We start from the raw sequence: 71383 nt of genomic DNA, 5'->3' as shown, positions 1-71383 counted from the left end.
TCCCTGAAAAATTACTTCTAGGACATCTGTCTAACATCTTCCACCATGTAAACCAATGCAGAATCACTGTTTCTCCGCTACGGGAATAACAGCAACATATTTTATAGCAACGTGGCATGAAAAAAAACGATATATTCTTGTAAGAAACATTGGACCATTGCACACAAGTTTAAATATATTTAACTTTGATGCCCCCTTCCCAAAGCCTGGCAGGGTGCGAGGGCTGGTGTGTGCGCGCCAAATTTTGATGTAGCTCAAGGCGCCATCATGCCCAAGTCTGCCCCGGTTAGGAGTTCTATGGATCATTAGTAATAATGAACTGGTCCCTACACCACTACATTAAGAGCGGTGGACTCATAATCTGGTGAACCGGGTTTGCGTCCCCACTCCTCCACATGCAGATCATCCCCCAGCTATGCTCCAAACTCAGGGGGAAATGGCCTGGCTGGGGGTATCTGCTGGGGAGAATTGGCGAGTACAGGAGAGCCCTAGTCTTCTGATTCTCTTCGGCATGTGGGTTTGGTACCAAACTCTTGCCAGTGTGGTGTAGTGGTTAAGAGCGGTAGTCTCGTAATCTGGTGAACCGGGTTTGATTCCCCGCTCCTCCACATGCAGCTTCTGGGTGACCTTGGGCTAGCCACACTTCTCTGAAGTCTCTCAGCCCCACTCACCTCACTGAGTGTTTGTTGTGAGGAGAGGAAAGGAGAATCTTAGCCGCTTTGAGACTCCTTCGGGTAGTGATAAAGCGGGATATCAAATCCAAACTCTTCTACTGGTGCTCTGCATGATTTGTTATCATATCAGTTCCCACAAGCGGAAGTGTTAGGAAAGACCTCAGAGTGAACCAGGGGTGTAGCATGGGGGGCTGGCTGTCGGGGCGATGGCCCCGGGCACATTTTTCTGGGGGCCGTGAGGAGAATGCAGCAACCATGCCCCCTTTGATCCCAGCCTCGCAAAGCGGATCAGGGCTGGCGTCACAACAGCGGCGAGGGCTGGGCTGGAGTTCCCTGCCCCTGGTGGGCCCGCCCCCGGGAGCCATGAAGACACGCTCCATAGCTGGAGTGAGCTCCTGAGGAGCTGGATTTTCAGATAAAGGCTTTCCCAGCTAAGATAGGTAGGCAGTTGTGGACTAGGAAATTATTTGCAAGACTCTTTTTTTCTGCGACATATCTGACCATTTCTTTCAGTACATCTGATGAAGTGGAATCTAGTTAGGTTATGTCAGGGGTCAGCAAACTTTTTCAGCAGGGGGCCAGTCCACTGTCCCTCAGACTGTCCCTCAGACCCTTCCTATTCTCCACAGATAACCCAGAGATGCATTTTAAATAAAAGCACACATTCTACTCATGTAAAAACACCAGGCAGGCCACACAAATAACCCAGAGGTGAATTTTAAATAAAAGGACGCATTCGACTCATGTAAAAGCATGCTGATTCCTGAACCGTCTGCGGGCCAGATTGAGAAGGCGATTGGGCGGGATCCGGCCCCTGGGCCTTAGTTTGCCTACCCATGGGTTATGTCATAATAAATGTGTTGATCTTAAATTGCTACAATACATTCTTGCCTTCTTGAGTATGTTTAATTGCAATACAAATAATAAAATAAAATAAAATAAAATAAAATAAAATAAAATAAAATAAAATAAAATAAAATAAAATAATAATAATAATAATAATAATTTATTATTTATACGCTGCCCATCTGACTGGGTTTCCCCAGCCACTCTGGGTGGCTCCCAACAGAATATAATAATAAAAAAGCGATAAGACATCAACCATTAAAAACTTCACTAAACAGGGCGGCCTTCAAATGTCTTCTAAAGTCAGATAGTTATTTATTTCCTTGACATCTGATGGGAGGGTGCCACTACCGAGAAGGCCCTCTGCCTGGTTCTTTGTAACCTCACTTCTCGCAGTGAGGGAACTGCCAGAAGGCCCTTGGAGTTGGACCTCAGTGTCCGGGCTGGACGATGGGGGTGGAGACGCTCCTTCAGGTAATTCGAATACAATAGATGCTACTAATAAAAGCCAGGCTCTACTGATTCTGAAGGTGTCCGTCTTTCTATTTAGGAAGAGAAGGATGGTGTACCAGACAAAATGTTGTACGTGCAAGCCCTCCAAGGGAGTGGCAAGCCAAGGTGGGAGATAAGCAAAAGAATTATGCCTTGCCCTCCCCAGAGAATGAAAATTCCACTTGGCACATTAACCAGACGATGGGCTTTCTACACTCACCACTGTGGAGTCTTCTGCTGGCTTTAATCTCATTGAATCCCAGAAGCCCAGAGAGCTCCTCATCATACCAAACCAGGAGTTCCTCATTCCGGTGTATTTTCCTTGTAGGGCGATAGTACAGCTGGCTATTCCTTAAGTAGGCTTCTAGGTTCTGCTCTTTCTTGTTGGACGCTGGTTGAACCAACCTCATCCAAGGAAACCCACCAGGGTTCTGCACGGATGTGGCATCTACCTATAGGGCCAAAAGTGGAGAAATTCACTGTTTTTGTTTTGTTTTGTTTTTAAGAAGTTTTGAGTGAGTGCTACCATATTAATGGATACATGTCAGGCTTCAGGAAATCTGATTCCTCTCATGGTGGCAGCCAAGAAGTAGATAAACAAAAGGAGTTCTTACCAAGTAATTTATTCAATATTCACAGAGAGAGAGAGGAAGGAATGGCGTCTCCCTAAGACAATGGCGTTGCTCCGAGTAAAGTCCCATCCCCTCCGTCTCTGCTATTTTACGTTATCCCTGCATCGGCTGATCTGTGCTTTCTGCCTCTGAGCTTTCTGTTGTACTACTCTGAAGGCACGCCTGGTCCTGGGGGGGGGGGTCAGGAAGGCTTTCTGGGGACACTAAGTCTGTCAGCTGTCTCTCCCCTGGTGCTTCTTCTTCTTCCTGCTGCTCTCCCAATATTTCCCAGCTTCTCCCCACTGCAGCCTCTGAACTGTGACCTTCTGCAAACCATTGTTCTAAATCTATACTGTCCTCCTGTTCTCAGGAAGGTTCAGGAGAGTGCAGGGCACTCCCCACCATTCCTCCTCAGTCCAGCCCCTGACAATACAGTCATACCCTGGGTTGCGCACGCTCTGTGTTGCGTACTTTTGGGTTAAGAACGCACGCAACCCAGAAGCGTTTCCGGAGCGCGTGCGACCCCCGGATGTGCAGAACGCTTCTGCGCACTTCGCGCATGCGCAGAAGCACTCAAATCGCGCTACTTCCGGGTTTTCGGGGTTTTTTCGTGCGTTCAGGATACACACACCCACGTTATGCACGGCGACCCGGAACGGATCGCGTGCGTAACCCAGGGTTCCACTGTACATCCATAACAGTGATGAACATGTCTTTCCACATAAGCTTCAGAAATAATTGACATTTCACCCTTTTATTAGGTTGTTGCCCACAATTATTGCCTTTGCCTTCATCCTTCAACAGCCGCCTTCAGGTATTCATGGTGGACCTCTCACCAGTTGGCCCCACTAAAATAAATCTATGTAGATTCTCCAGTGAGCTACCTTCTTTCTGGGAGGAAGGTGCTAGGTTTAGGCTTTGGGATGACACTGGGACTGCATTTCTTGATTTGGTTGGTGGCGTCACCTCAAGGTCAGCAGGGACACTCACACCATAGTCAACCTGCTGGATCTTTCTATGGCCTTTATTATGGGTTACTATGAAAGCTCAGTGACACAATGGCAAGAATTTGCAAAAATAAATAAATTGTTGGACTACAGTGGAACCTCGTGTTATGGATGGGATCTGTTCCAGAGGCCCCTCCGTAACACGGAACTGACACAAGCTGAAGCGCCACGTCTGTGCACAGCGCAATTTAGCGCTTCTGTGCATGCGCGAAGTGAAATTCAGTGCTTCTGCACATGCGCAAGTGGTGAAACCCAGAAGTGGCCCGTTCCGGTACTTCCAGGTTGCCGCAGGACGCAACACAAAAACATGTAACCTGAAGCAGACGCAACTTGAGGTATGACTGTACTTATTCCTTGCTGGGAAATCCCCAAAAGCAATGATCGGAAGCCAGTATTTTTTGGGAAATTGTATTACATTAGTTCTAATTTGACACTGATGTGTTATAAATTTGGAAAAATGGATAATAAATAATTGGTTAAGTAAGTAAGTCAGGGTCAATAGAATAAAAACTTAAATTCACTGTTTGGCCTTAAATCTCAATAGTACAGAAAATCCTGTGTGCCTGGGCCCCTTGGGAAATGATCCGAATGACTGCAAATATCACAATAACCATTCTCATTACATTAGCTCACAATTAGGATTAGAGTGCCTATCAAAAGCTAGCTGGCTTCGTTTCAGAATCACTTTCTGGAGTCGTGCAAAGGGACTCTTCTGAACAGCTTCTTACCTTGATTACATAATGGATGTTTCTTTTCTCTGAGCACTTGAGCGCAATAAAAGCCACCGTGTCCAACTGCGCATCGTGCAGCAGGCACGGCCCCAAAATAGTCTCCTCTGGAATTTCTTGAGTGGTGTGAACAGTTGCTAAGACGTCTGGGAAATGCTGCGGCAGAAGTCTGTTATCACTCGTCCTGAATTCTTTTGTTAAAAGTGTAAGTTCCATTGCAAACCTGTAAGGGGCAAAGAATTAAAGTGTCTACGGAGAATAGGTAGAGGAAGGCCCACTGTGTACACTTTTGTCACCCACGGGGTTTTAATTGCAAGTCTGACTATGTTTCTTATGAGCTAGACGACACGTGGCTCAATATGTTTGTGATCAGGATACCCCACTTCTGCTGCTTCCATATTTGGTTTGCTTCCAGAGCAGCTACATGGGGGCTGCTACCGGTAATTTGATCAGGAATAAGTGTTGGGGGCTGTGTTAGAAGCACTGATATATAAGCTAGGTGCCAAATGGTTCCTTAAACAAAGGTTGCAGTCGCCAAAATGTTAAGTCTAGTTGCCATTTTGGAGCAAGAATACAGGTAAAGTGCCCCAGTCCTTTTATTGTAGCTCAAGGCGAAAAGAGGGAATAGAACCAGATACAATGACATCAGGTCACGTAAAGGGAGAAATTTGGGGAGTATATGAAAAAACAGTCCCTTGGATCCATTTCTAATTTTCCATATTGTTAAAGGGGGGGAAGGATAGGAGGTTATTTAATTTGTAATATATGTGGTCTAGTGGTAAAGGGAAGCAGCAGCGAATGATTTAGTCAATAACCCGAGAGGACGGCAAGTGGAAGTCTAAGAAGTTGATAGGATTGAGTGTTGTATGCAAGTATTATGATTTATTTTGTTGGATTAATGAGTACTGATTTTTTTTTTGTTAGAATGAATGAATATGTAAGATTTGTTATTGAGAGTGCGTGTGAACACTTTAGTCTGGCGCCTATAAAAACAAGGTAAAAGTGTCTAACTCTGCGGCCCTCTTTGAGCTTAAGGTCCAGGCAAGAAGCCAGCTCTGCATTTATAGTCACCTGGTCCTGGAGAAGGATATGGGTCGCTGTCTGGAGATCTGAGCAGGATTAGAGGGAGGGATTGGGATACCCCTAGTTATTTATCATCCCTGTCTTACAGAGTGCCATCTAAGGGAAATCACTGCTTTAACGAAACTTGGGACTCCTCCTTCATATTACGGATTCGTGATGATTTGCACTCATGATGCTATCAGGGAGGTCACACTCAAACCGCTTTCCATGCTGTTTGTGCCTGCAAATGTTTTTTTTGGGGGGGGGGGCAGCCACACTGCTTCGCTTCCAATCAGCGCATATTCCATCGCTTCCTGTCGACATCTCGTAAGTTATTATACCGCAAATGTTCCAGTTTATTTTTCTTCTGCCCTTGTTGCAATATGGCCCTCCCAGACAGCAATAATGTGTAGCTTTGCAGAAGCGTCGCAGGACAAACTGAAGCAAAATAAATCCACAACTAATGTGCTATTGTCGTGTCAAGAAGATGTTGCAGAAGACACCCGCACTGAAACACCACTCTAGACAAACAATGATGTAACGAAAGTACATTAAGAAAGATTGGAAGATTTGTATGTATGTGAGAAGTGTGGTTATGTAAACCAATTTTAACCTTTTTTTCCTCGCGTTTTTCTTTTTCTTTTTCTTTGTTTTCTTCTTCTATTTCTTCTTTTTTATTTGTATTGATGAGACTGTAAATATTTTTAATGTGTGTAAATAAAACCAATAAAGATTACTTAAAAAAAGAAAAAAGAAACACCACTCTAGGGAGAGTCCCTAGGAATTTTAGCAAAGGATGCTCCCAGATTCATGCCACAGAAAATGCGGCCATCCTCTCATTTTGCTACAGTTCGGCGTTCAAAAACAATGTGACAATGCAGTCACACTTAGCCCAATCTCAATTGCCTAAAAAGAAGAAGCCTGGCCATGTAGAATTGCAGAGATCCAGAGTTGCTCTTTTCTTAACTGAGTAAATATTTTCTCCAGAGAAAAGGATGATCAAAACAGACTCCACCCTGCCTCTGATTCTCACAATATGTGTGTTGCTGCTTAACAAAGTATATTTGTTCAATGTTTGTCCAAAAGTATATTTGTTCAATGTTTGTCCAAAAGTATATTTGTTCAATGTTTGTCCAAAATGTCAAGCACACTCTTCAGTAATGTCAGGAAAGCAATAAATTGTAACAACATGGAGTGGGAAACAGACACCTCTCAAACCTAAAGGCTCAGATATCTGTTCACCGGCACAACTGCCACATGTTTTGGCATCTGTCTGTCTCAAGAGACAATGGAGTGCTTCTAGATACTTGAATAAAATGTATTTCAAATACTGTACAACAAGACTTTCAGAAAGAATCACCTGCCCATTCTCAATGCCAACAGACATATAAAAATTGCTTTCTTTTCCCTACTTTTGGTTAAGAGCTTTCTTATTAGAAATATGGATTAAATTACACCATTCATTCTCCCTAAAGGGTTACAGTTACTCTCAACGCTCCCTCTACTCTAAGTAAAAGAGGTATTAAATTTTGGTATCCACAATTTAGTAGGTTTCCTTATTAGTTTTCATTTCTCATTATTGCAAAGCAATTTAGCATTAAAAGTTAACAGTACAAAAAAAACATATTCAACCTTTTGTATCAGCCCTGAAAAGATAACAGGAAAACGCTGTGCATGTTTCCTCAAAAGCAAGTCCTGCTGTGTTTTGAACTCTCCTTAGCATTTTACCATCATCATCCCAAAGAAAAGATATAAAGAAAGATCTAAGCCAAGGTTAGCATCCAGAGATAGTTTATCATTTCACATTATCCGTGTTCAGCTAGCTACTCCTTGTAATCCAGATTCCACACGGGGAGACGGGAGTATTTGAAATCTATTCCAAAACCAAAAAAAAAACAAATCCTGGATGTCAGATCCTGCGATTCAGGCAGCATTGCAGTATTCCAATTTGGTGTTTGAATGCCTGGTTTGAAAAGCTCTTCAGAAGCAGGATGGTCGCTAATTTTGCAAACGTGCTATATATATGGGATGTGTCCTTGGTGATTTCCAGCAGGTCTGCCTCCGGCGGGTGAGCTCTCTCTGGGTTTCCCCCCCAAAAAACCTCCCGGCGATTCCAAGGGACGCCCCTTCGACAGTGCCGTCGGAAGAGCGCCTGGATCCAAACCACTCCCGAACGTTAAGGCATTTTTTTAAGGCTGCGATCCCATATAAGCAAGCGAGGGAGTCCTGCTGAACCGAATGCGGATTCACACACTACCTCGCAAGCACGCCTCGTCGGATAAAAAGTCGTCGTTTGGCGGACAGCCTCCCCGCCGCTCAAACCCATCTTAACCCGCTTACTTACCTGGCAGGGTCGAAGTGCGGCTCGCTAGCCGGATGGGCAGCATCAGCTGTTGCTCAGCGTCTGGCAGACCCGCCCCGTCGGCTCCATCTCCAGGAGACGTCCAGCCGGAGCCCCCTGCTCTCTCCGCTGCGCTCCCGGTAGCCAAGCCAGCGGGGATTCGTCCGCGGGAGAAGGAGGAGTTTCGACGGGATGCTCAGCCCAGCCCGGGGGGGGGGGGCGGCGCGGAGGGTGCCCAGCCCTCACTTGGCTGCCGTCTGCCCGGAGGCCATCGATCTGCGCAAACCACCTGGCCTGCCTCGGTGCCCGAAGGGGCTTGGCGCGTGTGCCGCGGAAGCGCCTCTCCAGGGGGATCCCCAAAGCTCCCTCGACGGGGGAGGCTGGTGGTGGGGGGGGGGAGCGGGGCTTTCCCCTAGGCTCCTATCATGGGGGTAGCCGAGGGAGCAGGTCTCTAACATAAATCCTGGCGCCGCCCCTCAACATAAATCCTGGCTACGCCCACGGTTCCTACCCAACCCCCGATTTAGTATCCACTTACCGGACGGACGCCAGCCTGGCATTCCTGCATCGCAGGGGGTTGGGCTAGATGACTCTCGGATTGGGACCATAGCTGTCAACTTTTTCCTTTTTTTAAAAAAAAAGGGAAATTCCCTTATTCCGAATAGGATTCCTCGCAAGAAAAGGGAAAAGTTGACAGCTGTGATTGGGACCCCTCCCTTCCAACTCTGCAATGCAATGAGGGCCACGTCTGGGCTCCACGTGGGAATCTGGCGGCCACATGGGTGGGCACCGTCTGGGGTTCCGGGTGTCTCCAGTTCCACCACGCCACGTTACAGGGCTGCTTGTCCGGGCTTATCCGGATCTTGTTAGGTGGAGATACGGCGCTGAAAAAGATTCGGATTCAGATGATTTCGAGTTGATTTCGAGCTTTAAGATGGAGGAAATCAGGAGTTGGGACCCCCGCCCTGCTTCTATGCAATAGGAACCCGAAGCTGCCTTTGCAAAATGGGGGAAAGGATTTGGCCTCCCTGCCTTCAACTCCTGCTCCAAAAATACCGGTGGAGAATATCTGAAGAAAAATCACAAGGCAGCCTTCCAGGAGGATGGGGGAAATAAAGCTCTCAGGGGAATTTTCTTTGGAAAATTAGTTCTTTTTTGCTTGCATGCATTTTTTAAAAGCAATTTTAACTGGGCTGTTATATCCCCAGCCCTACTGATAGACAACCTTTCACTCCATCACCAAGGAGACAACATTTTTATGGTGCTCTTGCAGTTTTTGAACTATACTTTTCATTCTTTTGATTCTGTAGTTATTGGGCTGCTTCAAAGCTGTACAGCAAATAGGCCGATTTTTGCAAGTTGAAACGTTGAGGAGGAGTGGAAATGTTTATTCCTATAATCATATCAGCACTAGCATACAGGGAGCCCACAATCTGTGTGCATTTAACCTGTGTGCATTCATTCAGCTTTTGTTGTTGTTCAGTCGTGTCCGACTCTTCGTGACCCCATGGACCAGAGCACGTCAGGCACCCCTGTCTTTCACTGCCTCCCGCAGTTTGGCCAAACTCATGCCAGTCACTTCGAGAACACTGTCCAACCATCTCATCCTCTGTCGTCCCCTTCTCCTTGTGCCCTCCATCTTTCCCAACATCAGGGTCTTTTCCAGGGAGTCTTCTCTTCTCATGAGGTGGCCAAAGTATTGGAGCCCAGCTTCAGGATCTGTCCTTCCAGTGAGCACTCAGGGCTGATTTCTTTAAGGATGGATAAGTTTGATCTTTTTGCAGTCCATGGGACTCTCAAGAGTCTCCTCCAGCACCATAATTCAAAAGCATCAATTCTTTGGCAATCAGTCTTCTTTATGGTCCAGCTCTCACTTCCATACATTACTACTGGGAAAACCATAGTTTTAACTATATGGACCTTTGTGGGCAAGGTGATGTCTCTGCTTTTAAAGATGCTGTCTAGGTTTGTCACTGCTTTCCTCCCAAGAAGCAGGCGTCTTTTAATTTCGTGACTGCTATCACCATCTGCAGTGATCATGGAGCCCAAGAAAGCTTTACATACATGGTAAAAAAAAGAACTAAGAAAGGGGGCAGGGTTCTGGGAAAAACCACTATGGCAATCCCAACCGCCATTGAACCCAATGGGTTTTGACTATATGCGATTTTGGCTGTGGGCACAATTCCCCAGAACCTATACCCCACGTGAGTTGTGGGCTTACTGTACTGCAATACATTACAAATTAAATTGAAAATGCTACTTTCACTTGATTGTTGTGTTAATTAAATTTGTGTGCCACCCTTCGTTCGAAGATTTCCTGCATTGCCCTCAGGTTCCCTTCCCTCTCTATGATTCTATGATCACAATGTAAAAACCTATCCATTCTTAAAGAAATCAGCCCTGAGTGCTCACTAGAAGGACAGATCCTGAAGTTGAGGCTCCAGTACTTTGGCCACCTCATGAGAAGAGAATCATAGAATCATAGAATCATAGAGTTGGAAGAGACCACAAGGGCCATCCAGTCCAACCCCCTGCCAAGCAAGACTCCCTAGAAAAGACCCAGATGTTGGGAAAGATGGAGGGCACAAGGAGAGTGGCTGGGGTGGCGACCCAGACAGATGGGCAGGGGATAAATAGTAAAATTATTATGGAATAGGGTGTCCCTATTTTCATCGGAGAAATGTTGGTGGGTATGTAATTTGGCCTTATTTGTGAACTGAGCTGGGATAATGTTCTAGAGACATTCCCATTCTGGGGAGTATGTTCTTAAATGTGGGAACCTTTTGAGAACAAGTATCTAATAAGTTGGGGGGGGGGACAGCACATAGGCAGCCTTCCCCGACGTCCTCCAGGTGTTTTGAACTACAATTCCTACCAGTCCCAATGTTAAGGTATGATGGGAATTGTAACCCAACACATCCGGAGGGCACCAGGTTGAGGAAGATTGAAATAGTGGGATTTGCTTCTGAGCAAACCTGCATCGTGATGGAATGGATGAGGAGGGGTTCATGAGCGACGATAGGAATTGGTGATATGAGCACTGTGTACAGGATGCCTCTCCTATTGGAACATAGAAAGCTGCATTATACGGAGTCAAATTATCGGTCTGTGTAGCTCAGAATTGCTTCTGGCCGATCAGGACTTTATAGGGTTTCCCCAGCCTCAACCTAGAGATGGCAGCAGGCCCGTCTTACCCATTGAGGCTAGTGGCGTGGGGCGCCAAGTTCTGAAGGGAGCCAGGCAAAAGTCGGGGAACACCGAATGAGCGCACTGAGTGAGCAAGGGTGCGTGCGCCGCTCTTGCCGAGCTTCAGCTCGGTTTATTCCCTTTTAGCCTGTAGGTGCCGAATTCTGTGGGGCGGTGCAGGCCCACTCGCTCGGTGTGCTGCCTGCCGTGGCCACTGCGGCACGAAGCAGCCAGCTGAGCTAGGAGACGCCGCGGCCAGCCACCGCCTCTTCCTTGCTGGAGGAGCTGCCCTCCAGCCACTGCCCACCTTCTCCAGCCCTAAAAAAAGGGTCAACTCTTGGAAGGGGGGGTGCCGGAGGGATCTTTGCACCACAGCGCCGGATATGCTTAAGACGGCCCTGGATGGCAGGCAGTGAACCAGGGACATTGTGCACGCAAAACCATTTACAGTTGGCCACTGGACTGCAATTCTTCCCCTTATACGATTCCCTATTCAAGATGGAATTGGCTTTTTTAAAAAAAGTGTTTCGTAGCCCATGAAACTGGGGAATTGTGGGGAAAGAGGCGGGTATCATTTGTGAAAACAACATCGGCCTTCTCCGCTCAAGGTTGCCAAGCTACGATCCAGAATGCATCTTCGAGGCTGCATCCTCTACAGAGCCACATGCAGAACAGGGACTCGTTTGCATGTATTCTGTAAAACGCCGTGCATGTTGACGGAATAATGCTTACGCCAGTCGACACAAGATCAGCAGTGATGGGAAAGGGGATGAGATAATAAACTGAAATGTGGCATTATGCTGCCTTCAGATAGGCCCCTTTGCAATGAAATCCGTCAAACGGTTTATCCATCTTATCGCCTGTCTTTGGAATCACTAACTTGAGATCCCTTTGATTTCCAACCCTTTATTTAATATTGTAATGGAATTCACCTGATTCACATACGATGATCATCATCATCGCAAAAAAAGTGCCTTATGCCTGTTTGTTTTTAATTTCTTTACAAAAGGCACTTGCTGGAGATAATTTATGGCTCCGCATAGCAAATGGTTTCTGGCACAGCTGGTACACAAAATATATAACCATCAAATGTCTTGTCAGAATCGAACAGGCCCCAAATTGGGACTTGCTACATCGCTTTTGAAAGATGTCATTCCATATAAATGCCTTTAACGCCTAGTAGAAAATCCCTATGAGCATGTTGACAAATGAAATAACCGGGCTTACTTGATTAATGTCCAAGCAAACTGAATATTGGCTTGTATTGAAAAACCAAACGTCAACCCACTAATGGTTTTGAAGGAGGGATATTTTATATTTGATACAATCAAAGAGAAATCTGTGTTGCCCAAAGAAAAGCTGACAGGAGACAAAACAAGCTCAGGAGATCTTGCAAAGCCGATGTAGAAAAACTCGGGGGGGGGGGAGGAGACGAAACCATCGTTGCAATATTTCTGATTTTGCAAAAAGAAAAAGACAGCAATCGATTTAGGCATTTCATAAAGGTCTTTATCCAACATTCTCCCATCAGCTGCAGATGTTTTGATCTGATTGGGTTGCCAGCGCAGGTATTTGCTACTTTAGGAGTGTTGGAGGAAATAAAGAGTCTGGCTTTTTTAATTTTCATTTTACCTGTTTGGGTGAGCGGTGAGGGAGACCGACTCTGAAAGTGTGGCCCCAATATTTCCCCTGCCTCCTCTGTGTTGGAAACGGTGCCGGCTCTTATTCCTGCGAGGGTCTGATGGTTTGATTTCCTTTTGAGCAACGGAGGATGAACAAATAAGAGCAGGCACCCTCGTCGTAATTTCCAGTGGTGCAGCTGGGTCTCCCCATTTGTGCGGCCCCCTCCCTGCAACCTTTTTTTTATTAGACATGACTAGACCCACCCACCCGTAACAGGAACTGTCAGGCACACATGCCACATAAAGGAACCAACTAGGCAGGCTAATGCAGATGATGAAGTTCTCTGTTAAAGGGTTTTGACTTGCAGCTTTAATGGCAATGCCAGTGTTTTCAACCAAAAACAAAGGGGGAAAAATGGTAGTCAAATGCAGAATTAACAAACAAATCATACCTACAAAATCATTCCAGCAAGAATTCCTTAACCGTCCTAATACTATGCGATTCATTTTGACATAAGCCAAATTTGTTTTCGATGCAAAGATTTTTCTCGGTGGCCTAATATACAGGTGAAACTCGAAAAATCAGAATATCGTGGAAAAGTCCATTTATGTAAGCAATTGTTCTCATTAGCTACTGGAGTTTAATATGTGAGATAGACTCATGACATGCAAAGCGAGATATGTCAAGCCTTTGTTTGTTATAATTGTGATGATTATGGCTTACAGCTGATGAGAACCCCAAAGTTGAAATTGTTAATTTGGGGTTTTCATCAGCTGTACGCCATAATCATCACAATTATAACAAATAAAGGCTTGACATATCTCGCTTTGCTTGTCATGAGTCTATCTCATATATTAGTTTCACCTTTTAAGTTGAATTACTGAAAGAAATGAACCTTTCAACGATATTCTAATTTTTTGAGTTTCACCTGTAACTTAAAAAAAAACAAACCTATACACGGCAAATCGATAAGCTTTTGTTCTTACATATAAAACCTCAGAGGAGAGCAAAACTATTCCCATCACACTGAAAACAATTGTCTTTGATAAACAAATTATTGACCTCTGTCCTCCTAACACTGGACTTGAGCTACATATCTGCTTCTTCTGAGATCATCCCTGAAAATTTGGCACCTTTTACCTGTTTTTTAGAAGCTTTTTTTTTTAACCATGAACTGCCAGTTTCAAGTTGATAAAGGATTTCAGGTTGAATTCTTGCTTTGGGGGAAATCCACAAATCATTGCCTACCTAGCCCACACGCCATTGGAATTGGTTGATCTGGTTGATCTGACTTGAGTATTGAGTTCACTGTTTTAAGCACTAATTACCTGGTAGACTCGTGAGCACAATTATGTATTTAGTTAATTTGCTAGATGCCTTTTTATTTTGTTGTGACAACTTAAAGTGACTTACCAAATAACTTACAAACAAAAAACAAAAACAAAAAACGCACATACTGTAATTTAAACATTCTACCCACTCTAAAAGGCCATGGATGGTTAAAAGGGAAAGACCTGGTTTAAAAAGAATGGGTTTTTTCCCTGGCACCTGAAGATACGTAATAATGGCTCCAGGTGAGCTTCCCCAGAGATAGCATTCCACAAATGGGGAGCCACCACTGAAAAGGCCTGTTCTTGTGTGGTCACGTTACCGACATCTCATGGACGAGGCACACAAAGAAGGGCCTCGGATGACGATTGCAGAGTCTGGGTTGGTTCCTATGAGGAGAGGCTGTCCTTGAGGTACTGGGGTCCAGGGCGACGTTTATCGGTCAAAACCAGAGCTTTGAATTGGGACTGGAAGCTAATTGTGTTGCCAGTTGGTCTCATTCTGTCAGGGACTAGCAGGGCTCTGAGGAGTCTGTGGTCCAAGGCTGACCCAGGAGAAGGGGCCAGTGGTTTATGGGGTTTCGTGCTTCCCATGAGGCAGGAGCAAGGGGTGGAAGAAGGCAAAGGGGCTGAGCAGTCGGAGGTGGGGGAGGAGATTCAGGACACATCAGAAGCAGAGGAAAAGATGGTTCCTGAGAGGGGTGGGCTGGGAGAATCCCCTCTGTCCCCTTTCCCACTGTCTCCCAGGAACAGGAGTGTCAGGAATGAGCCAGCTCCAAGCGAAGATTTGCAGCCAACTGCAGAAAGCAGCCAGGAACACAGAGGCTTAGGTGTTAGTCAAGCAGGGGAGAGCCAGCAGCTGCAGATTTCAGCTCTTCCAGACCTTGACAGGAACACAGCCAAAGATCGCCGGAAGCACAAAAAGGCGCAAACAGTCTCAGAAACAGCCTCTCAGACCAGGAAGAGGTTGGAGCTGGTCCACTCAGTCCAAAGAGTCGGCAAATGGGAGGGCTGTTAGATAGGAAGCAAAACAAGAGACGCAAGGGTCGTAAGTTCAATATCTTCTGTCGATGCCGGAAGGAGTCTTCAGAAGGGTCATCTTGAGCAATTGAGCTTTGTTGAAGCCGTCCAGATCAATCTGTTTGTTTTTGCAATAAATCCTCCTTTTTAATTACCTACGCTTACCGTGTTATCAAGCTAAGCATATGCGGTGCCGGGGTGCAAAGATCCGCCCGGCGCCCCCCCCCCCAGGTTGCCCAGTCCCAGGCACGCAGGAGGGTGGAGCCAGCTGGCCGCCTCAGGGTCTCGCTGGCTCGGTCGCCCCCAAACCGCAGCACTCCAACCAACAGGCGGGCTCTTCCCCGGACTCAACTCTCACGCCCCGGACTCTCGGCCTGGTGCCCCTGAGAGCCCGGCGCCTGGGTGCCCCGCACCCCTAGCGCATCTGGGTAAGATGGCCCTGATGGGAACCTGGACTCCTGACAAGGAGGAACTTGAAGATGCAGGCATGGTGGCAACTTCCACGTAGCAGAAGCCGCAGATTGCTTTTGCGTGCCTCGACAGGCAAGGGTACTTAAATGTGGGTGGAAGTGTGGTCAAGCAGTTGCTCCCAACGGTCCAGCTCAGAGCGCAAGCCTGGGGAGGAGATGTCACCAGAAGTGTGTGCCTGTGTCTATGTTTGCTCTGTGGACCTTAGGAGCTACTGTGCCTGCCTGCCAAGAAAGAATCAAACTATTGGCCATTTATGAGTTGAGTTTGCTCAGGACACCTCCCGAGTTCTATATTCTACATTTATGTATCTTCTCAGCTGTTGGGTTCCTAGGCTGAATGGTTGACCCTACTGTGCAAAACACCTATTTTTCTACTTTTAATCTTTCTGTGCAAAGCACCCAGTAAACCCCAACAGAATCTAAAATGGTGAGAAAGCTCCTTCGCAATGAGAAACCGCTAGGGTGTCATGGCCCTGCCTGGTTCAGTTGGCTCTTTGCTGCAAATTAAGGCTGCAAACCCATGCAACGGGAAGTAATTTACCTGTAAGGAAGCACCATTGATTCCAGGGGAGCTTATGCCATATAAACGTGCATTGTGTCAGCCTGCAGGTGAGGAGCACAGAGGGGAAGTTGAGCCTCATGTGAGAGACTTTGAGTCAATATAATAGCTGCAGTGTACGGACAAAACATCAACACGCACCTGCCCAGGTTGAGTCGAGGCTTTGAGTGTTTCCCACCGAAACGAAAATGGACAAATTGCCTCCAAAGTGATTCTGCCTTGCTTCCCTATCCTGTGGCCCGATCCATTAATCAGGTCAGATCGGTCCAGTTCCTTCTCATGAGCTGTGGCTCGAGGGAGCGGCAGGGGGAACACAGGGATGACAAGAAAGAGCCGGCCATAATTATTGCAATAATTTCAGGTGGCTTGACAACCTTTCTTAGGAAAAAGACTTTGGTGAGAAGGGTGAAATATGGAAATGTGCAAAATAGGGTGTGTGTGTGTTTGTTTTAGAATGTTTCATTGCAACAACTACATGTGCCTTACACACATAAATGCAAGCATGTGCCTGACAAATGTATCAATTGTTAGAGATTTCAAAGTGCCTATGTGCAGAAAGTCAGCTTATCATCTGTAGCAATTACCAGTTGGCAGAAAGCCAAGATCTGCTCTCTCTCCAGACCCTTAGCAACGACCTGTGATTGGTCAATGAGTTCCTAAAGAATGAGCTCTGTGTGAGAGCTGGTGGTTGGTTGTTAGTGGTGTACTGAATGTTGAGAGAGAGAGAGACAGAAAGAGGAGATTTTATGTTTTGTTTCTTTTATTTGTAAAGTCTGAACATAGTAACTTATGAATACTAGTTGCTTAAATAAATACTGTACAGTATATAGTTATCCAAGTGAGTTTGCTGAGTTCCTGCGTTGTGCTGTCCAGTTAATGCTCTACAGCCAGAAGCTTCCAGAAAACCTGCGGTTAACGCTGCTGTGTCCAGGACTACGTTATATTCCTGACACTAAATCTTAAGATCAATATGGTGCAAAGCTAATTTAGGTTGGATTCGCACCTGATTTTATCATGTTAAAATCTGATTTTGTGTAGCCTCAACACAGTATGTGGCATAAGCAAAAATCCAAGCTTTGCACAGCCATCCATATGTGAAGCTGCCTATTTCTGTGTTTGCTTTTAAAGCATAATTTCCCATATCCCAACCCACAGTTTGGGTGCAGGGTACTGTCGAGCACAGAATTCCTCTACCAATTACAGTCACAGTATGTAGAAAATAATGGACTAGGGTGTGTGCCCAATAAGCATTGGACGATCCCAGTTCCTTATTTCTTTCTCCATCTATTGGCTGTTGTTGGAAAGGAAGTCCAAGTTTGACAGCATCCTGCTCCCAAATAGAGGGCTGGACCACCAGGCACAATTGAACACTACCTCATAAAGGACACATCTCCAGTTTACAGGCATATTTATATTGGTCACCTGGGCTCATCGTGTTATCAATGGTAGGCTAAAGGTAAAGGGACCCCTGACCATTAGGTCCAGTCGTTTCTGACTCTGGGGTTGCGGCGCTCATCTCGCTTTACTGGCCGAGGGAGCCGGCGTACAGCTTCCGGGTCATGTGGCCAGCATGACTAAGCTGCTTCTGGCGAACCAGAGCAGCGCACGGAAACGCCGTTTACCTTCCCGCCAGAGCGGTACCTATTTATCTATTTGCACTTTGACGTGCTTTCAAAATGCTAGGTGGGCAGGAGCTGGGACCGAGCAACGGGAGCTCACCCAGTCGCAGGGATCTGAACCGCCGACCTTCTGATCGGCAAGCCCTAGGCTCTGTGGTTTAACCCACAGCGCCACCCGCGTCCCCTATCAATTAGTGTTGTGCAAAAAACAATGGCTTTTCCTGAATACAAAGAGGACAATTCCCCAGACACTGAAATCTGTTAGACAAAACTTATTTTGTGGCCTAGGGACATAGAATCATAGGGCAGATTTATTGATTGAGCTCATTCAAACTTTCATTGGAAATAAGCCAATATCCTAATGAACTTGTATTCAGCTTCCATAGACGCCCCTAGGAGACTACAAGTGGGGCGGGGGCACTCTGATGCACTCTGAAAAGGATGCCTTCAATCAACCCTGATTTTACTGCTTTTTCTTGCTAACAACTAGTTAATAAATAGAAAAGCTGACAGCTCATTTCTCTGTTAGATGCCAGCTTTCATAGGAGCCAACTCCTAGGGGTCGAGGTCCCTTCGCCCCCTCCTCATAAAATACTTGAGGGGTTTGAGTGTCCCCCCCAGTTGCCATTCAAATGGTGTCCCTGCGCTTGTCATGCGGGGTGCGGTTTACCCCAGTATTTAATTCAAGTTGGCACCCCTGGGCAGGACACCCATTCGTCACCAGCTTCAGATTGAAATGTCTCAACAGCAGTTGTTTTATTTTACTTTCTTTTGGACCCCTAGTGCTCAGAAAACTTTCTACAATATCTAGTTTTAGTTAAGCAACCCCCCCCCCTCCCCGCGCTACGCCCCCGGGCCCCTCGGTCGTGTTCCCGCAAACGTCGGGGATGAAGCGCGCACGTGTGAACACCGCTCTTGGCTGGAACCTCCGAGGGGCTGCGCGCTCCGCAATCCCCCGTGGGCTTCCCCTTCCCCGGGTCCTCTGGCCGAGCCCCGAGGAAAGCGGCGGCGGAGGTTTGCGCGCCCCGCCAAGGCGCCCATCTCCATCTCCTCGGTCCTGTGCTCGCCTGTGCCGTCCGAGCCTTGCCGTCCGAGGTTTCCTGCGCGCCCGCCTTGCCGTCCGAGGTAGCTCCGCGCCGCGCGTCCCGGAACAGGAAAGGTCCGCGCGGCCGGCTCGCCTTCTCCCGGCCTGGGCGCGCAGCAGCCCTCCTTCCCTGCTGGCCCGCTCCGTCCGTCCCTCCTTCCCCTCCCCGCCAAGGCGGGCGCGCAGGAAACCGGGGCCGCGCGGCAGACAGCCTCTTCCTGGGGCTTTAGGTAACGTCTCGCCAAGCGCCGCGGGCAGCAGCAGGAGCCCAGCCTTCGCGGCCCTCCGCCGATCGCCCCACCCAAGCAGCCGCCCGCCCGCCCGCCGGGGCTGCTGAGCCGGACGCGCACGTCGGAGGAGCGGGCCGCTGCGCGCTGCTGCTGCTGGCGGAGCTGCGGCTCGGCGGGCGAGGCGAAGATGGCGTGCCCGGGGAGCGGAGGGGCTCTCCTCCTCGGCGCCGTCGCCCTGCTGCTGGCCGCGGGCAGCCTGGCGTCGGGAGCCCGCGAGGAGAAGGACATAGGGCACGGAGGCGGCGGGCCAGGGGAGCGGCCCTCGTCGTGCCACGGCGCCTTCGATCTCTACTTCGTCCTGGACAAGTAAGTGCCTGCCGTCGGGACTCTCCGGGGCGCACGTCCAAGAAGAAGCCTCCTCCCGAAAGTGCCCTGGGCGCTTACTCCCGAGTAGTTCCCCCCCCAGGGGGGGGGGGCTGGTGGCCTGGCTCCCGAGTAAGCCGTCGTGGGCTTGCAGCCTCCCGGTGTAGGTTTCGTCCGGAGAGCTGCTCGCAAAACGCACCGTCGTTTTGTCTTGGAGCAACGTCCGCTGCGGGGAAGTGTGCAAGCTTCGGGGTTGCACCGAAATGCCTGACAAGGGTGGGGGGGGGTCCCGTCGGGCTGCGCAGACGATAGCCTAACAGGGGCAAATTTGGAGTACTCTTTTTCTGCCAGCTGAAGTTACTCCAGGAACGTTGTCTTGCAAATCCGCGCCTCTTTGTTTCTTTCTTAGGTTGTTCCTTGTGTAGTTGCAACCCGAGGGCAATTGCATCCCCGTCTCTCCTCTCCCCTATGCATCAGCTGCACAGAGGCCCTACAGAGAGGGTTGAAAAGTGCTATTGATGAAAGCATAGCAGTCGTGGTTATCCCTGCCTCATTGCTGATGTTGTACAGAGGCTTTCATTTTCTGCCAGACTGGGTTGAGTGGCCAAACTTTCCTTTTTTGCCAGATTTCTGGCCGTTGTGAGGAAGAACCATCACAAGCAGAAATCCAAGCACAAAGTAGGTTCGGCAGAAAGAGCACTTACAAAACAACAACAAACGATTTCAAGGAAATGGGGTTCATTTCCAGCAATTCTTCTAGAGGCTAACTTTTGGCCAGATGTGAAGACTTCTGTGTGCGCTGTCAGTCAGCGCATGGCGGTCGGCATTGAACCGCACCTGGATCGAGTTCCCGATCTCCCTCATGGTTTGTCACTGAGCAATGCTGCTTTTATTGCGTATTAGGATTAATATTCCGACTTGTTAAGTGACTTAACAGCCTACGTGAGGACAGAGCTTCAAAAATTGTTCTTTGCTTGAGCAAGTATGGAGCTCAGAGCTTACTTCCTAGCGTGCGCATCGTGAGCTGAAAGCATTTCTCCTTGGGAGAAATCAGTTCTGTGGACACCCATGAACAAATAGCTTGCGTCTCTTAACTCTGCCGTGTGTTCAAGCCGCTCTGTTTAGAACCATGACTGAAAAATACCGCAGCTGATGGAACAGACCTCTAGCAGTGACAGTTTAAATTGTCTCAGCAATCACCAAATAAACCCACAAAATTAAGAGAAGTCGGAAGAGTTGCTTGTCACGCAGTTGATGAAAACGACCAAGACAGCTTTATTTCTCTTAATGCTGAGTGGCAATTTAAAATACGTATATTCCATACAAACTGTCGCTGCCGTTCAAGATCCTCAGAAAAAACGATACAGTAATGGCAAGCCAGTGGTCAGCTTCTGCTGGCCCTAACATCAGCATAACTTAGTTGTAGTATAGAATCGTAGAATTGTAGAGTTGGAAAGGACCCCCAAGGGTCATCTAGTCCAACCCCCTTTTGCCCAACGTGGGGCTCGAACCCACGACCCAGTTGTGTGCTTTCAGTACGTGAAGCGTGTGATGGAGGGAGCTGGTCTGTGCATGGCGACAAAGAAAGGTTTCCATAATTTCGCTGCCCCCTCACTACAGATACCACAGTGCTGTGAGTCATTGTGGCACAGGCAGCAAATAGGCAGCAGCTCTTTTTAAAACGATCTTTTTAAGTTTTCAGCAGAGAGATTTCCATGTGTACTGCTCAGCTCCCAGTCTGAATCATTGGGTAGAACTGATTTATAGACTGTCCAACTCAACAAAGAGGTGCGGATTTAATAGACTCGGAGAAAGAAAAGAATGACCCATTACATGGATTGTCAGTCAAAGCAAAAATCCTTTTGAAATCAATGAAGTTTTCTTCTGAGTAAACATATTTAGGATTGCAGTTAAAAAAAAATTCTACTGGATCTCTTTACCTTTCTCTTTCCAAATGGGGGTAATAAAACGTAAACCAGCAACTGTTAGATTTTTACAAATATTTTCCAAACATCATTTGACATTCTTTCACATCTTACACAATATTTCTGGACTTCCATCAACCACGTCTAAAAGATTTCCAATCTTCATAACTTAATCTTGTAATTTCATAATTTCACTATTACTTTTAATAGTCTATAACCAAAATATTGTGGCTATGTTTTATGCAGAAAGATGGGGTAGAAATTATCAAAAGCGAATTAAGGGTGCTTCCTCACGAGAAAGCAAAAAGTGAGTTCTATGCTTCACCTGGAAAAGACAGAATGAAAAAAATAATACCGTACTGTTATTCAAAAAGAGAAAGCAAAGCAAACCGTAAATAGCCCAAGATCACTTAGTGTTGTTGTTTTTTTTGGAGGGTGGGGTGTGATTTCAGTCAGCCTCGATGAATTTAAAAAACCGAAACAACCCTTGCCTGCATTGGGTGACTAGAGAGAGAAGAAACAACATGTTAAAATATGAAGCTGTTGGAAGGAAGAAGGACCATGCCTAGATGGAATGTGACAGCTCTCCTCTTTACACTTACTTCAGAGTAACCTCAGTTGCTTCTGGTAAATTATACACAGGAGCCAGACTAGCAGTAAGGCATGACGCCACTGAGTAATGGGTAGTTTTGTCTTACCAAAGCACTTTTGGCGGTTCAGTCCAACACCTGATTTAGAATTGCATGCCTGTTCTTGCAACTTTTTTTCTGCTGTCTTCACAGGGCGGGTGTGGAGACGATTATCACACGAGCTTTTCATTTTCTAACAATGAAAAACTATTGCCAGGGGGTAGTAATCATGGTAAATATAGATCGCTCCGGAGCAAAAATCTAAAATCCATCTCGCACGTTTCTGGTTTGACGAGGGGCGTGGCAGAGAGGGATGCGTATAAAAATGCAAAGATGCGTCCCGTTTGCATAAGAGAGATTTACTTGCTCCCGAAACCATTCTAACAACCTTTATATGTAAAGGTAAAGGGACCCCTGACCGTTAGGTCCAGTCGTGGACGACTGGGGTTGCGTCGCTCATCTCGTTTTACTGACCGAGGGAGCCGGCGTACAGCTTCCGGGTCATGTGGCCAGCATGACTAAGCCGCTTCTGGAGAACCAGAGCAGTGCACGGAAACGCCATTTACCTTCCCGCCGGAGCGGTACCTATTTATCTACTTGCACTTTGGCGTGCTTTCAAACCACTAGGTGGGCAGGAGCAGGGACCGAGCAACAGGAGCTCACCCCGTCGCGGGGAATCGAACCGTCGATCTTCTGATCGGCAAGCCCTAGGCTCAGTGGTTTAGACCACAGCGCCACCCGCGTCCCATATGCAAATGTAACTTGTTCTTATTAAAACACAGTCATTATCCTAAGATACATACAGTATACTGTAGCAGGTTCTTCATTCCATATGGCTCTGATGTGCATGAATCAGGGACTGTACAGAGAGAGAGAGAGAGAGAGAGAGAGAGAGAGAAAGATGTCCCCCCTTTGCACCCATGCTGTTGCAATCTCCTGTTGCAATTTTCCATTATCAGGTGAAGGGGATCATTTTGGAGCAGCATGGCTCTAAATTCTTCTGCGGCACTCATCCTTCACGCACCCGGCTTCGCTCATCAATTAAAGCAAACTACCAGTAGTTCATGGCTTTGCACGTTAGTTAAAGTTTTGAAGGGCGCTTGAACATTTTGCTTCATAACTTCTGCAGATGCTAGAGACGTAATTTCTTTAACGAACGCTCAAAGCCTGGGCATTGCGCAGGCTCTGGGACCTGTGGAGGCGAGGCGAGGAAGCGGCGGATCCCTGAACTAGCAGCATGGGGTGTACTTTTCAGTTTGCAGCATTTTGAATGGTCTCTGTGGTAAAATGAGATACTGTATTCTGGGCAAGCAGAAACCTCAAATTGCTATATCTTAACAAGTAGGACTCCCCTCCGACTTCTGTGTCTCAATGTCTTCGCTATGGACAAAACCACCACAAAAATACTTGATAATTTTGCTACTATCTCGAGGAGCAACAGTGGAGGAATTTCCAGGTGGACACTCATGTTGCATTTGACCGCCTCAATGTAGACCCTGAATTCTTTTCTGTCATGGGATACCTTTCCCCCTTGATTAAGAGTCAAAAATCCAAGTTTGGTGAGCCCCTCAACTAAAAAAAAATATATATCCCCATCTTCTTCTTTTTATCCTTTAAGGCAGTGGTTTTTAGGGGTGGCAGCAGCAGCTGCCCAGAGGACCCCCAAGGACAGGGGAAGGGAGAGGAGAGGAGGCTGAGGAAACACTCCCCAAGGGAGGGTATTTGAAAAGGGGTGAGAGGCTGCCAGCTCTGCAGGCAAGGGGTGACATAACTGGGCTCCGGAGCCCCACAGGGGTGCCGCAGAAAGAAGGGAGTTGGTCAACGGAGCCGTGGACCCAAAAAGGTTGAAAAGCTCTGCTTTAAGGTATTACAGTAATTATTGAGTTCAGGTAGCAGTAACCAAAGACAAGTGTGAAGAAGAAGGTTGTTGGTTTTTCAATAATAATAAGTTTATTATTTATACCCCACCCATCTGACTGGGTTTCCCCAGCCACACTGGGCAGCTTACAACACACATAAAAAATTGTAGGACATCAGACATTAATATAGGGCTGCCTTCAGATGTCTTCTAAAAGTCAGATGGTTGTTTATTTCCTTGAGGGTGTTCCACAGGGCGGGCGCCACCACCGAGAAGGCCCTCTTCCTGGTTCCCTGTAACCTCACTTCTCGCAGTGAGGGAACCGCCAGAAGGCCCTCGGAGCTGGACCTCAGTGTCCGGGATGGACGGTGGGGGTGGAGACGCTCCTTCAGGTATACTGGGCTGGGGCCGTTTAGGGCTTTAAAGGTCAGCACCAACACTTTGAACTGTGCCCGGAAACGTACTGGGAGCCAATGTAGGTCTTTCAGGACCGGTGTTATATGGTCCCGGCGGCCGCTCCCAGTCACCAGTCTAGCTGCCGCATTCTGGATTAGTTGTAGTTTCCGGGTCACCTTCAAAGGTAGCCCCACGTAGAATGCATTGCAGTAGTCCAAGCAGGAGATAACTAGAGCATGCACCACTCTGGGGAGACAGTCCGCGGGCAGGTAGGGTCTCAGCCTGCGGACCAGATGGAGCTGGTAGACAGCCGCCCTGGACGCAGAATTAACCTGCGCCTCCATGGACATCTGTAAGTCCAAAATGACTCCCAGGCTGCACACCAGGTCCTTCAGAGGCACAGTTACCCCATTCAGGACCAGGGAGTCCTCCACACCAGCCTGCCCCCTGTCCCCCCCAAAATACCACTTCTGTGTTGCCAGGATTCAACCTCAATCCGTTAGCTTCCGTCCATCCTCCTTTTACTGAGTTTCTACCAAAAGCTATAAGAGAGATGAGTAAAAGTTGGCCATTGCTGACCTGAGTATAATTCACTTTCAGGTCTGGAAGCGTCAAACACCACTGGATAGAAATTTATTCCTTTGTTGAAAGTCTGGCTGAGAAGTTCATAAGGTGAGTATTAAACACCGGGAGATTTGAGTGCAGTTGGTTTAAGTATTTCTAAGCTCCCTCCTTATTCATATTCACTTATTCACTGTGCTTTGTCCTGCCTTTGCCTCACAGTCCGATGCTTCGTATGTCTTTCATTGTGTTTTCCTCGCGAGGGACCACAATTATGAAGTTGACGGAAGACAGGCAAGTGTCTATATTTTTAATTAAATAAAGATGGGGGGGGGGAAAGAGAGCAGAGGTGTTCCTGTGAATTGGTTGGTAATTTCCTGGGATGAAAGAGGGGCTAGTTTTGGAGAGAGCATTGGTAGTTACTGGTTTTCTCCAGTTTTTGCCCAGTTACAACTGGGGAAATAGGGGGGGAAAAGGACTCGGTTTGTATGCACTGAAACGTATTTTGCTATTTGGCGATACTTTTTTCCAGCTCTGCTTGTTGTGCAGCTTTGTTCACAATCACAGAACGCTGGAAACTTGAGAGAGGCAGGCAATTAATTTTGCCTGAGGAGAAAATAATAATACAGTGGTACCCCGCTAGACGAATGCCTCGCAAGACGAAAAACTCGCTAGACGAAGGCATTCGTCTAGCGCAAGGCTGCCCCGCAAGACGAAAAAGTCTATGGGGCTGCCTCGCAAGACGAAAAATTTTCGTCTTTCTTTTTTTTTCCGTTTTGCGGAGCGCGGCTGTCATTGCCGCTCCGCAAGACGAAAAACCCGCTAGACGAAAATTTTCGCAGAACGAATTATTTTCGTCTAGCGGGGCACCACTGTAGTAGTAGTAGTAGTAGTAGTAGTAGTAGTAGTAGTATTCATACCCCCCACCCATCTAGGATATTAAAAACATTAAATATTTTTAAATATTAAATATTAAAAATATTAAAATTAAGGCCAACATGCTAGAAACCAACTACAGTTGCCACGGCAACAGGTCCAGGATGCCGATGGAAAGAACTTTTGGGTAACTAAAAGTTGGAGACGCCTCTTCGACCTGCTTGATATTGAGGCCATTGAATTGTAGAGTTGCAAGCGTATCTTAGAGGACATCTTAGTCATGGGTATCTTCAGATATCTGAAGGTGTCTGTCGTATTGCATGTGTATAATCTCTCCTCCAAGCCAGACAGCCCAATCTCTTTGACCTTTCCTCACAGGCAGTGATGGCCAGACTTGGCCCTCCAGCTGTTTTGGGACTACAGTTCCCATCATCCCTGACCACTGTTCCTGTTAGCTAGGGATGATGGGAGTTGTAGTCCAAAAACAGCTGAAGGGCCGAGTTTGGCCATCACTGGTCATAGGTTTCCAGGCCTCTTGCCATCCTCGTTGCTTCCATTTTGTTTTTGCTCGGTGGTTAGTAAAGCTTGTTTGAGAGCGACAACCGCGATTTCATGAAACCAGCGGAAACCGTTGAGGTTGCTGGTGGAGTTTTGTTAAGTGGTTGTCAGCTGGGTGGGGATGTGTCGGTTGCAGGGTGGATAAAAATCAATGATTTTTTAAAATAATAATTTTAAAAAATCAGATTTTTTAAAATTTAAATCGGTTTTTTTTAAAATTTAAATCGGATTTTTAAAATAAAATGCTTTTGGAGGAAAAATATTTCTAAAGATAGTTTTCTGTTTAAGTTACATTATAGTCCAAAGGCTATTCCTCAGGAAATAAGGATTAGTTTTAAGTTTTCATGTGTGCTAAAACTGTCTTAAGTTGGTTTAAAAAAAAAAATGTTTACCCACATCAGTTAAGAAACATGAATACATATGCTATAATGTTATTGTTTTAGTTAAATAAATTGTTTAAATTGTTATTAAGGAAATGATTATTTTTCTCCTTCCAATAAAGCACTGCAGAAAAGGTGTCCGAATATAAACAGCTAACTTATTAAACCTCACCATAATTTCATAATTATCTGTCTATGTATTTCTAATAGTATAAACAAATCAGTAATTTTTGATAGAACTGTAAAACTACTCTGAAAATTTATAATTCCAAAAATGGAACCTTCACCTGGTTGTAAATATTAAGATAATACCAGCAAGAATGAGTCTTTCTGTTTTTTTAAAAAAAGATTTAAATCAAGTCTTACTGACGAGTGATTTAAATCGATTTGATTTAAATCCAATCCACCCTGGTTGGTCGATGGTTGTGGGTCAAAACACAAGGGCTTGTCGCTGTCTAATGTACGGCTTCCATTTTGGTGGGTCGTGTTGAGTTTATGCATAATTTTCAATTAGACAGAGAGATCTAGAGATCTATGAATATGTTAATTCAGAGAAGTATTCCAGTTCAATAGGCTATGTAGCAGTGAACAGGACCATATGACCCTATTTTTATTTACACGCATAAAAGTCCCCGGGGAATGCAATTCCTTTTTTTTAAAGGAATTTATTGGTATTTAAACAAAATACAAGAAAAAAAGCATACATACACAATACAGACTACAAAATACAAAACAAAAAACCTAATACAATACATAAAAACAACAACAAAAACATACCTTACATTCAAACACCTATTTAACTATTTTAATCTTATTTATAATCTTACTTGGGGGACTTCCTCACGCCCTCTCTTCTGCGTTCATTTCAAATATACTGTAGTAACTTTGTAACCCCTTTAACTCTTCTTTTACAATTAATCTTAATCCTTATCTATCATCTTATATCTATCGCCTTATTCTTAACAGAAATACAAAAAAATAGAAAAATCACAATTCTATCTTCTTATATTCTGTTTTAGGAATAATTTATTATTATTATTGGAATAGGAATAATTTATTATTGGCCAAGTACATTTTCCAACATACTTGGAATTTGTTTCAGCTACATTGCAATGTAAACATACAGACACTGTTCCTCTCACAATACAAAGAAGCAAAGAAACCCCACCCATATTTTACCTCCCCTTAAGCTATACAACTACGAATTTAACAATTTAATGGCACAAGGGAAAAAACTATTCTTGTGCCTGGCCGATTTTGTATATGAAGTCCTGTAGCGACGTCCAGATGGAAGTAAATCAAGCAGATGATGACCGGGATGTAAAGGATCTGCTACAATTCTCTCTGCTCTCTTCCTAACTCGGGTAAATTGTCTAACATTTTAATGCTATCGCCTATAATATCCACTGATTCCAATTTCAAATATCTAACTTCTCGCGTCGTTTCATATATTCTTTAAATTTCTTCCAATCTTCTTGCACCTTCTCCTCCCTCTGGTCTCGGAGTTTCGCGGTCAGTTCTGCGAGTTCCATATACTCAATTAACTTCATCTGCCAGTCTTCCACTGTTGGTAGTTCTTCAGTTTTCCAGTTTCGGGGGATGCAATTCCGAGCGAGCTTATACGATGTGCAACGCGTACTTTCCAGTCACTTTTCAGCCGTGTTTCTCGCTGAGGATTTGCTGTCTTATTGCAACGTTTCGTAGCCGCGAAGCAAAAACTTTGAAAAGCTTTGCCTTTTCCCAAAAGGGAAGTCATCCAGCAAGGCCTTGCAGTTCTTCAGAGACAAGTGCCTGGAGGAGACACATTCATGCATGAAGGCTTCAAAAGGGTGAGCGCTGCAGTTCCTCTCTGCTCTGATTTACACATGTCAAGTGCTCCCAATCCATTTCTGGACCCAATTCAAAATGCTGGGTTGTTGTTGTTTTTTTTACCTTTAAAGGCTTGAGGTTGGGCTATTTGAAGGATGAGCTTCTCCTGCATGCCTGGGTGTTGAGACCTTAATAATAGGCCATTTCCAGGTCCCCCAGCCTAATGAGATGGCGTGGATGGCGAGCAGGGCCTTTGTAGGGGTGGCACCCAATACATGGAACGATGTGGTTCTCTTGTCAGGTGAAGAATCTTTTTCTTCTCCCAGGCACTTGCTATTCCCCTTGCTGACTTTATGCTGGTTTTAAGTTGTTCTCCGCTTGCATTGTTTGTGTTGGTTTTAGATATATTTGTAAATGGTTTCAGTGGGGTTTTTTTTTAATCGTTTAATTGTTGAGATGCACTTTTAGTGGTATGCGAAAGACCCAAATAATACAACATTATCATCATCATTTATATTGGCTGGGTTTCCCCAGCCACTCTGGGCAGCTTCCAGCAAAATATTAAAATACAATAATTCATCAAATATTGAAAGCTTCCCTAAACAGGGCTGCCTTCAGATGTCTTCTGAAAGTCAGATACTTGTTTATTTCTTTGACATCTGATGGGAGGGCGTTCCACAGGGCGGGTGCCACTACCAAGAAGGCCCTCGGTTATGTGCGTGGTGTGTGTGTGTGTGTGTGTGTGTGTGTGTATGTAATAAATAAATTTGTGTTCTCTGTTGCAGGCAAATGAACAGATCTATGAAAATTATGGAGGTAGGAGATGTTTCTGTTAGGAGCACTGTCACTTCCTATTATAAGCGTCCCATCCCAGGGAGGGATATGCGAGGGAGGAGACCTAATAGGAGTTGCTATTAGATCAGGCCAGGCTTACCATCTTTAATAATAATAATAATAATAATAATAATAATAATAATAATAATAATAATAATAATAAACTATTTCTACCCCTGCCCATTTGGCTGAGTTTCCCCTGCCACTCTTGGCGGCTTCCAGCAAAACATTAAAATGCAATAATTCATCAAATATTAAAAGCTTTCCTAATTGATCTGTTTTGATCTGGTTTTTTTACAATCGCTGTCCAGAATGTTCTCTTGAAGTCGTTAACTGTCTTAGGTCGTTGCTGTTCTTATATGATAATCTGAAGGTATCATTTCACAGCCTGCAAAAAAGTTAGAGCAAGTGACTGTTGCCATTTTTTCTTATTACATCCAAATTGGGTTGTTTTAAACATTTGTGCCATGCAAGCTTCCGTTTGATCTTTTTAACATCAAAACTTAAATGGCTTTTGCTTTCCATTTAGTCACGTTTTCTAGGAACTAGAATATTTCATATGAAACAAAGGGAAGACCTGGATGCCAAATGATAATTCTCTCTCTTGCCTGCGTTTCTCCCAAGAAGCAAGACGGATGCGTCCGATTTCTCTCTCCCTTCCCAAGGTCACCTTGAAGATCTTGTGTCTCTGTGACATGAGCAAGAAAAGAATATTTGACATTAAGAATACCTGTCAACAGTGATCAGTGTCTTTAATTTCAAGCTAGACTGAGAGAGACATTTGAAAATACGATGAATTGTATTAAGAATGCACCCAGTAATAAAACAATATTTTAAACGACTGCTCAGCAGCGCTTTCAGATTGATGTATGTAACAAATTTCACGAAAGCGGTTTTCTTGAGATTCTTCCTTGAGCTACCTACCTGTTGCTAATGGCTCAGTTTGTAGAATTCCCAGGCGCTTCAATGAGAGTGTCTACTGTATGTTCGAGTCTTGCTTCTGTGCATGTCGTTCTGCCCCAATCCTGTTTCTCGGCAGGTTGGGGACAACAACCGCAGTGTGATGCCCAAGGCATTGTTGGCGATGGGGGCCTCCTGGTCTGCATGGGGACACCAGTAAATTGCTAGCTTTTCTCTTAAGTTGATGAAGAATCTAATATACATTTTATTGTGCCGTATTTCAGGACTCCAGACAGCTAGCGTGATCATAGCTCTCACAGACGGGGAGCTGCAAGAGGCGCAGTTTTATTATGCAGAGAAAGAAGTAAGTTGAGCCCGAATTTCGTGGAAATGTACAAGTGTGAGCATATCCCCCTTGGAAGTTATATAATAAGTTTTTTAATACTACCTCTCACTTTAGGCTGACAGAGCGAGGAGCCTCGGAGCAATTGTCTATTGTGTTGGTGTGAAAGACTTTAATGAAACTCAGGTAATTTCCCCCCAAAAATATTGTTCTCCTAGAAATGGAATTTGATTCTTTCATTGCATTATTTTATTTTTTTAACAAGAATTTATTGGTTTTCCACATAAAAAAACAACAAATACAACAACAGCAGATACTAACAATCAATCTAAGAAAAAGAAAAAGAAAAAAAACAAATATTAGAAACTACTACAACAAAATAAAAAGGAAACAGATGCATACCTCACACACAGGAACACCAACACTCCAATTATGAATTATAATCTTGTTTCAAATCTAATTTGGGGGACTTCCCCCGTTCTCTCTTCTGCGTTCAATACTAATTTACTTTAGTAACTTTTCTAACTATTTTAACAATTCTTTCACCAATATTCATACTCTTCATCTCAACATCTTATGTCTTTTAACTTCTAAATATAACAATACAACATCACATTACAAATCTAAACTTTCTTTCATTGCATTAAAGGACAATGGGTGGTTCCTGTAAGGCACTCCCGGACCTGCAAACAAAGACAAATACTTTGTCTGAATAAGTAACACACTCCTTTGTTTTTGTTCCCCTTTAAGGTCACGCACCCTAATCACCCCCTCCCAATCTTTACTAGCATTCATGGTGTCCTTCTCCAAATGTCTCTGTCATACACATTTTCCTCTGTGCACTTTGGCCTCTTTGAACGGCTGTCATTTCTTCTTGCAATTTCACTGTCCAGTTCTACCCCGTTTGCAGAGATGTGCTCACCTTCATTTCTTAGGGGCGATTCCTCCTGAACTTGGACACACCTCAGTTCCCCAAGCATCATAGCTGTCAAGTTTCGGATTTGAAAATAAGGGATCAGCAGTCTCACCTATCCCGGGGACAGTCACATGTCAGTGGTGGGCGGAGCCAGAAGCAAAAGTGGGCGGAGCAGCAATGTAAACTCCAAGCGGACTCGGGCTCGGAGCGGAGCAAAGAGGAGGGCAGCCATGTGCTCCGCGCAATGGAGCCCCATCGTCTTCTTGTCTGATCCCATCAAAACAGGACAGGAAGCAGCAGCTGCTCAAAGGCAGCCAGGCTCCGCCCGCCAGCTAACCCTATTGGCCGGCTGAGGGGCTCGGCGGCAACGGATAGGGGCTGATGCAGGGGGAGGAATACACCCCCCTGTAAGCACGGGAAACGGCTCCCACTTGCTTTGAGGGCTGAGGCTTTTCTCTCCAAGTAGGCGAGGTCTTCCCACCCAGTCCCTGGCCAGCAGGGGAGGAGCTGCTTCCATTAAAAACGGGAAATTTAAGGGAAATAAAAAATAAGGGAGAGCAGCGGGAAACTGCTTAAAATAAGGGAGAATCCCGGGGGAAACGGGATACTTGACAGCACTGCCAAGCATCCACGTAAAAGCCATTCTGCCACCTTTCAGGTGCCAGTAGTCTGGTTCAGCTGTGGTTCAAGTGAAGCCTGTTCCAACGTACAGGCCTAGCTTCTCCAAAATGGCCCCCGGTCCACAATTAATCGAAAACCCTCCTCCCAGCACCATGGTCTCATCCACGCGATGGAGAATGGCCAGCTGGCTGTGTGTATCTCAGACAAAGCTACGTTGAAAAGGGAGTAGGGGAGTGGGTGGCGCTGTGGTCTAAACCACTGAGCCTCTTGGGCTTGCCGATCAGAAGGTCGGCGGTTCGAATCCCCACAACGGGGTGAGCTCCCCTTGCTCTGTCCCAGCTCCTGTGCACGCCAGTGCAAGTAGATAAATAGGTACCACTGCAGTGGGAAGGTAAACGGCGTTTCAATGCGCTCTGGTTTCCGTCACGGTGTTCCTTTGCCCCAGAAGCGGTTTAGTCCTGCTGGCCACATGACCCGAAAAGTTGTCTTTGGACAAACGGCGGCTCCCTCGGCCTGAAAGCAAGATGAGTGCCGCAACCCCATAGTCGCCTTTGACTGGGTGTAGTGGTTAAGAGCGGTAGACTCGTAATCTGGTGAACCGGGTTTGCTTCCCCGCTCCTCCGCATGCAGCTGCTGGGTGACCTTGGGCTAGCCACACTTCTCTGAAGTCTCTCAGCCCCACTCACCTCACAGTGTGTTTGTTGTGGGGGAGGAAGGGAAAAGGAGATTGTTAGCTGCTTTGAGACTCCTTCGGGTAGTGATCTCTATTTCTCGGGTTGATGGGTTGTGGTTCATCACGCTGCTTTCTTTTCTCTTGTTTTATTACTATGCTTTGTGCCTTACGTACATCTTATTTTAATGTATGCTGCTTTGAGGGTCTCCTTTGGCCAAGAAGCTGAGTATTAACGTAAGTAAGAACTACCGGTAAATAATAGATACTACACCTGTGTCCTTTCAAAAATGTTGCTGTATGGCAATAGTTAAGCTGTGTGGGTTGCAAGTTCAAATTTTGCACCAGCTCATTGATTGGCCTTTGGGTAGGTCATTATTTTGTTAATCTTGGTTGCCTCCCACCCCTGCAATATTGGGAAATAAAACGGGCCTAAATGGCAACGCTGTGAGGCAGATTACTGATATATGTGAAATGCTACAAACTTTCAAATAAATCTCTACGAATGTGAAGCCTTTTATGACAAAAGAAATCTGCATGTATTTTAATAAGTGGCCTTAAATCTTTCCAGTCAGCCTCTCCTCTGGGCACGTAATTCTACCATGTTCTCTGGGTGGATATCGCTGGATAATTTAAATCTTTCCTGGGTCACACGTTCTTCGGAACTTCCCAGCGGCTCCGTTTTTAATTTACTAGATATTATTTTCTCCACCACACATTAATGCGTGTCTTGTCTATGCAGCTATCGACTATCGCAGATAGCATTGATCACGTTTTCCCTGTGACTGGAGGATTTTATGCCCTCAGAGGCACCATTGATTCAGTAAGTAGGCTATTCATGAAGTCCAATAAATGCACCCTTTTCTCAATTTGTCAATCGGCGTCAGGCTGCAAACACCATTCTTTCAATCCTACAGATTCTGAAGAAATCGTGCATTGAGATCCTGGCCGCCGAACCATCAAGCATCTGCGCAGGAGGTGAGTAATGCTACCTCATCCGTTATGGATTCTGGTGATCTTTCTAGATGGTGATGTGAATTGCTGGGCTCTTTTAAATAAAGTCCTGGCTTTGAATTTCCACACGATATCATAGAATCGTAGAAATGGAAGGGACCTCAAGCGTCATCTAGTTCTAGTTCCAAGCCCCAGCAATGCAAGAATATCCTTGATTAACCAACTAGCTTCTTACAAGTGATTTATTGAACATGGTGCACCCACATTTTAGGAATATGCTTTCTTCTTCTTCTTCTTCTTCTTCTTCTTCTTCTTCTTCTCCTCCTCCTTCTCTGTTTGTTTGGCAAACCATAGCCTACAATGTGTTGTTGTTCCCTGCTGAACTTGATGATCAAATTCCATAAGATGCAAATGGCACCTACCCTCGTGAGGGAAAAACCATACACTGCAGGTCGCCATATGCATTCCAGATCACCATGAGCGAGAACCGAAGAGAGGTCAAGTGTGTCCTGGAATGGGTTCTTCAGAAGACAATGGTTCCAGTTGACTTGAGAAAGCGAGGCAAATCATTTCGTTTTGTTTCACTTTTAATTTGTACACCGCCTTTTCTATATTGCTGCACGCAAGGCGGCGTACAGCAACAAAATATACAACGAAGGACACATGCCTTCATAATGATCTGACAAAAAATAAAACATACCGCTAACTCTGAAATGGAATGACTTGTATCAAATAAAGTAATATTAAGCAATCTGTTAGAATGTAATAGTAGCACGCCGTAAAATTGACTATCGAAACATCGGCAAATAATAATAATTGAACAGAAACTCACTCCCTGTGGAAAACACCCTCCCATCAGATGTCAAGGAAATAAACAACTATCTGACTTTTAGAAGACATCTGAAGGCAGCCCTGTTCAGGGAAGTTTTTAATGTTTGATGTTTTATTGTGCTTTTAATATTCTGTTGGAGCCGCCCAGAGTGGTTGGGAAAACCCAGCCAGATGGGTGCAGTATAAATAAATAAATTATTATTATTATTATTATTATTATTAATTTATTATAAATAATGATTAAACTATGATCAGTAAAAATTACTGCATAAAATACCGCAACACATACAAAACCATGTAAAAGGATCAAATTGAGAAACAAAGACACACAACTTTGAAAACTGTGTTGTTGTTGTTTGTTTTTGAAATCATTTTTATTTGGTTTTTCCAATACAAAATTATGAAAATCCATATCCATATACAGAGATTTCTCCGAATCTCAGGACTTCCCTCCACTCCTTCCCTGGAGTCCTGATTTTAAGTATTAAAAACTGCATCTTCTTCCAAACTTTTAACTTATATATCAATCCGTATTGTCCATGGTAATAACAGTGAGGGGGGAAATGACCAGTCCATAATTTTAATGGAAGGTTTATTTCAACTGTGTGAGAGAGAATAACAGCAGGAAAAAACCCCAGAAACCCAGAAAACAAAAGTCAAAGACTGATGTGCATTATAATGAGTGAAATAAGTACCGGTATTTGTGTTGTTTTTTTTCAAGAGAATTTATTGGATTTTAATAACCAAAATACACAAAACACAAACAAATACACTACTAAAACCACACAAAATACACACAAACAAAACAATTATTAACTCATCCTTATCTTCTTTATAATCCTAAACTTGGGACTTCCTCACATCCTCTCTTTTGCGTTCATTTCTAATCTTCTTTAGTAACTTTGTAACATTGTAAAATCTACTTTCTTAACATCTGATCTTAGTCTTACAATTATAATCTACATATCTTAAATCCTGAATCTTATTCTTATCAAATAAAACATCAAATTCCACTTCACTTCTTTTATCCTTTCTTCATTTAACTTTGTTGTGCTGTAGCCTGAGTGAAATAAGTATTTGATCCCTTTGTAAAAGATGACTTAGTACTTGGTGGCAAAACCCTTGTTGGCAATCACAGAGGTCAGACGTTTCTTGTAGGTGGCCACCAGGTTTGCACACGTATGAACGGAAGAATCAAAGGGAGGCTGTCTATACCGTTCCCCTGTTCGCATCACTGAGTTATGAATTTATTCTGGATTTTATTCCGGAGGAGGGCGACAGAATATTGGCTGTCGAAACTATAAATCTCTTACAGAATCATAGAATTGTAGAGTCAGAAGGGATCCAGGGGTCATCTAGCCCATGGGTAGGCAAACTAAGGCCCGTGGGCCGGATCCGGCCCAATCGCCTTCTTAATCCGGCCCGCAGACGGTCTGGGAATCAGCGTGTTTTAACATGAGTAGAATGTGTCCTTTTATTTAAAATGCGTCTCTGGGTTATTTGTGGGACCTGCCTGGTGTTTTTACATGAGTGGAATGTGTGCTTTTTTTATTTAAAATGCATCTCTGGGTTATTTGTGGGGCGTAGGAAATGGTTCGCCCTCTCCCCCCAAATATAGTCCAGGCCCCCCCACAAGGTCTGAGGGACAGTGGGCCGTCCCCCCTTGCTGAAAACCTTTGCTGACCCCTGATCTAGCCCAACTCCCTGCAATGCTAGAATCTCAACTAAACCATCCCTTGCGTTTATGAACGGGTCTCTCCGGGTTTGTATTCACATTTTTTTCCACATATATTTCCACCTGCCTCTGTTGAATCATGGACACCCCCCAAGGCTGGGTTTTAGCGATTGAGAGAACTGAATGTTGACTGAGCTGCGGTAGATGGATTAGTCTGTCTGGATTCTGACAGTTCTCTGAGGCTTAATGTTTTGTGACCCTACCAATCTGTAGGCCCCCCGACTTGTAGTCCACTCTGCAAATATGTATCTTCCTTGATTAGAAGTGACCGAGGCGCGCAGCCTGCAAAGAGGCCCATCAGTCCGGAGTCCGAATTTCCCAGAAGCTTCGTTGCTTCGATTATCCTCACAAGTGCCCCGGCTTGATTGAAAGGTTGCGCTGGATTTGGCACCCAATTTGGCCGCCTCAGCTCCCAGGTGTGGATGCAAGCCGTCAGCTCCTCATCGGAGTCACGGAAGCAAAACCGACAGCGCCGCCAGTGCGCACCAGTTTCAACCCACCATCTCGCTGCCAGCGCTGCCTCTTTAGTTCTGGGCTGACCTTTTCCCCTTCGTTGTCTTGTCAAAATCAGCAATTTGCAATCTGACAGTAACGAAGGAAGAAAAGGACGCGTGCCGAGTCAGGGCCCCAATTTAAATAGAATTAGCCCTTTCAGCTGGCTTGTGTTGCCCGGAACTGAGTCTCGCTGTATGGCATGAAGAATGGGGCAAAAGGGGGCACAGGCTGTTTGCAGACTGTTTGTCTAGCCAGCGATGAAAATGAATAGTTTTTCCTTTTTTTTTTTTTTGTTCTATACCTGTTAATGGCAGTGGAAAATGCATAGTGCTCGTTTTCACGAACACCGCTAACATTACAGGGTGGGGTGGGGACACAGCCCTTAAAACGTAATATTTTTGTAGTGTCAAAAAACCCCACTTTTACAGGAGGTAACAGTAATAGCCAGTGTAAACGGGAAAATCCCAGGTGTGGAACTGCCCAGGCACCTGGCCCTTGGGGATAAGCCCACTGGTTTCTGCGGTGTTAAATAAAAGAAGTCCAGCCACTGGAGCAAGGACAAGACAGGGTTTATTGCGCAAAAGGTTATAGTCAAACTGCCCCCCAGAGCAGCGTTACAAGAACTTTTAAAAACTCCTATCATATCCCAGAATACAGTTTGGAAACATCATTACTACATCACGGAAAGGGAAGGGTTATACATGATTAACATATAGGAAAAACAAGATTAGCATATGGGGGAAAACAGCAATATCAGGGAGATAGCCCAGGGCCAATGTGAATTGGTGTTAAAATTAGAAGACGCCTGCTTCTTGGGAGAAAGGCGATGACAAACCTAGACAGCATCTTAAAAAGCAAAGACATCACCTTGCCGACAAAGGTCCGTATAGTTAAAGCTATGGTTTTCCCAGTAGTAGTGTACGGAAGTGAGAGCTGGACCATCAAGAAGGCTGATCGCCGAAGAATTGATGCTTTTGAATTATGGTGCTGGAGGAGACTCTTGAGAGTCCCATGGACTGCAAGAAGATCAAACCTATCCATTCTCAAAGAAATCAGCCCTGAGTGCTCACTAGAAGGACAGATCCTGAAGTTGAGGCTCCAGTACTTTGGCCACCTCATGAGAAGAGAAGACTCCCTGGAAAAGACCCTGATGTTGGGAAAGATGGAGGGCACAAGGAGAAGGGGACGACAGAGGATGATATGGTTCGACAGTGTTCTCGAAGCTACTAACATGAGTTTGGCCAAACCGCGAGAGGCAGTGAAGGATAGGCGTGCCTGGCGTGCTCTGGTCCATGGGGTCACGAAGAGTCGGACACGACTGAACAACAACAACAACAACATTGGCAAGGATACCTTGAGCACTTATCTGGGAGAGAACAATGGGATTCCAGCTGAGGGATATTAGCCCAGTGGCTTCCTGAAGCACCCAGAGATTACCTGCTGAGGCATTTCCCTGTGCACGTGGTCTCTCACCTACTGGATCATGGCAGAGAGATGGGTTCCCTTAAGGGCATCACTCCATACCCCAATGAGTTTACTCGGGAGGAGACTTTGCTTGGGTGACCCCCCCCCCCCCCACACACATAATTTCCGTAACAGTCAGGGAATGGAACTGTGCCTCAAAAGCATAATTCTCCAGCCTTCAAATAGGTCAGAACTGAGCTCTTTTCCCCCCAAGAATATTTTGCTATAATGTTAATAGTGATTTCATAGCTCCTCGGCGTCGCACTTCTTGATTTCCTTTATTCACCTGAGGTTCTCCGTAAAATAGTGTTCCCATTTCACATTTGGTGCACTGAGGACCGTTCCCAGTGAAGCCCTGCTGTATGTTACTGGGCCATGCCAGTTTCCCTCTCATTGTAACGTTTTCTCTTTACAGAATCCTACCAAGTGGTGGTCAAAGGCAACGGCTTTTATTACGCAAGGAACATTGACCAAGTGCTCTGCAGTTTCAAGATCAATAACACCATTACTCTTAGTAAGTTGGCAGGTTGTGGCATGGTGCTGTTAAGCCTTCCCACCCCAGAAAAGTGCTTTCACTAGTGTCGTGGTGTGAAATGGTAACAGGGGAAGAATTTTCATCCTCGTGGCTATTTTTGCATCAATCCCATAGTACTTGGGCTTGTCTTGCTGGTACATGCAGGGGATGTTCGGCCAACGCATTTGTCACCATTGGAATGGAGGTTACGAATTTGATAATCCAGAACACAAAAGCACAGGCAGGGTTGCAAAGTTTCAGGAAGATGAGGAAACCTACACTTGTTAAATTTCTGCATGTCCTGCAGCTGATAATGTCGGTCTGTATTCTCTGTCAAGGAGTACAACATAGCCACACCAAGAGAGCCTTTGCATTATTTTCCTAGGTAAGGATTTCATGAACCTCATCCGAAAGAAGCAAGTTTGAACTTCCCTAACGTATATTTAGCACATGGGTAGGCAAATTAAGGCCCGGGGGCCGGATCTGGCCCAATCGCCTTCTAAATCCGGTCCGGGAATCAGCATGTTTTAACATGAGTACAATGTGTCCTTTTATTTAAAATGCACCTCTGGGTTATTTGTGGGGCCTGCCTGGTGTTTTTACATGAGTAGAATGTGTGCTTTTATTTAAAATGCATATCTGGGTTATTTGTGGGCCTAGGAATTCATTCATTACCCCCCAAAAAAGTATAGTCTGGCCCCCCCACAAGGTCTGAGGGACAGTGGACTGGCCCCCTGCTGAAAAAGTTTGCTGGCCCCTGACTTAGCACAAAAGTGCAATGACTCAACCAGCATCGGTTAGGGAATCAAATCACTCCAAAACAGAACAGACAAGTATTATATATGTATTTTTAATATAAAAAATTGTTCTACTCTGAATGAAATGAAAGGGAAGACGCACATATAACCTGCAACTCGCTGGCTGAAATGTTAAAAAAGAAGAAAGGAAACCTAAAACGATTAGCTTCTGTAACGATTTTTTTTTTTTTTTTTTGTAATGAAACGGGCGCTCTTCATAAACTTGCCATCTAAAGTTTTTATGGCTGCTTTGTACTAGCATACAGAACAAGTGATTTTTCGTTTCTTCCCTTCAGATGAAAAGCCAACAATTGTTCAAGACACATATTTACTGTGCCCTGCTCCAGTGATAGCAGATGTCGGACAGTAAGTACATTGTGTTTCTACCTGTTCCTCGCACCACCTCTTAGTTGTCGTGTTTTCTTCCCCCCCCCCAAAAAAAAACTAAAATGCCCTAAATGTGAGAACTGCCAACTGAAATATATCAGTGCTAAGGGGTTAGAAACTTTTGGGGTGGGGGGTGGGGGAGGAAATCATTGGTTTTATTATTTCTTACGGTAAACAGAGGGCAGAGAGAAAGACCACCGTTTTAATCGACGTCTCTGTTGGCTCTCCAGGGTGGTTTACCTGCAAGTCAGTATGAATAGTGGACTGACATTCATCTCCAGCTCAGTCAGTATCACCAGCACCCACTGTGTAAGTATAAACCACGAAACTGAGGGAAGGAAGGACCTAAAACGCAGAAGGAAGGACCTAAAACGCAGAAACAAGGGACTAAGGGGTTGGGTGGAAGGGTGTTGTTTTTGACCACCGATCCAGCTCTTGATAATAATAATAATAATAATAATAATAATAATAATAATAATAATACTTATACCCCGCCCATCTGGCTGGGCCTCACCAGCCACACTGGGTGGCTCCCAACAGAATATTAAAAACTCGATAAAATATCAAACATTAAAAACTTTCCTAAACAGGGCTGCCTTCAGATGTCTTCTAAAAGTCAGATAGTTGTTTATTTCCTTGACATCTGGTGGGAGGGCGTTCCACAGGGCGGGCGCCACCACCGAGGAGGCCCTCTGCCTGGTTCCCTGTAACCTCACTTCTCACAATGAGGGAACCGCCAGAAGACCCTCGGAGCTGGACCTCAGTGTCTGGGGTGAACGATGGGGGTGGAGACGCTCCTTCAGGTATACTCAAGGGAACATGAACTGGATTTGACAGGGCCTGCCAACCTTGCTTATTCCTGACAATCTCACATCTAAAGCAGAGGCTGGATGGATGGGATGGGGGGTTTTAAAGCCAAGAAAGGGATCTGTGAGTGTAAGACCCCTTTTGTTTCCTTATTACCTCACGGCCACCTGAAACACTCTTACTGCTATCCCATCTTACTGTCCGTGTCGAAGCCGGGCTTTGAGAAAATGTACATAAGAAGATGGCTCTATAGCAGGCCTAGGCAAACCCGGCCCTCCAGATGTTTTGGGACTACAACTCCCATCACCCCTAGCTAACAGGGATGATGGGAGTTGTAGTCCCAAAACATCTGGAGGGCCAGGTTTGCCTAGGCCTGCTCTATAGGTACCCAGGCTCGAATCCACCTAGGACTTTCAACGTTAATACCAATGCTTCAAATTGAGCCTGGAAACTTAACCGGGGGCCAAGACGGGCCTCTCCAAATTGGCCTGGTGGAATCAAGGTGCCTAGGACCTGTCAGCAACATGGCTTCAGCATTTTGTACCGATTTCATTTTCTGAACAGTTTTCAGATGGTGCTTTACAGTAGTCCACTCTTGGGCTTGGACTACTGCAATGCGCTCTATGTGGGACTGCCTTTGAAGGTGACCCGGAAACTACAACTGTTATTATTATTATTATTGAAAACCCAACAACCTTCCTCTTCACGCCTGTTTTCGGTTACTGCTACCAGCCAGATGGGCGGGGTATAAATAAATAAATTATTATTATTATTAGGCGTGAATGACTGTGGCGAAGACCGATTCTGCAGGAACAGTTGTTGGTTGGCCGCTTTCTAGCGTTGCATTTGAAAAAAACAAAAATTCAAAACGAGGTTTTAAGCACTGTTTTTGCTCTGCTCCAGTCTGGAGTTACAGTCTCTGGGTGTCAAACCTAGATAGAGGGGGGGACACTGGTTTATGCACATCACTGCTCCTCCCTGAACACTGCTTTGCACTAGAGAAGCTGTGCCTGGCGTTCGAAGAGATGAGCTTGTGTGGCTTCCTTCTTCATAAGGAGAGAGAGCAACGAAATTGATCTAATGTGCTGCCTTAGGGCCTGACTGAAGCCAAACGACATTCGCAGATGTCATAAGTATCACATTTATTTGAATCCCAATTTTTCCTTTCAAAAACACATGAAGCAGCTTACAAAAAAATGATGCAGCGGAGATTAAATTGAAAAACAACAAATGCTGACTAATATAGCAGCAGTAAGCGTGGTAAAAGTCCACGATACAAACTTTAATTTAAAGAAAATCCTTTCCAGTAGCACCTTAGAGACCAACTGAGTTTGTTCTTGGTAGGAGCTTTCGTGTTTATGCACACGAAAGCTCATACCAAGAACAAACTCAGTTGGTCTCTAAGGTGCTACTGGAAAGGATTTTCTATTTTGTTTCAACTATGGCAGAACAACACGGCTACCCACCTGTAACTTTCATTTAAAGAAACAACAACAGTGGATCATTAAACGCTTGTTAGATAAAAAAAAATTAATGAAAAGAAAAGAATAAAGAGTTGCAAATTCAATGCTTAATTGCAAAGGACTTGTGATTAACGGTGGATTAATGGGGAAGAGCTGTAGCCTTGCAGAAGCTCCCTGGTTTACTCTCAGGAGACGGGGACTGTTATTGGTTATACTGGATGCGGGTGGTGCTGTGGTCTAAACCACTGAGCCTCTTGGGCTTGCCGATCAGAAGGTCAGTGGTTCAAATCCCCACAACGGGGTGATCTCTCGTTGCTCTGTACCAGCTCCTGCCAACCTAGCAGTTCAAAAGCACACCAGTGCAAGTAGATAAATAGGTACCGCTGCGGCAGGAAGGTAAACAGCGTTTCCGTGCGCGCTGGTTTCCATCACGGTGTTCTGTTGCACCGGAAGCAGTTTAGTCATGCTGGCCACATGACCCGGAAAGCTGTCTGTGGACAAACGCCGGCTCCCTCTGCCTGAAAGCAAGATGAGCGGCGCAATCCCATAGTCGCCATTGACTGGGCTTAACCGTCCAGGGGTCCTTTACCTACACTGGTTGCAGCGAAGGAGGCAAGGTGGGGTTTGCCACATTCCCCACCCAGCGCCGTTCCTTTGAATTTAGAAGGCTGAGCTTCCTTAGTAAAGTCTTCGGTAAAAGTTCCTCGGCTGAATTTTCAGGGTGTTAAAGCCAGAAGCAATGGGCACCCTGGGCTCAGCGGGGCATGTGTCCCAGATGTTTCAACGAGTGCCCTGAGTACTGAGGGCATCTCGTGGCACTGATAAACGGTGGTGTGGGTGCCAGTAGTTCAACAAGCACGGCAGCCGTGGAAAGAAGGAAGTTTTTGTTCCCAGTCCTCCACCTCGCCCTTCTCTGAAGCACTGCATGCTGGGTGATAGAGCCCAGTGGAAACCCAAAGGTGTTTGCAATTGTAGCTGTTTTAAAGAGAGAGAGAGAAGAGAATGCCTGCACATTTATTTATTTATTTTGATAATACGTTTTATTAGTTTTCAATTCCAATAATCCAGTAAAAACAATGCCAAATTATAATACGATTCCTAATACAAATCATTCAAATACCGAATTATACAGGTGAAACTCGAAAAATTAGAATATCGTGGAAAAGTTCATTTATGTAGGCAATTGTTTTCATTCGCTACTGGAGTTTAATATATGAGATAGACTCACGACATGCAAAGCGAGATATGTCAAGCCTTTATTTGTTATAATTGTGATGATTTTGGCATTCAGCTGATGGAAACCCCAAAGTTGAGATTGTTAATTTGGGGTTCTCATCAGCTGTATGCCATAATCATAACAAATAAAGGCTTGACATATCTCGCTTTGCATGTCATGAGTCTGTCTCATATATTAGTTTCACCTTTTAAGTTGAATTACTGAAAGAAATGAACCTTTCCACGATACTCTAATTTTTCGAGTTTCACCTGTATAATTTAGGTGGCCCCCTGCGCGCTAAAATTAATGGTTTGATGATTTACGTTGTTCCTGCGTTCCAAAATCTTAACGGATTTCAATTACATGCCCGTCATAATGGTTATCCCTTATGCAACAGCTGCAATATTCATAACTTCTATTCATGTTGACACATTACGTAATTTATAAGCGTGCAGGTGAAGATCTCGTACTATGTCATTGCTTTCCCTGTGTGTGACATTTATTCTGCCCGTGGTGTTTCTTCCTGTCCTTGCCATCATCGGCTCATACGCCGCACGTCTAAAACCGCGATTAAATCCGTACGTCTAAAACCGCGATTAAATCCGCGTCGATTGCAACGCAAAATAAACAATGCCCGGTTCTGTTGCAAAATCCGTAACCTAGGAATACTTTGCTTGCTTGCAGCATCGTGGGACGATTGTTTTCATTGTGCTTCTGATCCTGTTCCTGCTCCTGGCCTTGGCTCTCCTCTGGTGGTTCTGGCCGCTCTGCTGCACCGTGGTAAGTGTGCGGGTCGTATTCAAGGCTGTTATTTGGCCAGGGGCAGGAGCTAAAGTCCAGGAGAAGGGTAAAAAGGAAGAGGAAAACGCTCCCTTGTTTGACCCGAGAAATGCAGAGTTTCCACCTCCCTTCCCTGCACGCCCAAAATTGTATTGATTTCCAAATATAACAAAGCTTAAGAAAACAGCCGCCTCTCTTACTAGGTTCCTGAACTTTTAACAGCAAGCCGACACATGCAGATTTAGGAAACGAAGGTTTTTCTTTTCACTTTAGCTTCCGGCCAGGAAAGACTTCCTCATTTCTGTGCAATAGATTTTTGTTATCCTGGGATATGTATATATTTTTAACCAAAGGGTCACATGGAAACGTTTTAAATATATTAATAGCATCCTAACACAGTGAGAAGTCTGTTGTTGTTGTTGTTCAGTCGTTCAGTCGTGTGCAACTCTTCGTGACCCCATGGACCAGAGCACACCAGGCACCCCTATCCTTCACTGCCTCCCGCAGTTTGGCCAAACTCATGCCAGTCGCTTCGAGAACACTGTCCAACCATCTCATCCTCTGTCGTCCCCTTCTCCTTGTGCCCTCCATCTTTCCCAACATCAGGGTCTTTTCTAGGGAGTCTTCTCTTCTCATGAGGTGGCCAAAGAACTGGAGCCTCAACTTCAGGATCTGTCCTTCCAGTGAACACTCAGGGCTGGTTTCTTTAAGGATGGATAAGTTTGATCTTTTTGCAGTCCATGGGACTCTCAAGAGTCTCCTCCAGCACCATAATTCAAAAGCATCAATTCTTCGGCGATCAGTCTTCTTTATGGTCCAGCTCTCACTTCCATACATTACTACTGGGAAAACCATAGCTTTAACTATACGGACCTTTGTCGGCAAGGTGATGTCTAGAGAAGTTTAGCTGCTGGTAAAGGGACAAAAACAGGCCATCCTTGTTTCTTTTGCTCAATTTCCATCCTTTTCTCTTATTGTTAAAGGCATAGGAGATGGGCCAGGATAAACTAGGTGACTAGAGAGATTCAGTCTCAGATCAGTCGTGAACTAATGGGACGACTTTGCCCTTTCCTGTTGCTCATCTTTTCCGTTTCATAAAAAGGCAACAACAGTAAGCGTTCCTTACAGGGATTTTGTGAAGATTTATTAAGGCAGAAATAGAGTTGCCTGTCCTTAACCTTGGCTGTAAGGAGGCTAAACAATAGCGTATTGAGTGGGAATGGTTAAAAAAGCAGCCAAGGTATTCAGAACAAGAGCAGGAAACCTGACTTTAAGAAATTGTATTAAATTAAATTAAATTAAATTAAATTAAATTAAATTAAATTGGTTTGATTTGTAATAATTTGGAAAATTAATAAAATAATTTTTAAAAAGAAGCAGCAGCCAAATAATAATAATAATAATAATAATAATAATAATAATAATAATAAATTTATTATTTGTCCCACACCCATCTGGCTGGGTTTCCCCAGCCACTCTGGGCAGATCCCAATAGAATATTAAAAACACGATAAGACATCAAACATTAAAAACTTCCCTAAACAGGGCTGCCTTCAGATGTCTTCTAAAAGTCAGTTGTTTATTTCCTTGACATCTGGTGGGAGGGCGTTCCACAGGGCAGGTGCCACCACCAAGAAGGCCCTCTGCCTGGTTTCCTGCCAAGATGTTTCCAGAGCTTTGGGGCTCATGTTTAACAAAAGGATGCCTTGAAGGAAGCTCGACTGTTAGCTCCTTTCTCGCAGGAACGGGTGCTGGGTGCTTTCATTGCGCAGAGAGCCCTTAGTAGATTCTGCAGCCAGCAGCAAAGCAATTAGAGTCTCGGGCTACATGCCAGGACAACACCCCAGAACTTGCACTTGCTTGTAAGTTTAGAAAATGAGTCACTTCCTCGCTGCTCAGCTCTGCTTTTGCGAGATACCCCTGGCAGGGTTTTCATCTGGAAGACTCTTGCTTTTTTTCTGGGCACTGGAAAAAGATTCGTGGCGGCTGTGCTTGCAGGATGATACAGAGCCCAGAAGCCACATTCCAGGCAGAGGCAGAATTCATTAGATATTAGTGGTCCACAGACAACAAAGTAAAGTTTGCTTTCTAAAGAGCAAACATATTTTTTAAAAATAAATCAATAAGTTATTTCTTCAGAAAAATAATAATGCCAAACAATTGTATTTCAGCTGCAACTGAGGGCTGTTTCATATATTGTCAGCTAGAAATCTGGGCCAGGATCCAAGCCAGCTGCCCCTGTATGATCTTTTGATTTCCTGCGTTTATACTTTCTGTGTACATTTTTTAAAAAAAAATCTTCAAGTATCCACTGCTTATTAAACTAAATTTAGCATGCCAGCAGAATTATATGAGTGGATTGCATTAATTTCCTCAAACCAATTATATCCGCGCCATCTTATACCATTAATAAAACTGTAAAAGAACAGTTTTAACGAGATTGCCAAGAAGGAGAAAAATCTGAGCACACTAAAATGCGTAAAGCATAACTGACGCGTTCATGGCTAGTTCACGATGGTAGGCTGTCCTCCTTCAGTTTCTGCAAACTTCACGTCAGGGTACATTTTCATTTTTGTCAAATTATCCCTGATTTGCCAAGGGTGTTTTAAAGAGCCACACCCACCACAGCTGCGCAGCCAGTGGCAACAAGTTCAAGACAGATGTGCGGGCTGGATGGTTGCCCCACTTCTCCATGATTAAATGCCTACGGTTGCAATCCTAGCCCCCTCCCCCAGATGTTGATTGTTGCCTGTGCTTGTCGGGGAGCTCCATTGCCGCAGAAGCCCTGAGCTTTTACCCCTTTGTCAGGAAGCTACCTCCCCAGGATTGGGCTAGATGGCCCTTGTGGTCCCTTCCAGCTCTACGATTCAGCCTCTCCTCCTTCCTGAGGGGAAGAGTTGTGAGCGGGAGCTGGTTCCTGCGTCGGCAGGGGGGCATTCCGGCCCACTGCATCGGCTGTCCCGCCTGCCGCACCGCGCCCCTGGCAGCCAACCAATCGGGTTGGCCGAGAGGGCAGGGTTTAGCCCCTCTTACGCGGCCGCGGCAGCACTGACCCCTCATTGCTCTCCGGATTTCGTCGGATCACCCGCCAACCTTCTCTTTACCCTGTTTCTCATAAAATAAGACGTCCCTATAAAATAAATCATGGCAGGATTTTCAAGCATTTACGAAATGTAAGACATACCCCGAAAATAAGCCGTAGTGCTGGGTGCAGTTCTGGAGGGCGCCAAGGAAGAGGCGAGGCTGCCCGCACCTTAAAGCCTCCTTCCTGCTGGAGGAGCCGCCCTCCAGCTGCTGCCCATCTTCTTTACCGCAGCGCCGCACCGAGCGGAACACCCAGCAGCCTCGCCTCTGCCTGGCCCGGCCGAGGCCTGCCAGCTCGGCGCCCGGAACCGGCGGCTGCTGCAGTGCCGAGCATAACGCCTGGCAGCGCTGCGCAGAGCGCCATGAGCCAGTGGCCTCCCCTCTGCCTGGCCTTGCCTCCGCCTGCCAGCTCGGCGCCCGGAACCGGCTGCTCCTGCAGCGCCGAGTGGAACACCCGGCAGCGCTGTGTGGAGCACCCCGAGCCAGCGGCCTCGCCTACGCTTGGCTCGGCCGAGGTCTGCCGGCACGGCACCAACAATTGGCTGCTGCTGCAGCTGTGAGAGGGACGCCTAGCAGCGCCACGTGGAGCCCCGAGCCAGTGGAACCCAGCAGAGAACTCAAGAGGTTAAACTATTGGGATTGGGACTAAATTACTCCTCCCCCCCCCAAAAAAATACTTGCCATTGTATTTGAATTTCCTTTGTGTTAAAAGAAGAAAAAAAGTTTAGCAAAGAACATACATAAGCTGTGCAGTCTTGGCAGCCTGCACCCACATTTAGTACTTCTCATGGCTCTCACTTGGTCCGTTTATAAATCTGTGGTAATAAAAATAAGACATCCCCTGAAAATAAGCCATAGTGGGGTTTTTTGAGGGAAAATAAATATAAGACGGTGTCTTATTTTCGGAGAAACACGGTAGTTCATTTCTACGCTTCTGACATTGCTGTGGACTTTTGGTTGGTTGCCTTGGTTGTCCAATTGGCAAATTGGCTCCGCCTCTTGGTTTTTCGCCTACCTCGTAGCAAATCGTCACAACTTTTCTGGTATTGGCGGTTAGGCATTGGAATATGTGCGGTGTATTTGGGCGGCAAGGTGTGGCCATCACCTACCCCTCCTCTTGTTTGGGTATTCCGTTAAAGGAATCCGGCGGTCGTGGATCCTGTCCGATGCCCTGCTGGTGGCTAGGGCCATGGCACGACCCCGGTGACATCAGGGGAAGCTCCCAGTTGTATTTGCACCAACAAGCTCCTCCTCCTGGTGGTTAACCCTTGAATGACTCCCCGCCGAGCGGGGTGGACTCATGTTCTGTTGTTTGATCCAGTGCCTAAGCCCTAAGCCAATACCTCTCACGTGCTGTAACCAATAAAAGTTGTGGCCTTTTCTAGCACACTAACCTAAATACACCGTGTCCTTGTGTCTTTCTTATCCTCAAGCGGGTGGCGGATCCTCGACTCACAACGTGATCTGTGAGTTTCAGGGCCCGGTGCCAAACGCTGGATCCGAAAGCCCCACAGATCTCCCGAGCTGCCCAATCTTTGGAGCTGGTACAGCGAAAAAGGGAAAAGTGCCTAGGCCTACCTTTCGCTTTGTCCTGCAGGAGCTGGCAGGATTGTAAGCGCAGCAGTGCATACAAAACACTGCGGTTTTTCCGTGGCCCCTCGCTAGGAACTTTGGTGGAGCAATCTCAACCTTAGAGGCTTGTAGGAATCTCATACCTGTTAGGTTCATTTTCCACGCTTTAGCAACGGCACTGTTGAGCCTGGAACGGGAGTGGCTAACCTCTGGAGCTGCAGATATTTTTGGACTCCCAACATCCACCAGCGCCAGCCAGCATATTCATCCCCCCCCCAATTCTATTTTATTAAGTTTCAACATTTTTTACATATGCAGTCATAACACGATTTTGTCTTTTGTTTCTGTTGACTTTCCGCCCCTTTTTCCCGTGCAGTTGTTTTCCCCTCCCCTTTTGCTTCACCCCATCTTTTATCTGTCAAATCATAACCGCAATACAGTGGTACCTCGGAAGTCGAACGGAATCCGTTCCAGAAGTCCGATCGACTTCCAAAACGTTCGGAAACCAAGGCATGGCTTCCGATTGGCTGCAGGAAGCTGTGGAAGCCCTGTCAGATGTTTGGCTTCCAAAGAACATTCTCAAACTGGAACTCTCATTTCCGGGTTTGTGGCGTTCAGGAGCCAAAATGGATGAGTACCGAGGTGTTCCAACAACTAGGGGTACAACTGTATTATAATCTAATTACTTTTGTTACTCATAGCTCAAATCCAGCTCGCGAATTCATCATACTATAATATTTCTTTAACTAGTCCGAAACAGGCAACCATTCTTCCACAAAACACTTAGATTCCCTAAGTTTTGCTCTGGTTCTGCTTAGCCCATTGTCCATACATCTTTGGTTGGAACGTCTACTTCCTTCCATTTCTGTGCATATAAAATCCTAACTGCTTTAACTTTTTTTCGGGGGGGGGGATTTCTGCCAGCATATTCAACAGTCTGTTTTTGTGGGAGTTGTGGTCCAGTAGCATCTGAGGGACACCATTTGTCTGAAAGAAACTTGTCTGAACCTTTCAAAGAGATGAAGTTGATAAACCAGGCTGTTTCATTGAGTGAAAAATGTATTTTAATATTTGTTGGAAGCAGCCCAGAGTGGCTTGGGGGACCTAGCCAGATGGGTGGGGTACAAATAAAATAATAATAATAATAATAATAATAATAATGGTTGTAGATGGGGGACAAAGCTTGCAGGCACTGACAGGCCTCTCTCTCTCTCTCTCTCTCTCTCTCTGTGTGTGTGTGTGTGTGTGTTTTTCAGGTCATCAAGGAGCCGCCCCCGCCGCCCCCAATGGAACCTGTAAGTATGTTGTTACTCAAGCTGTTAATCTGGAAGCAGCATCATTCCCCTAGGGGCTCCTAGGAACAGCAGCAAATGGAGCAGGCTAGGTAGAGAGAAGAGTCTTCCATTAATTTAGCCAGTAAGTGAGCGACTGCAAACTGAAACTCCCAGTTCTCCGGGAAGGAAAACAACACGGTTTCCATTTCCTTTCTATGGGAAAAAGAAACAGCTGTCTAGCTCAGGCTTCCTCAACCTCGGCCCTCCAGGTGTTTTTGGCCTACAACTCCCATGATCCCTAGCTAGCAGGACCAGTGGTCAGGGATGATGGGAATTGTAGTCTCAGAACATCTGAAGGGCCGAGGTTGATGAAGCCTGGTCTAGCTCTACCATTGGAGCTTCCCTCTTTTTCCCCGTCCCTCAGAAGGAAACACGAATGGGGATATTTGAGGTCACAGTGGGCTGCACTCAGCTGCCAGCTTCCTTTTGCTTAATGCAGGTTTTTGTTTTTAAGGAAGAGGAAAAGAGGCACCAGCGTGGTATAGTGGGTAAGAGCGGTAGACTCGTAATCTGGTGAACCGGGTTCGCGTCCCCACTCCTCCACATGCACCTGCTGGGTGACCTTGGGCTAGTCACACTTCTCTGAAGTCTCTCAGCCCCACTTGCCTCACAGAGTGTTTGTTGTGGGGGAGGAAGGGAAAGGAGAATGTTAGCCACTTTGAGACTCCTTTGGGTAGTGATAAAGCGGGATATCAAATCCAAATTCTTCTTCCTCTTCCTCTTCCTCTTCCTCTTCTTCTCCTTCTCCTTCTCCTTCTCCAACCAGTATCTACATTAGCAATACTCAGCACTTTTTCGGCTGAATTTGTTTGGCTGGCGCAGGTTAATGCCTGTTATCCACGCCAGAGCTAGCACACTTAAAACGGAAGAGGAGTCCCAGCAGCACTAAAAATGTGTAAAGAGGAGCGTGGGTGTATGGGTGCAGACGCTGAAATAAGTGTAACATGATACACATTGGTGCAAAAACACCCGATACAGACTAGTGGAGTTTGAGCTGGCAGTGACAGACCAGGAAATTCTGAGGGGTAGTTTGCTTCCAGATGCAGCAACATCTTCCGCAAGAAACAATGATCAAAATAATAGTTGTATAAGCGGAGCAATGAATAAACAGGAGTTTGCGAGAAATATGGATAGTTTCAAAAGTATAAAATGCCATTTTTTTATTAATGCATTGCCTTTTGGGCAATGCCTTAGAATATCTAGCATTATAACTGAAAGATACTCGGAGTCCAGTGTGATTTTCATGCTCTTTATTCAGCTCATAGTAGTGAGGAATGTAGTTCCCCCAAAACGTTTGCTTTATATACACTATTTACACAATGGGCCCCACGTGATTGGCTAATTCCGGGATACTCCTGTATGCCAATCAGAGTGCGGATTCACTTCCACCTGGAGCTGGATTGGGTGGCTCCTGCAGACCAATCAGACTCCTGCAATCTCAATCCTATTGTTCTGGGACCAGTCAGACTGCTGCAATCTCAATCCTATTGTTCTGAGACCAGTCAGACTGCTGCAATCTCAATCCTATTGTTCTAGGACCAATCAGACTGCTGCAGTTTGGATCCTATTCAACTCAGTACATAACAATAACGTACAATACAGCTTCAGAATCTAAACAGATTTTTGAAGCTCTCTCTCTATTTGATTACAGATAAATAGCCTTAGCTAAAAAGGCAAAGAGCCCCTCTCTTCTTCTTCTTTTTTCTCTGCCCTGGAAGGAGCTGCAGCTGGGAAAACAACGAGGTTTCTGTTTGCCGCCAGGCTATGAATGCAGGCATGCAAAGCCAAGAATAGAGATTTCGGATGCCTGCTTGTTGACCAAGCTGCTTCCTGAGAATATACACACACAGATCGCTCTCCCTTTCTGTATCTTTCCCACAGGAGTCAGATGATGAAGATGGTTTTCCAAAGAAAAAGTGGCCTACAGTGGATGCGTCTTATTACGGAGGGAGAGGTGTAGGTGGAATCAAAAGAATGGAGGTATTGCATTTGTTCTGAAGCCTGTGTGGGTCTCCCAATTGCGTCTGCAAAACTCCTCGCATACTGTTTGCATGTGACCATGCACATTCAGGTGATCGGTGTTGAGGATGAGTTTAGGACAGGCACGATCCAAACTCAAAGTTTGAGAAACCCTGGCTTGGACTATAATTGTACTTGTGTCTAGGAAATCGGAAATCATCGTAATTTGGGGCCTTCAATAAATCACCTGTTAGTGCCAGGCAAGCTGATACATGGGTGTTATAGGGACGCGGGTGGCGCTGTGGGCTAAACCACTGAGCCTCTTGGACTTGCCGATCAGAAGGTCGGCGGTTCGAGTCCCCGCGATGGAGTGAGCTCCCGTTGCTCGGTCCCAGCCTCTGCCAACCTAGCAGTTCGAAAGCACACCAGTGCAAGTAGATAAATAGGTACCGCTCCGGCAGGAAGGTAAACAGCGTTTCCGTGCGCTCTGGTTTCCGTCACGGTGTTCCGTTTTGCCAGAAGCGGTTTAGTCATGCTGGCTACATGACCCGGAAAGCTGTCTGGGGACAAACACCAGCTCCCTCAGCCTGAAATCGAGATGAGAGCCGTAACCCCAGGCATCCTTTGCCTTTTACATGGGTGTCAACATGGGCAATTCATTTATCAAGCCAGGTTCTCTACTGATGGCGTCAGTGGAGCAATATTGGTGTTATGTGCACACATCACAAACTAATAATTTTATTATAATAATTTTATTTTTTATTATTGTTTGTACCCAGCCCATCTGACTGGGTCGCCCCAGCCACTCTGGGTAAACTAGAATCATAGAATCCTAGAGTTGGAAGAGACCACAAGGGCCATCCAGTCCAACCCCCTGCCAAGCAGGAAACACCATCAAAGCATTCCTGACAGATGGCTGTCAAGCCTCCGCTTAAAGACCTATAGAATCATAGAAGGATTCTAGGAACTAGGGTGAGATGAGAAGGAACTAGGATGAGATCACTGTAATTCTTATAAGTTCAAGGACATAACCAGTTTTAAGCAGATGCGAGTTCATAATTAAAAAATAATACTGAAGTACGGAAGCATAAATGGTATAGAATGAGACTATCCCTGCCCCCATCCCCCGAAAATAAATAAAAATTCAATCTGAGATAGAAATTCAAAATTGAGAAAAACATAATATGCATGACTTGGGGGGTTAATTATGAGAGTGTTAACCATGGATAATGGTAGTGCCATTCGAAAAATAATAAAAGAGTCCTGTGGTAAGACAAAAGAAACTGCATAAACATTTGTGGTCTAAAGCCTTGTCAGGGGCATGGAGAAGTCTTATTCTCTTGCACAGTGTTTTTCAACCTTTTTTGGGCAAAGGCACACTTGTTTCATGAAAAAAATAACGAGGCACACCACCATTAGAAAATGTTAAAAAATTTAACTCTGTGCCTATATTGACTTGATTGATTGATATATAAAGTAATTCTCTTGAATTTTTCAATTTTTCCCACGGCACACCAGGCAACATCTCGCGGCACACTAGTGTGCCGCGGAACAGTGGTTGAAAAACACTGCTCTTGCACATACAGGTGTGGAGGGGAGAAATGTAAAAGATGGCAGTGAAATTCAAAAGCAAGGCCTGTGACAATTCATCTGGCAATTTTCCCAGTCAAAACCACAGACACCCTGCTCAGAAAACCCGATTTCCCACCTGCTAGAGAAGGGGTCAGCAAACTTTTTCAGCAGGGGGCTGGTCCACTGCCCCCCAGACCTTGTGGGGGGCCGGACTATATTTTGAAGGGGAAAAATGAACGAATTCCTATGCCCCACAAATAACCCAGAGATGCATTTTAAATAAAGGGACACATTCTACTCCTGTAAAAACACCAGGCAGGCCCCACAAATAACCCAGAGATGCATTTTAAATAAAAGGACACATTCTACTCATGTAAAAACACCAGGCAGGCCCCACAAATAACCCAGAGATGCATTTTAAATAAAAGGAAACATGCTACTCATGTAAAAACACACTGATTCCCGGACCGCCCACGGGCCGGATTGAGAAGGCGATTGGGCCGGATCCGGCCCCCGGGCCTTAGTTTGCCTACCCATGTGCTAGAGAGAATATACCATTCCATTGCGTTTTGCCTTGATCAGGTGAGGTGGGGTGACAAAGGATCGACAGAGGAAGGAGCAAAGCTAGAGAAGCCCAAAAATGCCGTCATCAAATTGCCAGAAGAGGAATTTGAGCCCTGGGAGCCCAAGCCGAAGAGAGATCACCCCCGGAGGTTGCCCTCCGAAAGGAAATGGTACACTCCCATAAAGGTAACGCACATATTTGATTTTATTCTAGATTTTGCCAAACGCCCACTCCCAGAATTGAACACCAGAACGGCCACCAACGTTCTTTGCCATGATCTGCTTAAGGACCTGCTGTCAGGCACATATTTATTTATTTCATAAAAATTATTCACCGCTTGACTGTAAAGAAAAAAAACCAAGCCAGTTCTTAAATTTTATTAAATTTTTGTATGATTACCCAAGAAGCGGAGAAGTGGGGGGCGGCTTCCGGCAAGATCTCGTGTGATCTCGCCAGAACCTGCCACCATTGTTGCTGCTTCGCGGACGCCACCACAGGGTCCAGGTAAGGGTGGCTGCAGCAAGGAGGCAACTTCCTGTTTTGCCTCAGGCGGCAAAATGGGGCGGACTGCCTCAGTTTCTTGCTCCATATTTAAAGGGAATTGCCGATGACTCGAACGAAGCCAAACTGAGATACCTACTGAATGATGAAGAAACTCCAAGATCACTTACGGTTGCCAGATTTCTGATCACCGTCCTATCCCAAAAGAAGAAAAACGGACTTCTGGGCGGATTGGACATTCCTTTTAAATCATGACTCAGGATGTAATTAAGTGTTACCTTAATTGATGTTTTTTATAATTTTTTATAGTTTTTATTGTTTTTATAGTTTTTATAATTTTATAAATAGGGGGTGATGTTTTACGTTGTAAATTTACTGCTTAGTCTGTTACTTTAAAGTCCTTTCGAAGTTCTAAGTAGAAAGGCTAAGTATACATATGTTGTTTGAAAAATCGTGTGTGATGGGCCAATGGCTGTAATAATAAATATCTAGGGGATATCAGTGCAGAACAGTGATGCCACCTCTTTTCTGTGACTGTGAGTTGTTTTCAACTGTTTTAATCTTGTGTTTCGATGCTGGAACCTGCCTTGGGACCTTAGGGTGAAAGGCAGGTGATTACGACTCATAATCCAGTTGTACCTTGGTTCTCGAATGCCGTGGTGTTCGGACGTTTTGGCTCCTGAATGGCGAAAACACGGAAGTAAGTGTTCCGGTTTTCGAACGTTTTTCGGAGGCCGAACGTCCGACGTGGCTTCCGATTGAGTGCAGGAAGCTCCTGCAGCCAGTCGGAAGCCGTGCCTTGGTTTTTGAACAGTTTCGGGAGTCGGACGGACTCCCGGAACGGATTAAGTTCGAGAACCAAGTTTCCACTGCAATAATAATATAAAAGCCCCAAATGCTGCAAGCAGTCCGCTAAAATTATGTGAATAGAGCAAGTTATGAGTTACGTGTAAATAATATTATTTGCCTGTTTAATAGGCCCTTGATCTGATTGCCATGTTGTTAAGATTTCTGGAATATTTTGTTACAAATTTTTTCAGAGATGTGAGTAACAGTTGGGATTCCAGCCACATCTAGCCAATGTGGTTGATGATCAAGGATGGCGGTGTTGCCGTCCAACCACAGCATTGTTGGGAAATGCTGTTTTGTCCTGCCCTGTATGATTCCTATGCAAGAGATTTATCTGTCTGAACTGCTTAGAAAGGCTAAAGACTTCAAATGCTGTTTCAAAAGACTTTGTTGTTGTTGTTCAGTCGTTCAGTCGTGCCCGACTCTTCGTGACCCCATGGACCAGAGCACGCCAGGCACGCCTATCTTTCACTGCCTCCTGCAGTTTGGCCAAACTCATGCTAGTCGCTTCGAGAACACTGTCCAAGACTGGTGGATATTAATTCTGTCTTAATTCAAAGTGTTGGTGTTGACCTTTAAAGCCCGAAGGAGCGTCTCCACCTCCATCGTTCAGCCTGGATGCAATTGTATGCAATTGATGAAATTGTATGCAATTGGGGGGGGGGGGGACTGAGCATCACCCCCTCCCCTCCTGCTGGGACTTTTCTCAAAGCCCGGCTTCGACACGAACAGTAAGATGGGACAGCAATAAGAGTGTTTCAGGTGGCCGTGAGGTAATAAGGAAACAAAAGGGGTCTTACACTCACAGATCCCTTTCTTGGCTTTAAAATTAGCCATCCACCCAGCCTCTGCTTTAGATGTGAGTGGGTCAGGAGTAAACAAGGTTGGCAGGCCCTGTCAAATCCAGTTCATGTTCCCTTGAGTATACCTGAAGGAGCGTCTCCACCCAACATCGTTCAGCCCAGACAATGAGGTCCAGCTCCAAGGGCCTTCTGGCGGTTCCCTCCCTGCAAGAAGTGAAGCTACAGGGAGCCAGGAAGAGGGCCTTCTTGGTGGTGGCGCCTGCCCTGTGGATCGCCCTCCCTTCAGATGCCAAGGAAATAAGCAACTATCTGACTATCTAAGACACCTGAAGGCAGACCTGTTTAGGGAAGTTTTTAATGTTTGATGTTTTATTCTGTTTAATATTCTGTTAGGAGCCGCCCAGAGTGGCTGGGGCAACCCAGCCAGATGGGCAGGGTATAAATAATTTATTATTATTATTATTATTATTATTATTATTATTATTATTATTATTATTATTACTGTCCCATTTGCCCCAGCTGGACTGATTCCTGATTATTAATAATTCTGCAAAGGCTACAAGACTTGAAAAGCCAGGTCTGTGACCGGGTACAATAGCAACCCTAAACTCCGAGCCTAAGTTTTCAAAGGGAACACAACCCCTTGTTGAACATGCAAGATAAAAACCCTACTGTTTGGAAGGACCTCTTTCTTGCCTGAATTTGGTTTCAGTTTGCTAGTCTTCATGTAGCCCATTGCTGACATCAAACCAGTCTAGGAAACCTACAGTTTCCAATGTCCAATATGTCAAACGTTTCTTATTTCAGGGCAAGCTGGATGCCCTGTGGGCCCTTGTTCGACGAGGCTATGATCAAGTTTCTCTAATGAGACCGCTGCCTGGGGATAAGGTAAGGTATTATAAGTGCCACGGCACGTCGCTTCCTTCTTGTCAGAGGCAATGCTTTTCACCTTTCTCTCTGTCTTTGTGTCATACATATAGAATTCCTGTTAAAATTAAACGTTTTCAATCTAAAAATATCTATTACCGTTCTGTAAGGGCCAGAATCGGGATTCAATCGGGCCTGTAAGACAGAGCTATTCCACCTGGGCTTTAATTTGAACTCAGCTTGATCTTTTACAGGGCCGTCTTAGAGGGATTGGCTGCCGTGTCGCGGCGATCCCTCGGCGCCCCCGGCCTGCCACCTCGCCGCCCGCCTCCCTCCCGCGCTGGCCGCCCCTCGGGAGGGGGGGTGGGCGAGCGGGGGATGAGGGGCGTGGCGTTGGAGCGGGCACTCGCACGCCGGCGGGCAGGGAATGAGCGGCAGGTGGGGGATGAGGGGCAGGCGGGCTGCAAGCGGGCGGGCGGGCTGCAAGCCGGCCGCCCTCGCCTCCTGGAGCCCCAGCTGGAGTGCTGGAGCCCCGCGCCGCTCCAGCGCTCCAGCTGGGGCTCCGGGAGGCGAGGGCAGCCGGCTTGCAGCCCGCCGGGGCGGGGGCAGGTTGGGGAGGGGGAGCCCGGTATGCTGGCGGGCTCGCGGGGGCGCCCCTGGGGGGCCCGGCGCCCTGGTGCGCCGTGCCACCAGCCCCTATGGATGAGATGGCCCTGATCTTTTATTTCCCTTCTCTTCCTTCCTCCCTCGCCTTTTTATGAAGATTACCCGCTCTGGGACCCCACAGCTAATTCTCCCCTGGCCTCCTCACTGGCCCAAGTAGGACTAATTTAGCCAGCTAGCCCTGGTGACTATACAATGTTTATTGGATGGGTTTCCCCAATTGATTTTTGAGCTTTGAATTTTATTGTTATTCATGCTTTTATACTGTATTTTTATGCTGCTTTTATTTTGTATTACAATTAAGTGTTTTGAATTTGTTGTTAGCCGCCCTGAGCCCGGGTTTCTGAACCGGGAAGGGCAGGGTATAAATAATAATTATTATTATTATTTATTATTAGTCTGAACCCCAAAGCCATAACTGGATCCTGTTTTATTATTTAACATTCAATCAACAATATCGTCCAGCTGGTTTGCAGTGAAAAAATAATTAAATACTGCATTCCAAAGCTAAAACAATCAGTTAAAAAAATAGACCAACAAACAAATCACCATTGATACCAAGAAAGGTCCTAAAGCAGATAATTGAGCAGTTGTTCTGTGAGCACTTAGAAAAGGATGCTGTGATTACTAAGAGACAGCATGTTTTTCTCAAAAACAAGTAATGCCGGATGATTCTCCTTTTTTGGTGCAGTTACCAACTTGGTAGATCAGGGGAATGCTGTGGATGTAGTATATCTTGATTTCAGTAAGGCTTTTGCCAAAGTCCCCCATGATATTCTGGCAGAGAAGCTGGTAAAATGTGGACTAGATGAGGTAACTGTTAGGTGGATTTGTAGCTGGTTAACGGGCCGAACCCACAGAGTGGTACCTCATCATCCCAGAAAAAAGTGACAAGTGGGGTGCTACAGGGTTCTGTCCCGGGCCTGTTGTTCAACGTCTTTATAACTGACTTGGACAGAGGAATTGAGTGGGTTCTTATCCAAATTGCAAATGTCACCAAACTGGGAGGGGTAGCTAATACTGCTGAAGACAGAATCGGGATTCAAGTGGACCGTAACAGATTGGAGAACAGAGCCCAAATTAACAAAATAAATTTCAATTGGGACAAACGTTAGGTTGTGCACTTAAGCATGAAGAACCAGGTGCACAAATAGAAGATGGGGGACACCTGGATTGCTTGCATCAACAAAGTATAGTGTCCTGATCAAGGGAAGTACCGTATTTTTTGCTCTATAAGACACACTTTTTTCCTCCTAAAGGGAAAATGTATGCGCGTCTTATGGAGTGAGTGTGTGGTCGATCGCTGGCTCCCTTTCCGGCCCTGCTCCCTTGCTCAGGCCTCCATTGTTGAATGTTCTACAGACGGAGACTGTTTGTTTCCCCAGCGACATGTGACTGGCTGATTAGATTATCTGTCTGGAAACTGTAGAAACAGCTCCCTTTCCTTTCCTAAAGAAGCTGCAGAACTGTGAGTTGAACCCCATAAAAACAGGATTTTTTCCCTTTGCCAAAGAAGCTGCACAACTTTGAGCTGACCCTCAAAAAAACGGGGCTTTTCCCCTTTGCAAAAGAAGCTGCAGAACTGTGAGCTGATCCCCCCCAAAAGGAGCTTTCCCCCTTTCCGCCTCTAAAAACTATGTGCGTCTTATGGTCAGGTGCATCTCAAGGAGCGAAAAATACGGTAATAGTCCTGCTCTATTCTCCAGTGCGGAGGAAGAAGCATCCAAGATACATTCCGAACATCGTGATATATCAACGTATCACGACATTTAGCAGCTGAGGTGGGGTGAAATAGCACACAATTTTGTTGCCCATAAAAAGGCAGGTGAAACATTACGGATTATTTGAAGAGGAATAATACAAAGATGGTGTCACGCTGCATCGCAATGCAGCACTGTGCCTTCCCACCCCACCCCTGTCCCTAAAGTACTGTGTGCAGTTGCATTTATGCCACAATTTTATGATCGTGGCAACAATTAGGCTTCTGGCACAAGGATGGGGCAGGCTTCCCATGTAAACTAAATCTCTGTGGGTGGGGAAGGGGGGGAAGAGAAGCTTGCCTTATGGAGCCCTGACCTTGTCCTTCTCAGATCCTCCTTTGATTTTGGTTTTCGAAAAGAATCTGCCCTAGTCTGCATTTCAGCAAATACCCATACAGGAAATTCCCCAATCCCTGGTTGACCAAAAACCTCAGCTGAAAAGTGTCAGCATTCCCTTTGCCAAGTTCATGTTTACTCCAGGCTGGATGGAAAAGCCCGCCATTTGTCTCTGAAAAAATGCATGCCCTCTGTTGCTGAACCCCACCCCATACATGTCTACACCATCACATTCTTTTTTTACATACAGGTGAAACTCAAAAAATTAGAGTATCGTGGAAAGTCCATTTATGTAAGCAATTGTTTTCATTCGCTACTGGAGTTTAATATATGAGATAGACTCATGACATGCGAAGCAAGATATGTCAAGCCTTTGCTTGGTATAATTGTGATGATTGTGGCGTACAGCTGATGAAAACCCCAAAGTTGAAATTGTTAATTTGGGGTTCTCATCAGCTGTACGCCACAATCATCACAATTATAACAAATAAAGGCTTGGCATATCTCGCTTTGCATGTCATGAGTCTATATTAGTTTCACCTTTTAAGTTGAATTACTGAAAGAAATGAACCTTTCCACGAAATTCTAATTTTTCGAGGTTCACCTGTATATAAAAATACAACCAGTGCTAAGTGTGGCCTAGCCATTAATCAGAGCTGGTCCCACAATTAGGAAAAGTGAACTGGTATTCAAGAAGTAACAGCAGAGGAGGGCTGGAGCTGAGGGGAAAATACTGCGCAAAGTTATGTGCTCCTCCCTTTGTTAGCCATATCGCCAGGTTATGTTCCTGGTTAGGAACACAAGTGGAATCATGATAGATGATAGATCAATGATCCCTCTAGCCTGGCATCCGGATTACAACAGCCGGATGGCTTTGAGGGGCAAACGGAGATGATTCCATTTATACAACTGCTAGCAGTTGGGTGAATGAATAAATAATAGAAAAATAGACTTGTAGGGTTGGAAAGGACTCTGAGGCTCATCTAGTCCAACCCCCTGCAATGCTGGAATCTCAACTGAAGCATCCATGACAGATTGCCATCCAACCTCTGTTGAAGTAAGAGAATCGAAATCACAGCTAAGAAGCTTAAATCATATATATGACTGACACCCTTCTTTAGTCCTTACTTGCAAGTCCTTACTTGCAGAAACTTATAGGTGAATTAAAATATAATATGTACAGTCACATGCTTCTCCAAGCATGGGCTTAGTCTCTTCTTCCAACTTCCAAACAACTATATTTTCCTCTCCAGAGCTCAGCACTCAGCCTTCTGTATCTCAGTTTAGCCCATGCCTCTCAGCTCCTATGAGAAATTTCCACTTTTGCCTTCTCCCGCAGCTTTGCTCTCTTTCTTTCAAGCAGAGAAGAAGCACTCCAGCACTCAATGCTACTTAGCAGTGTTCACAGTGGATCCTAAAAGACGGCCATCTTGCTTCACATAAAATGGGAGCCTCTCTGTCGTTAGTTACGTCCCATGTGACCAATGTAAGCCAGTCACATGAGAACTTCTAAAATTCAGATACCAGCCAATCATATTTAAACACATGGTAATGCATACAAGCCTTTACAATTTCAGTGAATTAAATTGCTGTACTTAACAACCTCTGCTTAAAAACCTCCCAAGGAAGGAGAGTCCACCACCTTCTGAGGGAGACTGTTCCACTCTCTTACCGTCTTCCTGACATTTAATTCCCTGCCTTGTAACTTGAAGCTGTTGGTTTCGGTCCTACCCTCCGGAGCAGGAGAAAACAAGCTTTCTCCATCTCCTATGGGACAGCCCTTTAGGATATTTGAAGATGGCTTTTAAAAAGAAAATAGAAGGAGCAGGTGGGACCATAGTGAGGGGCAAACAAGTTCAAGGTCCGAATTCACATAGCACTGTAGCATTCAAGGACTAGCACGTGTTTCTTATTTTTAAAAGCCATCCAGGTAAAATCGCCAGTTGCACAAAGGGCACATCATTCAGTTGAGCTCTGAGAAAAGCAGGAAATAAAGGCCATATCCCTTCCCCGCTGCTTGATCCCAGCATCTGATTGAGAGTCATGGCTAATATCTGTAGATGAATCTGTGAATTTTATCTAATTTTCCGTGAGTTTGTGAGTCACATGTGACCAGCTCGCTTCCCTGTTAACGCTGCGCGGTTCCTGCAGGGTCTCTGATCCCGCGAGTGTCTCCTGCTGTTTTTGAAAATGACAACATTCTGGATGTAATAGATAATTCACTGGGGAGAGCTTCGCGTAGCCTCATTGCTCTCTTTCAGTGCTTCCTAGACTAGACTTTCGTTGCCATGACAAGTGACTTGTATGCCTCCCAGATTGATGCATATGCTTAATATCAGTGACACTGTCTTAATGTTTCCTGATGTTCGCTGACCGTGATTTCTGGGGGTCCTAGTCTAGGGGTAGAGCACTTCCATTATATAAAGCAGTTTGACTGCAGTCAACAAATCAGCTTTCGGCATAGGCCAGTCTAATAGGATCTGTGTTCTGGGTGCTCAAGAATCTGAAGAAGAAGAAGAAGAGTTTGGATTTGATATCCCGCTTTATCACTACCCGAAGGAGTCTCAAAGCGGCTCACATTCTCTTTTCCCTTCCTCCCCCACAACAAACACTCTGTGAGGTGAGTGGGGGCTGAGAGACCTCAGAGAAGTGTGACTAGCCCAAGGTCACCCAGCAGCTGCATGTGGAGGAGCGGGGACGCGAACCCGGTTCACCAGATTACGAGTCTACCACTCTTAACCACTACACCACACTGGTTCCCAGTTCCATGCTCTGACCAGGCATTGTTTGGTTCCTTACCCAGAATGGAGGGAAGTGTTTCATTGGTGAGGAATCATGGAATTGTAGAGTTAGAAGGGACCCCAAGAGCCATCTAGTCCAACCCCCTGCAATTCAAAAGCAGATCATTTGCTGGTCGTATATGAATTGGCTTTGGGTGATTTGCCAAAGAGCACCATGGGCTTGTAACAGAGCTGAAAATCTGCCTCTTACGCCCCATACCCCTCGAGTTTTCAAGCACCGTATTTTTCCGTGTATAAGACGCCCCCTATTTTGTATGGCGTTTTTGACCAAAATTATGGACAGTACTGAGCTGAGGACAAACCTCCGCAAAAACCCCACCACCCAGTTTGATGCTAATAATTCTTGAGCTGCTCATGTTCTGAGGCTCGCCGTTTCTGTGATCTGAATAATTGGAGCGTCTGATCCTCTGAGGCAGTTTATAAAATAAATTAACAAAAATTAATTTTCAGGGGTGTGTGGATTAGCATTCTAAAATGTTTTGTTAAATATGTGAGCTGACTGCCTTTTTTCAGGAGAGCCAGTGTGGTGTAGTGGTTAAGAGAGGTAGACTCATAATCTGGTGAACCAGGTTCGCGTCTCCTCTCCTCCACATGCAGCTGCTGGGTGACCTTGGGCTAGTCACACTTCTTTGAAGTCTCTCAGCCCCACTCACCTCACAGAGTGTTTGTTGTGGGGGAGGAAGGGAAAGGAGAATGTTAGCCGCCTTGAGACTCCTTCGGGTAGTGAAAAGCGGGATATCAAATCCAAACTCCTCCTCCTCCTCCTCCTCCTCCTCCTCCTCCTCCTCCTCTTCTTCTTCTTGGCAAATGTCAGTTTATTGTGCACATTATTATGTGGGGAAAGATTTGGTTAATTGTAGATCTATAAAAGCACTCCCATTTTTTATTTCTTATTTTTGTTTCCTCTGATAAAACGTATTGCATAATTGCAGTTCCCAATTAGCAGAAGCCCAGTTATAGAAACTGTGATTTCGTAGGAAATTCTTTCTACCTTTGCAGCTGTGAAGAGTTGGGGAATATTTCTTTTCCCTTTGTTCTTTTTTCTCTTTTCTTCTTCTCTATTTCTCTCTTTCCTTTCTTTCTTGTTTATTCGATTCTGTCTGATCTAGATATTATCTTACTGTATTGTGAAAACTTTAATAAAAAATATTAAAAAGGGAAAAAAAGAGTTGGGGTAGAGAAGGCGGGCATGACTGAAAACACACTACTGTCTTAAGTTGCAGCGGTGTTAATCGCCCATTTGATTAACACACTGAGGCAAAAACTGATTTCTAAACCCACGGCTTTGTTTCTCGAGACGCGGGCTGCAAGCCTCAAACTGGTGTGAGTTAACCCAGGCATACATTAAGTGACCAACTGCGCCAGTGGCTTCCTAATTTCCAGCTCTGCTCTCTATGATAATCAGTAAAATACCACGGGAAGCAGGGAAGGTTTTTTAATCGGCCGTGACAGCCAGCCCGTGGCCAAACAGGGCGTCTTTTAGCAAGCATCAATTTCCTTAAAGCGCAACCTCCGACTCAGGCAATCTAGTTAACATGAATCGCCAGTGATCAACTTTATTCCAAGTCCGTCTATCTTAACAATAAACCCCATCCCCTTGTTTTCTGCTTTGCTGACACGGCAAGCCAGACAGAGCCAACCCAGCAAGGACCTGCCCATCAGAAGGAATAACCTCCCTGACTTCATTGTGTTGGTATCATCAGTTGACAGATATGAGATGCGTTTGCCAAGTGCCCGGGGCTGCTAACTTAAGAGCAGAGAGGCTCATTTTGCTCGCGTCCGAAGCAGCGTCTCCTCAGCCAGTTCCTACAGAGACGTGCGGTGTGAAGTATTTCTAAACCAGAGGCCTCCCAGTTCAGGGCAAAGAAACTGAAAAATAATAATAATATAATAATAAATTTTTATTTATACCCCGCCCTTCCCAGCCAAAAACCGGGCTCAGGGCGGCTAACACTAATTAAAATCACAGCAAAAACATAAAAACAATCAATTCAAAATACAGATTAAAATACAAATTTAAAAATTCAAAATTAAAACTGCAGTCTCATTTCCAAATAGCCCACCAATAAAAGAATGAAGCATAACTATCAAACAGAAACCAACCCAAAGGCCAGGTGGAACAGCTCCGTCTTGCAGGCCCTGCGGAAAGATGCCAAATCCCGCAGGGCCCTGGTCTCTTGTGATAGACTGTTCCACCAAGTCGGTGCCAATACCGAGAAAGCCCTGGCCCTAGTTGAGGCCAACCTAGCATCTTTGTTGCTCGGGACCTCCAAAATATTATTATTTGAGGACCGTAAGGTCCTACACGGGACATACCAGGAGAGGCGGTCCCTTAGGTACGAGGGTCCTAAGCCGCATAGGGCTTTAAAGGTCAAAACCAGCACCTAAAAGCTGACCCTGTACTCCACCGGGAGCCAGTGCAGCTGGTAGAGCACTGGATGAATGTGGTCCCGGTAAGGAGCCTCGCCGCGGCATTCTGCACCCGCTGGAGTTTCTGGGTCAGCTTCAGGGGCAGCCCTGCGTAGAGCATCCATTCAGTGGGGACGGGCATCCATTTAGTGAGCCGCTCTAAATGTTACCGCTGCGAAGTGGCATTCCTGAGATCGAGACGTCAAATCTTTACAGACAAGCCCTGTCTTTTTCAGATTTTTTTTTTTTTTTTTTTTTGTAATGTGACAGGCCTCATGTAGCCACCCTAGTTCCATTTTGACTGGAAAAGCTGCCGGTTTTTGTTTTGTTTTGTTTTTATGTATTCATATCTCGCCTCTTCTCCAGAACCAGGCATCTCACAGATATTTTAAAACATACAGATAAAACACACATAGCTTTAAAAAAAAAAAAAGCATGTAATTGTTGTTATTGTTAAAAAGCAATTAAACTATCTGTGGAATTAAGGCAATGTACTACTAACATTATGATTAGTTATGGAATTTGTGTAACGAATTTGCATAATAATAAGAAATGTGTATAATACATAGTCATCAATCATCATCCTATACAGTCACGCCTCATGTTACATTCGCTTCAGGTTGCATGTCTTCGTCTTGCGTCCCACGGCAACCCGGAAGTACCGGAATGGGTTACTTCTGGGTTTCACTGCTCGCACATGCGCAGAAGTACCAAATTGCGGCACGTGCCTATGCAGACGCGGCGCTTCGAGTTGCAGGCTTTTCACATTATGGACAGGCCTCCGGAACGGATCCTGTCTGTAACACGAGGTAGTGAAATGCAGACAGTAAACCAATATTAAGAGAACAGCACACTATTAGCCCATCCCTTAAAAGCAGTCAGTTCCCCAAAGAGTTAAAATAACTATTCACCTGTCAGTGGAAGGACAACAAGGAAGGAGTCAGTCTAGCTTCTCTAGGAAGGCAGCTCTAAAACATGGGAGCAGCCATCACTAAGAAGGCCCTGTTGTGCGTCCCTAGCAAGATGTGCCTGTGAAGGTGGCAGGCTTCCTTTCTTTGCTGTGATTTTTATTTTGAAGAAGAGTTTGGATTTGATATCCCGCTTTTCACTACCCATAGGAGTCTCAAAGCGGCTAACATTCTCCTTTCCCTTCCTCCCCTACAACAAACACTCTGTGAGGTGAGTGGGGCTGAGAGACTCCAGAGAAGTGTGACTAGCCCAAGGTCACCCAGCAGCTGCATGTGGAGGAGCGGAGACACGAACCCGGTTCCCCAGATTACGAGTCTACCACTCTTAACCACTAGACCACACTGGCTTCTGGCAACCTGTCAAATACAGAGGACAGTGTCTGTTGAACAGGGGACCCCGTTTTGAAGCTTAGTGCCTCTTTTAAATAGCCCACGCTGGCCGAATTTCCCCTTTGCTAAGCAAAGCCAGACCTGGAGCACTCCTCAGGCTGCTTTTACAGAAGAAAGAAGCCGAGAACAGATTGTGCTGAACCAGCGCGGGATAAAGCACCATTGCCCTCTCAAGGGTCTTTCATATGGTGGCTTTGAAATTAACTTATCCCTGCTGGGAGTTGCCATTCTTGTAAAAAGAAGGACAGCGCTGACTGACTTTTACACTGTGCAACTAGGAGCACATTTCTATGCATGACTATTCTGAAATAAGCTCCATTGGGCTTACTCTCACATAAGCACAGGCCCTAAAAATTCCTCACTGTTCTGCTGAATGCAGGCCGGCATCAAAATTAAAAGAATTATTAATGATTTGTTGCTGTCTTTCACCCTTGTAGTAATACAAGGCTGGAATTCGTCTTGATTTCTTGAAGTCTCGTCTCCTTTGAGCACCGCAGTAGAAAACAGGCGGGACTCAAGCTCGCTCCTGCAATATTTTGCGAGGAAATGTCACACTAGATCTGTCGACGACCGGGCCGGTTTTGTGTCAGGCATTCCAGTCCAGCTTTATTTTCCAAGACGAACATAGCACTTGGCCTTTAGATTACCCATCTGTCCGACAAATCAAGTGGTGTGGCAGGAACTGGCAGTAGTTTGACGTTACCCATCAGTTTAATTGAAGTGAAAGTAATGCAAAGTGATCATTCCACAGGATTCCCTTTGATTATGGACTATGAATATATTTGATGCGCCGAAGGAGGCAGAAGGCAAGAGCTAGCATCAGGCAGCGGTGCTTCTAAAGCTTTGAAATGACAGCAAGCAAGAACTTGTTTTTTAAATATATATATATATATATATCCAGGCATTAGCAAAGATTAAGAAGCATTTTGTTAATCAGAGAGCAATCTGTAGCACGACTGATGTGTCTTTCTCTCTCTCTCTGCCTTTTAAAATGGACACACAACCCTCTCCTACACATGTGCTGTAGCCCAGTGCAATCCACTCTACTAGAGCGGGCATAGGCAAACTCGGCCCTCCAGATGTTTTGGGACTACAATTCCCATCATCCCTGACCACTAGTCCTGTTAGCTAGGGATCATGGGAGTTGTAGTCCCAAAACATCTGGAGGGCCGAGTTTGCCTATGCCTATACTAGAGGTAAAGCAGTTGCAGTGTTATTTCATTGTGGAGTTAAGACTTTTTAAAGTAAAAATGAAATGGGTGTGATTCCGCCCCACTCCATCCCATGTAGCATTATTAACCAGGTTAATTCTCAAAAGTAAAAAGTGCTCCTGTTTTGAGGTCAGGCGGCTGAGACGGAACGGCCGCTTAGTGGATTTCAGATTACCGTGTACCAGAAGTCTGCAGATCCGGAAAACATCAGGCATACCTGGAGCCCGGATACCACACTAGCCTCTGGGGTTATTTTGATTTGTGGGAGCAGTTTCAACAGCTACCAGCCTAGAGCCACAGGTTCATAGCAGCATGTTTCTGCCTGAAAGCCACCGCAGCTGCTCAGCCATTCAGACGTAATGGACTATGTGAAATCCAGGCTTCATAGTTACTTAGGGTTTGCCAGGACTTGGCAGATGAGTTGTGGATCCTGCCCTGGAAGTTGGCATTGGCATATCTGCCATAAAGGCCTCGCGGTGCCAACTTAACATGTCTATGAGACATAAGCCTAATCTTTTGATTAGGCTGTTCGTTGCGGACGTGGCTCCCCCTGGATTCATATATCCCAAGGAAAGGGGGAATTAGTTAGCACTGTGCATTGGTAGTGCTGTATTGATGATTAACCAATTAATTGATTACAGGGGTACCTTGGTTCTCAAACGCCTTGGTATTCAAACAACTTGGAACCCAAACACTGCAAACCTGGGAGTAAGTGTTCCAGTTTGCAAACATTTTTCGGAAGCCGAATGTGCTCTGTTTTGAGTGCCGCACTTCCGTTTTGAGTGTTACGCTGAGGTCTGTCTGTTTTTGCTATTTATTTTGCGTTTTTTTTGTTTTTTGTTTTTGCGGCTCTCTTGTTTTTGTGACTGTGTGAAACCCAGTTCAGCTACTGATTGATTGATTGATTGATTGATTGACTGTGTGACTGCAGTACATTGATTATTGCTTTCATTTTATGGATCAGAGGTCTCGCTAGATAGTAAAATTCATGTTAAACTGCTGTTTTAGGGGGTTGTTTTTAAAAGCCCGGAATGGATTAATCCATTTTGCATTACCGCTGTAAGGTCCTCTGTTGGCTGCTCATGAGTAAGCAGGCAAAACTCCGAGTTTCCTTTAAGAGTTTTATTGTGCAAACTATGTACAGTGCAGAGCTAATAAGTTCATGTCTGTATCAAGCATCGTCAGAATCCGGGAATGGCCCCAACAAAAGAGCTTCGGTATACGGAAACCCCGCCTCCCATCCTTTCGTTTCACACCTCGACGCCTTTGGGGCGCCAGAAGCTGCGTGTCTCTTTCCTTGCCCCTAGAGCGAGAGGAGTGTGGGGTCTCTCCAGCATCCCCAGAGTCTTCTCCCTCCATACCCTGAAAAGCCTCCCCCTCCCCGCTGGAAGCCTCACTGCTCCCTCGGCTGCCAGAGGAGGTGCTGCTGGCCAGGTGGGACAGGGCTCTCTGTAGCATCCCGAGAGCCCTTCCACCACCTTGCGCTGCACCGGGGACAGTTCCCTAACAACTTTCTATGGGAAAACGCGCCTTGGCTTTGGAACGCTTTGGTTTTGGAACAGACTTCCAGTACGGATTAAGTTTGTGAACCAAGGTACCACCGTATTACTGAAAAAAATTGTTGTTGTTGTTCATTTGTTCAGTCGTGTCCGACTCTTCGTGACCCCATGGACCAGAGCATGCCAGGCATGCCTATCCTTCACTGCCTCTCGCAGTTTGGCCAAACTCATGTTGGTAGCTTCGAGAACACTGTCCAACCATCTCATCCTCTGTCGTCCCCTTCTCCTTGTGCCCTCCATCTTTCCCAACATCAGGGTCTTTTCTAGGGAGTCTTCTCTTCTCATGAGGTGGCCAAAGTACTGGAGCCTCAACTTCAGGATCTGTCCTTCTAGTGAGCACTCAGGGCTGATTTCTTTGAGAATGGATAGGTTTGATCTTCTTGCGGTCCATGGGACTCTCAAGAGTCTCCTCCAGCACCATAATTCAAAAGCATCAATTATGTCGGTATTTGGAAAGAATAACCTTCCCTTTGTTTGCTTCTACAGGGACGATGCATAAATTTCACCAGAGTGAAAGCAGATGGGGCGGTCATCTCGTATAGTGCACCTCAGCAGCCAAGAGAACACCAGACCCTCAACAACGCTCCAAGAAGCCCATCTTCTCCGGGGCCAATGCAGCCCCCTCCCTGTAGGCAACTTCCTCCTGCGCCTCCCCCTTTGAGATGCCCACCGGGGCCCCCTCCATCCCGTCCTCCGCCTCAGCTTCTGGCTTAAAGCGTGGGCAACCGAGATGGGAGCAGAGCATATCCAGTCTTAGTTTATAATCAAGAGTTTGTTGCTGGTCAGCAAAAAAAAAAAACAGAACAAAATGCCAGGCGTCCGTTTGTACTGTTGAGTATATTTATGCCACATGTGCCTTATAAACATTCCATGGTTGAATCCTGGGAACTGCTAGGTATACGACAAAAGAAAATATCCAGGCAGCGAGTGATAATAGATTATGCGTTAATGGTTCACACACACATACCCTCGATATGTTTTATAAGTCGTTAGCCAGATGGGAAAAGCCTGCGCTGGTGAATGGGGTTAGGTTTTCCCCGCAAATAATATTGTCATCCATAATAGTAATGCTAGGAAGGGTCCGATTAAGTGGAAGCTAAATTCTGTAAATTTCCCCCTCCCCCCCCAAAAAAAAATACACCCCATGTGTTTTGGAGCCACAAGCTGGTTGAACTTGTGGAGAAGTTGGCTTTCCAGAAAATCTAAATGTACTTCCTTGTTTTTCGAAACAGCGGACCTTTCTGCCAGCAATAGTTATCTAGAACCTTTCGGAAATACAGTACATAGTCCATGGCCAGGGAAGGTCCGAAACCAGGGGATTGATTATTTTTGAGGAATAGGTTTTCAGTGCCTCGTCTACACACAACAAATTGCACAGAGGCAATTTCCTATATATGTTAAATCTTTGCTTTGCCTCTGCGGTCTTTGTTCTACTGCTAAAATTGTCCGGATAGTGACTTCCCAGCAGTAATCAAAGGATAACATCCGAAAGGACTGCCTCTTAGTTCAGAGTTCCCCTTTGATGACTTTTCCCCTTGTTTCCTCTGCTCTTGAAAGATCCTCAGTCCTTGGCCTCACACACTTCTTACTCAGCTTCTCCATTCTTTCTAGGGATGTCCCTTGGTCAACAGAGCTGTTGCAATCTCACTTCTGGTTCAAATAATCTTAGTAACTACGTCCCTTTCTAGTTGTACTACTTGATCGTTCTTGGGTGGCATCAATGGTATAATTATTCCCCTTGAGTCAAAGGCACCATTCACATGTGCTGGAGACTTTGGGTGGTATCCAGCTGCATTTTACTCAGAGTAGAGCCACTGAAATTAAGGTACATGACTGAGTAAAACTTAGCTGAATGCCTTGATGAGCTGGCAGCCTCTGTGGCTATGCCTCTGTACAATCTGGCAAAGCCTAGAGCTGCAGCTGGACTTTCCAGAATGAAGGACCTATAGAGTTGGTGGTCTAGGCCATGCTTTTTTGCTCTAGGAATTAAATGCCCTTGGTTTAGGTTTGGATTCTGGTTATTCCTAAAAGGAGCTCATCTGCAGGAGCAAATGCAGTGCGGGCAATAGAGCCGCTTCTTTTGATACCCTTGTTAATCTCCCAAGGCGTTTCCATTGGTAGAGGCCAAAACCTCAGCACAGCATTTGTGCATTTCGCTTTAAGAATACTCTGGTGGTTTGCAAACAGGGATTTAACATTGGTATATAAGAAGTTGGGG

General features: G+C 45.5%; 2 protein-coding genes across 2 annotated transcripts in view; one reads left to right on the top strand and one right to left on the bottom strand.

The window, feature by feature from the left end:
- ZNF488 (zinc finger protein 488) overlaps positions 1 to 4578 on the bottom strand; it is a 6839-nt gene extending 2261 nt beyond the window's left edge. The window contains exons 1-2 of the mRNA XM_033148084.1: positions 4359 to 4578; positions 2233 to 2464 (exon numbers count right to left, since the gene is read on the bottom strand). Of these exons, the coding sequence (XP_033003975.1) occupies positions 2233 to 2464; positions 4359 to 4574 (448 nt within the window). The 5' untranslated portion in view covers positions 4575 to 4578. The remainder of the gene's footprint in view (positions 1 to 2232; positions 2465 to 4358) is intronic.
- Positions 4579 to 19036: 14458 nt separating this feature from the next.
- ANTXRL (ANTXR like) lies at positions 19037 to 70285 on the top strand. Its single transcript, XM_033148436.1, has 18 exons — positions 19037 to 19246; positions 24652 to 24723; positions 24835 to 24906; positions 28174 to 28255; positions 29021 to 29051; positions 30254 to 30333; positions 30430 to 30498; positions 33262 to 33342; positions 33437 to 33497; positions 38414 to 38512; positions 39606 to 39675; positions 39927 to 40005; positions 43867 to 43962; positions 49875 to 49913; positions 51834 to 51932; positions 54066 to 54233; positions 57009 to 57089; positions 69652 to 70285. Exons 1-18 carry the CDS (start codon positions 19068 to 19070, stop codon positions 69877 to 69879), a joined length of 1686 nt encoding a protein of 561 aa, XP_033004327.1. The 5' UTR covers positions 19037 to 19067; the 3' UTR covers positions 69880 to 70285.
- The last annotated feature ends 1098 nt before the right edge of the window (positions 70286 to 71383 follow it).

Source organism: Lacerta agilis, chromosome 5, assembly GCF_009819535.1.
Source record: "Lacerta agilis isolate rLacAgi1 chromosome 5, rLacAgi1.pri, whole genome shotgun sequence".
Classification (NCBI taxonomy): domain Eukaryota; kingdom Metazoa; phylum Chordata; class Lepidosauria; order Squamata; family Lacertidae; genus Lacerta; species Lacerta agilis.
This window is presented reverse-complemented; position numbering and strand designations above follow the sequence as displayed.

Excerpts from the sequence above, each read along its gene's own strand:
- ANTXRL (XM_033148436.1), top strand. The coding sequence starts at position 19,068 with ATGGCGTGCCCGGGGAGCGGAGGGGCTCTCCTCCTCGGCGCCGTCGCC. Across the intron at positions 39,676-39,926 it reads GTGATAGCAGATGTCGGACA|GGTGGTTTACCTGCAAGTCA; the intron begins GTAAGTACATTG and ends TTGGCTCTCCAG. Across the intron at positions 43,963-49,874 it reads GGCCGCTCTGCTGCACCGTG|GTCATCAAGGAGCCGCCCCC; the intron begins GTAAGTGTGCGG and ends TGTGTTTTTCAG.